The sequence below is a fragment of the Simochromis diagramma genome, unplaced genomic scaffold, assembly GCF_900408965.1.
Source record: "Simochromis diagramma unplaced genomic scaffold, fSimDia1.1 OVJJ01000146.1, whole genome shotgun sequence".
In the NCBI taxonomy this organism is placed as follows: domain Eukaryota; kingdom Metazoa; phylum Chordata; class Actinopteri; order Cichliformes; family Cichlidae; genus Simochromis; species Simochromis diagramma.
Window position 1 is genome coordinate 1 of NW_024386933.1, and position 56,111 is coordinate 56,111.

Consider the following 56,111-nt stretch of genomic DNA (forward strand, 5'->3'; position numbering starts at 1 on the left):
CAAGAGTCAACAAAACATGCTCAAGAGTTCACTGACAAAAGGTGTTCCCCTATCAGAAATAAGTTAGGAGGAAGAACCATGTCGAGAAAAAATGTCAGTAATGAACTTATTTGCAGCAACTTGAGGCAGTTGGCTTCTCTCACAGCACTAACCTTGATCCATTTGAGAAATAGTCCACAAAAGCAAGGATATAAGGCATTCCCTCTTTGTGTGCGGGGGCAGTGGGCCAACATAGTCCACCCTTGCGTACTCCCCTAGTCTTTGTGGCTGGATAGCGACCATAAGGCCTGCTGTTTTTCTTTGAGTTGGCTTAGTGGTTTGACATGAACAACACGAGGACACATACTTTTGCACATCAGAGTTCATGTGTGGCCCAAGAATTTGAGACGCAAGCATGCCAGCGTTTTTGCAATGCCCAGATGTCCGGCTGTAGGATGATCGTGGTAATACTTGAGCAGACAACCAGTTTAAGCTGCTTGAGTGGGCGGAGACCACATTTCGTTTTTGGGTCGAGGAAATAGAGGAGACCATAATGTACAACTTTTCCAGTTCGTTATCCTCCCCAGTTCGATGATCACTTTCCAGCTGATTCAGGGCTCTAGACTAACTTTTTGCCATGGTTGCACTGGTGCGCCTATATTTTATTTTTAGGCGCACCAGCACAAAAGTTAGGCGTACCCAAATTTTTTGACTGCATTGCTTAACACCGCAGTTTTACATGTTCACGTTTTTTTTGATTTGTAAATATTGATTTGTAAATGATTAACTAACAACCTTTCACCACAAAGCTCTTTATTGTCGCAAAGTTCTACAAGAAAGATTACTTAAACATGCTTGTGCTTAAAGTGCTTCACTGAGCTAAAATTTCAACATTAAACAAATTTAAAACATCTCAAGATATATTAAATTAAAACAAAATCTAAATTAAAAAGTTCCTCAAAGTGTCAAAGGCTCTGAACATTTCAATATCTGAACAACTCGATATCTTATGGAGAGTCCTCCATTACAGTCCTCCATTTTTAAAAACCAATTCTGGTTCATCCGTTTCACTCAACAATCTGCTTTCCCCCTTCTCATGCTCCGTTGCCGCCATGCTTTTTTGGCCATGTGCATATGAAAACAAAAGCACTGCGCATGCGCATTTTACCCATATGCTATTGCGATATTTCATTTTCTTATTGTTGCCTAACATTGTACAGGTATTACCGTGAACGGTATAATATGGCCCAGCCCTAATATTCCTACCTGGAATTTGTAGACTGCCATTTCACCCTCTTTATCCTGCTGCCTCCTCTGCAGCCTCATTCAGTCAGGAACTCTGACAGTCGTCCATGAGGCTTGGGTCCTGCGACCATTACCTCTGTGGTCACCAGCAGTTGTTCCAGGCTGCAAACGACCTGTTTGCATATAACAGTGCTGTATTTTTAAAAAAGTTGAAGATGACCACAAAAGTGGCATCTTCCATTGATTTCTTAACCTGTATGTTACAACAATAAAATTAGTCACCTAAAACATTGATGAACTACATTCTTAAAAAATATAAAGTCAATAACAATTGCGTAATTTGCTGAAATAAAAAGAATATTTAGAAATAATTCACTGACTTTCGTAGCTTGGCCTGCAATGTCTGCATTGGCAGAGGAACCTGCCAAATAGTCTATGTGGTGGTACACAGTAGTGAACTGCCCTGGTTTCAGAAAGGTCTCCAGAGCCCTTGAAACATGTGGGAGCCACCTTGTTCCCTTCACCCCACTGGGCACCAGCACATTTACTCCCAAGTCAGCCCCAATGACCCTGAGCTCTCTCATTGATTTTGGGCTGAAATGATACGTCTTCCAAAGTAAATGGAGAAGGTCATACAACTGCCTGATCATTGGAATGTCCCTCTGACAACTATTCCAATCTGAAAAGATAGTAAACTTTTAAATGTAGATATATCTGCTCTATAAAAGAAATTAACCCACAGTGACTTTAGAGTGTCAGTCATTTCTAGTCTTACCTGTGAGGCATACAGTGAAATGGCAAAATGTGGTCACCTGCCTCCTGCTGCAGAAGGGCTATGACACCCCCTGCTGCCAAATTAACAGCAGCATCATCAGCCCCCATAGCAATGATTTTCTCCAACCAGTTACTGCACTGGTCCCCAAGAGCAGCAAATGCTTTCCTCTGTTCGTTTAATGGCAGTTTATTCTCCAGTGTAAGAGGATACTGCCACCCGCTGACTGAGCGAATGAACCCTATTGTAAACTGAATTAGCGTCATTACAAACGTGTGTTAAATTTGATTTAGAGATAGTCGAGTGTGTTTATGCTTGTCTGTGTGGAGAGGATTGATTGGAATAGTGATGATGATGTCCACTTTCACTGTCAATTATCAGTAAATACTTCATCTGGCTGATGAATCTTCACGTGACATATTACAAAGTCTGTATTATTAACTCTTTAATTAGGCGCCATTCTTCTTATTTTACGGCGCTGTTGTTCAATCGGGGAACGCTCTCTGTTGAGGAGAAAAGCATGAATTTGTTTGTATATGGATTATCCATTGTTTAAATGTCCCGGTATCGAAAAGGAGGCAGAGCTGTTGAGAAATGCTAGGAGCTAACTGGGCGCTAACCATGTCATTCAAATATATTGAATGTCGCAATGTTGGCAAAGAGAGGAAGTCACGTAAGATTTGCACATGCGCATGCGGGGTACCGATCGGGTTTCTGGTACGGATTGGGTAGCGACACCGCACAATCACATAGAGAGCAGTGGTGCATACCGATGACAACATTAACCCTCGACTTGGGTTGTCTTAAAGAGACACTATACCACTGTGACTGTTACAACCTGTTCAGCTGTCGAGTGATTAATTGCAAAAGTACATGGCGGCAGGACATCACAGCAGAAGCATACACCATAATGTGTTGTACATTATTATGTGCATATTATATGTATTTTTTTTAATATAATGTTTTGCAAACATCAAAAATTCACAAGTAAAGAAAGAACACACCATGGCAAATTGTTTAAATAAGGAAAGTTTGTTGATCAAAATTATTTATTATAGAAATAAACAACAATTTTTTCACCTCAAAAAAAAAAACATGCTCACAGCAAGACAATGTTGGCCCACAGAATTGTGAACTCCACTCTGTAAAGCAGGTAATCGTAATGAAGCAGTTTGTTTTATTTTGTAGATTCAAGCTGCTCTTCATATTTTTGGCCACCAGATGTCACCAGACAGGACTGTGTTGAAAAGGTTCGAGAAATTAATTGTTTTTTAATACAGTGGCTTGTAAAAGTATTTAAGCCACCTTGAACTTTTCCACATTTTGTCACATTACAGCCACAAACATGAATAAATTTTATTGGAATGCCACGTGAAAGACCAACACAAAGTGGTGTACACGTGAGAAGTGGAACGAAAATCACGACTAAGGGGGCTAAATAATTACGCACACCCCACTTTGCAGTTATTTATTTGTAAAAAATGTTTGAAATCATGTATGGTTTTCGTTTTGAACGAGCTGACGGTTCACTCGTTAAGCTGAAAGAAAGATGCTTTAATCACAGCAGTCACACATGTGTCCACTGTACCATCTGGGAACTCTTCTTGTTTAGCACTCGTAATAACACAAACACTAAATCCTCCTTCTCTTGTGCTGTTTGTAGCAGTGTGTACACCTGAGACTGTCACCCGTCTGTCTGTCCTGCACTCTCTCTCTGTTTCTTTCTCTCTGATTGTGGAATAAAAGTATGAACATGTGTTTATAAGTTACACTTGTGTTTGAATCCTGCAGCTTATCACACATTTGATTTCCATGTGTGACGACTGCAAGTGTCCAGAGTGAGGACAGACTGAGGGACCCACTGCTGCACATCATCTGTGAGGCTTTGCAGCCCTGATGATCCACCAGGACAAACTCACCAGTGTGTGAGGAAGAGGAGGAGGAAGAGCCAACAGCAGCTGACAGATGGAGAGAATAGACAGACTGTTCCCTGTTTGTGAAGGACTGCTAGAAAAGTTTAGAATAACTAATTGTCTGTCCTGAATCAGTCTTATTAGGTGATGTTCAAATAATTTTATCATTCCAGTGTTTTCAGTGTGGGAGAAAGTACTCAGGGCCTTCAAGTTACACACTATGAAAGGCAGCGCGACGGAGGCTAGACCGTCCCATTTCACAAGCCTAAAAGCCTCACACTTCTGGCCTTAGCGGTCTTTGAGTATACGGCAATTGAGGACTGTTGAGCCTGCGTACTTTAAGGCTGCAAACCCTGAACTGGGATACAGCCACAGCCTATAAATACACAGAAGGAAATGAGGGAACTACACACAGGAGGAAGACACATCTGAACCAAATGAGTATGATGAAACACCAAGCTACATACACTGACAAAAGACATGGACTTTCAAAATAAAACAGGAAACATGATGTGTGAGTGGAGAGAAACATGGAAAACAACAGAATAAAAAAACTAAGGGAACCACGGCACAAGAACTCACACCACAATAAAAACTCAGACACATAAGGAGACACAAAGGCCAGAGACACAAGGGGTAATCCAATAAACTAAACATAACCACCTAGGAACCACAGAATAATGTATGAACTAAAAACATAAAACTAAGAAAGTTAGATCAAAATGACCCAGGACCGTGACATGGCATATATAAATGATTGGGGAGATAATCTCTCACTCAGAGAACCAAGGTTACAGAGAAACCATATATTCACTACTGGTGATAACGTGTTCACAGCTGAAAATCTCACAGTGGTTGGAAAGCATGAAGGAAAATGGTGGAGCAACTTTATTTGTAAAGACTTGCTTTTTTTGCCTGATTGTTGAGTATGACACTGTCAACAGGGTGAAAACATTGATTTTCTCCTCAGATGTTGAATTAGAGCACACATGAAGGGATTATGAATGCAGGTTCATGTTGGATAATCATGTCAAGTTTACAGGATTCAGACTGGAAATGTGATTTCTCTTTAAGGCTCTAAAAACTGCGCTTTGCCCCTTTAAATCTCTTCCCCTCCTTTATTTGTACTGACAACGAGCGCTCTGAATCCACACACACTTTCAGTTCTTCTTCTACTGTAAACGAAGGAAAAACGAGCTGATTAAACAAGCTCAGTCATTACAAACTTCCTGCTGATGTTTCCATGTGAAGCAGTCGGAGATATTCCTCTGGCTGGACGACACACACTGCTTTGATACAAAATAAAGCTCAGATGACTTTCTCTACACTAATTTATCTCATGACTTTGAATCCCGCTGAAGATCCTGACAGTGAAGCACGTACATAATACTCCAGCCTTTCAACTCTGAGCTTATTTAGTTCTATTAATACACTGAAATCTCATTTGTGTCATGAAGAAAGTCTTTAATCAAACAGAATTCAAAGATCAGAAACATTTCATATATGGAGTTAAACATGAATCATTGTTTCAACAACATATTTATTGTTGTCATAAACAGACAAGAAGACAACAACAAACTGCTCCTCCCATTCAACACATGTCAGTCCATATCCCAGCAAACTAAATCATCTCAATTGACACCTTCATTGGCAACACCTTCATTTTACCATCAGTTTCAATAAATGGAAACATCCTGTGAGTGAAAGTGTGTGTGAAGGTGTGTATGTGTGTGTTAGTATCAGGATCAGAGAACGACAGCTTTCCTCTGTTCCAGTCCAGATTCACTCTGATCCTCTGGAGCCTCTTCGCAATTGGGAGAGCAGTGTATAGAGCTGATTGTGAGAGTGTGTAGTATTTACTTAGACTAAACAATATTGCCCATAATCCAAATGTTATGATTCCCTTCCTCTGCACAGAATCTGCTAACACACCCAGTCTCCACCATGTACTGTCTCCAACATCAACATCCCAGCTGTGAGTCCCTGAGTTAAAGCCCTCAGAGGCAAGAACAGGGAGGAAAAAATCAAACCTCTCTGGATTATCAGGAAGCTGCCTCTCTCCTCCTCGTCTCACACTGGTCAGATCTTCAGACAGGATGAGTTCTGGATGAGCAGTGTTTGGGTCCAGAATGAGAGGAGTGCAGGAGACCATGTCCTTCATGTTGTTCCAGATGTTGAAGGTCAGGTTGCCCAGGTGTTTGGCCTGGTCTATCAGAGCTCCTGAGGGCAGCTGTGGATCATCCAGCAGGGGGCAGCGCTGGACTCTTTCCACTGCAGCCTTGTAGTTGTGCAGGAATGAGACGTCTTCAGCTCTCAGCTCCTCCTCTGTGGCTCTGACTGTGTCTGAAAGAGCTGCTATCTCTCTGCTCAGAGCCTCCATCTTCTCCTTCATCATCCCACTCTTCTGCTCCTCTTCCTCCCTCAGTGCAGCCAGCCTGGCCTCCTCTTCCTCTGCTAGAAACTGCTGAAGCTTCTTAAACTGCTCCTTAATCTGCCTCTCTGTGTGTCGGGCCTGGACCTTAATGTGTTCTGCTGTTTGATCAAACTTCACTTGAACTTCTTCACAAACCTTTAACTTCTTCTTTAAGGGCTCCAGAGTTTCCTGAAGTTCCTTCTTGTGTTGTTGTGCAGCTTCATCGATGGGTCTGAATCTGTGATTGGTGTGTTTTTCTGAGTCTCTGCAGATGTGACACACTGGCTGCTGATGGTCCAGACAGAAGAGTTTGAGTTTCTCAGAGTGCAGACTGCAGAGAGCCTCTGAAGCTCTCTGATCTCTCTCCTGTAAGAACGACTCACACAGGTTCTTTAAAGCCAGGTTTAAAGGTGGATCATAAACTGATCTTTTCTTACAAACTGGACACTCGTGTGTTATTCTCTCTCTCCACCATCTATTCAGACAGTCTTTACAGAAGCTGTGGCTACATGACAGAAGAACAGGATCTCTGAAGACCTCCTGACAGACCGGACAGCAGAGATCCTCCTCTAATCTGGAAGCCATTGAGTCTGTGAGTGAAGCTGAAAACAGCAGACAGGAAGTACAGTCAGTCCTGGCTCCCCTCCCTCCTCTACCACCTTCACTGAAACTTCCTTTGAGTCGTGTTTTTGCTCAAACTCACATTCAGTGTGTGGAGCGTCAGCAGCTTGAAGCAGCAGTGTTGGAGTTTTCCACTTTTCTCTCCTGTAGCTGGACTCACTCAGAGGAAGCTGCTAGTTTGGTCTGAGCTCAGTCTGATCGTCTCTGCGTCTCTCTTTAATCAGGAAGAGAAACAACCTGTTTCCTCGTTTTTCTCAATTGAGTCATGTGAGGGGCAGAGCTTCATACACCTTCCTTTTACAAAGTCTGTGCATCTCTCTTTAATTAGGAAGAGGAACAGCAGATTTCCTGGTTTGTTGCAGATAAATCATGTCAGGGGTGGAGTTTCATTCACCTTCCTTTTATGTAGGCTGTTTCTTCACTCCTAAACGAGTTTTTCAGACCTCTACTTAGACATTTTACCTGGTTGTAGCTGAGAAAAAGGTTTTGCTTGATTTCACTTGCACAGGCCACGACATAAAAACATTTTTGAATTTTAGAAAATAAAGTGTCTTTCACTGGTGCAGCTGTTTGTGAGTTTTTTTTAAAACTGTTACTTGATCTTCAAGTATGTCTTTCTGTTTATTTGACTGCATTACATTAGAGAGTAACGCAGGAATAGAAACATTTGATTTCATGTGTTTAGTGACAAGAATACAAGTAATCAGCTCATTAATTATAAATCCCATGAACTTGTTTCTCAAGGAATCCTTTTTAAAAATTATATTCTTACAGAACACCAGAACAATAAACATTTACTGAACAGTTGTTAAAAATCCAAAACTTTTTCATATTAAGAAAATGTTTTCAAGACATTCAGACTTCAGTTTAATTTACTAAAAGATTAAGAACTGAGGAAACCTGTCAGGGTAAATAGTATTCATCTTTTGGGGTCTGTCATGGTCCCCGTGTCTGCCCAGCTGGCCCAGGTTGTCTATATGTGTTTTCTTGTTTTCCTTTCTCTCTCAGGCTCACCATGCGTTGCCTGGGTGGATCTCATTGCGGGCTCCTGCCCCTGGCCCTCAAACCTTTAAGTCATTACGTTAAGTCATCATGCACCTGGGGTGCATTACCTTATCAGCATCCACTACATAAGGCTGTGGCTGGGAACCTCTCCACGCTGGACTATTGAATAATCTCGTTAGTAAGCCTTCGTTCGCTTGGTTCTAAGTTTCCTCTTCATGTTTCACTGGTGTGACCTCTTGTTCCTGTGTGCAGGTTTCCCCGTTCCTTGGAGCCCTGTGCGAGCTAAGTCGCTTGTGTGTAGCATTTGGAGCTGTGCAAAGAATCACCCGTGTGTGAAGAGCCCCTATTCCTTGACCTCCCCTGTGCCCCCCTCTGGATTCCCCTCTCTCACCTCTGTATACAAGAACCCGGTGTTGTGTGTAAATAAAAGGAACTGTATTGTGCTTTTCGGTCTGCGCTTGAGTCCTTCCTGCCTTGTGACAGAATAGTCCACAACTATGGACTCTGCAGACTCTGCTTCCCCCGCGCTAGCTGCTGTCACTTTGGAAGGATTACTGCAGCTTGTTTGACTTGTTTGTGAAGGCGGAGAAGTGCGAGTTTCAGGTGGACACTGTGGCGTTCCTGGGATTCCTCATCACACAAGGTAACTTAAAAACTGACCCAGCGGTCTAAGCAGTTCTGGACTGGCCCCAGCCTCCCAACCGTTGACAACGCCAGCGTTTCCTGGGCTTTGCCAATTTTTACAGATGGTTCATTAAAGATTTCAGCCCGATTGTATTACCGCTCATACAGCGGGGAAAATAAGTATTTGACACATCAGCATTTTCATCAGTAAGGGGATTTCTAAGTGGACTATTGACACAACATTTCCACCAGATGTTGCCATCAAGCCAAATATTGAATTCATACAAACAAATCAGAACATTGAAGTGTACAAGTTGGATCATATTAAATAAAGTGCAATGACACAGGGAATAAGTATTGAATACATGAAGATAACAAGGGGCAAAATGACATAGAAAGCCAGGAGATCACCTGAAATCTGTCAGTATTGATAGAGAAATCCTGTCCCCTATCAGTACTAATTGATATCAGCTGCTTCAGTCCTAATTGATGGCCTATAAAGGCTCCCCATTACCCAGAAGGCACACAGGAAAGACTCCATGATGGGTAAAAGCAAAGAACTCTCTCAAGATCTCCGTAATCTTATCGTTGAAAAGCATTGTGATGGGAATGGTTATAGGTGCATTTCCAGAATGCTGAATGTTCCTGTGAGCACTGTGGGGGCCATTATCCGGAAATGGAAGGAGCATCAGTTCACCATAAACCTGCCACGATCAGGTGCTCCACGCAAGATCCCTGTCCGAGGAGTCCAAAGAATAATCAGGAGAGTTCTCCAAGAGCCAAGAACCACTCGGACAGAACTTCAGGAAGACCTTGCATCAGCAGGTACTGTTGTTTCAAAGAAAACTATAAGCAATGCACTGAACCGCCATGGCATCCATGCACGCTCACCACGCAAGACTCCATTGCTGAACAAAAAGCATGTCAAGGCTCGGTTAAAATTTGCGCAACAGCATTTGGAGAAGCCTGTGGATTATTGGGAGACTATAGTATGGTCAGATGAAAGCAAAATTGAACTTTTTGGCAGCCATTCTACACACCATGTTTGGAGAAGGAATGGCACTGCTCACCACCCCAAGAACACCATACCAACAGTTAAGTTTGGGGGTGGTAGCATCATGGTTTGGGGCTGCTTTTCAGCAAGGGGTACTGGCAGACTTCATATTATTGAAGGCAGGATGAATGGAGAGATGTACCGGGACATTCTGGATAAAAATCTGCTGCCATCTACCAGGAAGCTAAAAATGAAAAGAGGGTGGACATTTCAGCAAGACAATGATCCCAAACACAAGGCCAAGGTAACAATGAAGTGGTTTCAAAGAAAGAAAATCAAGTTGCTTGAATGGCCCAGTCAATCACCCGACCTGAATCCCATAGAAAATCTATGGAGAGAACTGAAGATTAAAGTTCATAAAAGAGGCCCAAGGAACCTTCACGATTTAAAGACCGTTTGTGTGGAAGAATGGGCCAGAATCACTCCTGAGCAATGCAGACGACTGGTCTATCCATACAAGAGGCGTCTAGAAGCTGTAATCACCAACAAAGGCTTTTCTACAAAGTATTAAATAAAGTGTGTTCAATACTTATTCCCTGTGTCATTGCACTTTATTTAATATGATCCAACTTGTATACTTCAATGTTCTGATTTGTTTGTATGAATTCAATATTTGGCTTGATGGCAACATCTGGTGGAAATGTTGTGTCAATAGTCCACTTAGAAATCCCCTTACTGATGAAAATGCTGATGTGTCAAATACTTATTTTCCCCGCTGTATATCTCTCCCAAAGTGTGTATTCAGTGGAATAGGGCAGCTCGGGAGGCGTTTACCTGCTTAAAGGAGAGCTAGCTGCTGCTGAGGGTTGTCTTCATCTCCAACCAAAAGTTAATCTACATGGTTAACAAATGTCTGAGCTTTATCCTGTGTATCAGTCTGGCTTGGGCTACCATTATTCTCCTGACAGGAAGTGCTCTCATTCTTCTCATCAGACTTGTCGACAGATGTCACTCATTGCTCAACAGCCCAATGATGACTTTGAATTGATTATAAAAATACAAACGACAACTTCCCTATTACTGATTTGTCTCAAAGGTAATGAATCAGAAGAGTCGACTCCCGTCGAGTGACAAACCTTTTTTTTAAACAAAATTTGCTGTGTTACAACAGCCTTTAACTGTCTTACATCGCATACAGCACCATTTCTACGATGAATATAAACACAGTTATGATCTGTGAAAAAAGTCAAGATTGTGTGTTTTGTGGTTTAATATTTTGTGCCCCGGGTTTCTCATTGGCTCATTTTCTTGCAGAGCCTTAGGCATGAATGATTTGTTGACAAACAAAGCAAACCCTGCAAACCCTTGGCCTTCTTTTAATGACCTTCATGATGTAGTCAGCTGAAATGGTTTTCACTTCACAGGTGTGCCTTGTCAGGGTTCATTAATGGAATTTCTTTACTTCTTAATGGTGTTCAAACCATCAGTTGTCTTGTGCAGAAGTCAGGTTGGTACACACTGAAAGCCCTGTTTGACAACTGCTAGAATTCATAATATGGTAAGAACCAATAAGCTAAGTAAAGAGAAATGACAGTCCATCATCACTTTACAGTTTTTTCTGATTGCTTAAGCACATTTTTTGTAACTATTGGCTAATTTTGCAAAACTCTTCACACAAATAAGAAAACCTGTCACCCAATAATCAAAACATTGTAGTTCTCTTGCAAAAGCAAACACAGCTAGATTAACTCTTCACACCTTCGTAAAAATGGTGTTTCCGTATCAAACAGTACACACAAGCCATCATCTACTAAGCACACAATGCGCCAACTGCACACTGATGGTATGAATACAAAACACATCTGGCTTTTGCTTTCTCTGTGCACAAGGTAGGCTATGTCAGTTTGAGCTCATACTTCTGTCATAGATCCATAAGCATAGAGGGATCCAAACTTCAAGTACTGGTGTTTATTCACACACATCAAAACAAACACAAGTGTTTATTTCCAAGTATAGGATTATTTGCAATCGCCATAATGACTATATGGGTTACTTGGTCTGCAGTGAACATGCTTCCTCTGCCCCCAGCATCTGGTCATCTAGCAATTCTGTAAAGTAACAATTTAAGTATTTCTACATCAATGGTATTGGTGTGTTTCTCATTGGCATATGGCAGTGCTACAAATCTTTGTGCGAAGTGACTGTACTAACCAACTCTCATTTCAAGATGTCCTTATGGTACTTGCTACAGTGTAGCGGCTCGAGTTAGGCTGGACCCGTTGGCCAGCTACCCTCAGGGTCATTCCATGGTTGATTACATGGTCCACTATTGTAGCTCTGATGTCATCAGCAATTCTATTTCTTACTCTTCCTACCCTTCCTCTCCCCCCTCCTCATCTTCCTCTCCCCCCTCCTCGTCTTCCTCTTGCTCCTCCTTGTCCTTGTCGTCCTCTTCATCCTACTTCTTCACCTCCACGTCCTCTTCCTCGGCCTCCTCTACTTCTCACTCTTTCTGCTCCCTCCATTGTACTCCACACACAGAGCTTACCTGTATTATAGTGCTTAGGCTGATTGCAAAGTGAACTAATTATCTAAAAAAGTTTTCACATGTGAAAGTGTGCCAGACAGTTGGCAAATTAGTGTTAATGCCCTGTCTCCGCAGTCTGATGCGTGATGTGTGAAGGGTCCGGGCTGTGAGGATTATGGCAGTGACGACTTTTCCCAGGAGAAGCTGGGACCCTGTTTACTAGAAGGTTTTAAAATTTCTGTACTTTTAGGTGACAGGAGACATGTGGCCTGGTCAAAACACAGAGAGCTGCACTCTAAAAGATCTTTAAACATAGTAAACATACCTTGTGTGCCACAGACTGCTCCCAAACACGAGGGGACAAGTAATACCTCTAAAACACTTAAGTTGGCTTTATTAAACATTAGATCTCTAGCTGGGAAAACATTTTTAATTAATGATTTAATCACTGAGCACAGCCTTGATTTTATGTTTTTAACTGAAACTTGGTTGGACCAAAGTAACAGTGGAGCTGTTCTCATCGAGACGACCCCTCCTAACTACAGTTTTATCAGTGAGGTCAGGGCGAGCAGGAGAGGAGGAGGGGTTGCTGTCTTATTTAATGAATCATTTCAATGTAAGCAGCTATCTCCTGGAAGTTTTCAGTCTTTTGAATATGTGGCTTTACAGCTGAAGGCCCCATCCAAAGTTGTGTTTCTTAATGTTTACAGGCCTCCCAAATACTGCACAGACTTTTTTAATGACCTCAGTGAACTGCTGTCTGTGATCTGTGTTGATTTTGACTGTGTAATTATTGTTGGGGATTTTAACATTCATGTGGACAACCCTCAGGACAAAGGGACTAAAGACCTGAGTAACACTCTGGGCAACTTTGGGCTGACTCAGCATGTAACAGAGGCCACACATAATAGAGGACACACTCTTGACCTACTGATCTCCAAAGGCCTGAGCATTTCAAAGGTTACTGTGTCTGATGTGGGCATGTCTGATCATTACTGTGTTTTCTTTGAAAGTAAAATCTCAGCCCACACAAATATATCAACAACAGTGATCACAAAACGGTGTATAACTGAACACAGTAGTGCAATTTTTAACCAGGTCTTCCCATTAACACCTGACCTGCCCAGAGGGTCAGTCAATGAGCTCGTCAATAGCTTCAATGCTAACATGTTAAATGTAATGGACACTATTGCTCCCATTAAGGTGAAGGTTATCTCTGGAAGGAAAAAGTCTCCATGGAGAAACTCCACACTGGTGAAAAATGAAAAAAGAGAGTGTAGGAAAGCTGAGCGCAGATGGAGAAAAACAAACCTCCAGGTTCATTATGGCATTTATAAAGAGAAACTTCACAATTATAATTTACAACTGAGGAATGCAAGGAGGTCCTACTTCTCTGACATCATCACTAAAAACAGCCATAATGCTCGGGTCTTATTTTCTACAGTTGACAGGCTAACAAACCCTCCTGTGTCAGTGGCAGCTGAACTTCATTCGACCATGGCCTGCAATGACTTTGCCAAATTCTTCACAGAAAAAATCCAAAAAATTAGACAAGCAATTGGTACATCAACAGCAGATCCAGGATATGTACTGTGTCCACCAAAAAACTGTTTAAACACCATGAAACAGTTTCACCCGATTAACAGCAAAGACCTGGAGGACATCTTAGGTCAACTGAACTCCTCCTCCTGCTGTTTAGATGTCCTGCCAACAAGTTTTTTCAAAAAGGTCTCAAAGACTTTAGAGTCAGACCTGTTACAGATCGTCAACTTTTCTTTATTATCAGGTGTGTTTCCAGAATCACTAAAAACTGCTGTAATCAAACCTATACTGAAAAAGGACAATCTTGACAAGACACAAATGAACAACTACAGGCCGATCTCAAATCTCCCGTTTTTAAGTAAGATCATTGAAAAAGCAGTTTCTCAACAGCTCAGTTACTTCTTAAAACAGAATAATTGCTACGATGCCTTCCAGTCAGGTTTTAGACAGAACCACAGCACTGAAACCGCTCTGACAAAAGTGTTTAATGACATATGTCTGAATACAGACAGTGGAAAAATGTCAGTCCTAGTTTTACTGGATCTCAGTGCAGCATTTGATACAGTTGACCACAACATATTACTCAAACGACTGGAGAACTGGACAGGTCTTTCAGGAACTGTACTAAACTGGTTCAAAACATACTTAGAAAACAGGAAATACTTTGTATCAATAGGTAACTTCACATCTGAGCAGACAAGTATCACATGTGGAGTTCCCCAAGGTTCCATCTTGGGACCCCTTCTGTTTAACATCTACATGCTCCCACTGGCACAGATTATAAACAACAACAAAATAAACTATCACAGCTATGCAGATGACACACAAATATATATCACAATGTCACCAGGAGACCGAGGCCCTGTACAGGCTCTTGGTAAATGCATTGAGGAAATCAATGACTGGTTGTGCCACAATTTTCTCCAGCTAAACAAAAACAAAACTGAGGTAATAGTCTTTGGCGCCAAAGAAAAACGATTACAGGTCACCAGAGAACTTCAATCTATACATCTAAAAACCACAAACCAGGCGAGAAATTTGGGTGTAGTGATGGATGCAGACCTAAACTTAGAAAAACACATTAAGACAATAACAAAGTCAGCTTACTATCACCTCAAGAATATATCAAGGATAAAAGATCTGATGTCTCAACAGGACCTGGAAAAACTAGTCCATGCATTCATCTTTAGTAGGCTTGATTACTGTAACAGCATATTTACAGGTCTACCTAAAAAATCAGTCAGACAACTACAGCTCATTCAGAACTCTGCTGCTCGAGTCCTCACTAAGACCAAAAAAGTGGACCACATCAGTCCAGCTCTGAGGTCCTTACACTGGCTGCCTGTCCGTCAGAGGATAGACTTTAAAGTTCTGATGCTGGCCTATAAAGCTCTGAATGGTTTAGGACCAAAATACATCAATGACCTCCTGACCCAGTATGAACCATCCAGATCCCTCAGGTCATCTGGGTCCGGTCTTTTATCAGTCCCCAGAGTCAGAACCAGACACGGAGAAGCTGCATTCAGCTTTTATGCTCCTTATATCTGGAACAAACTCCCAGAAAGCCTCAGATCAGCTGAAACACTCAGTTTATTTAAATCCAGGTTGAAGACTCACCTGTTCTCAGCTGCATTTGAATAAAGCACCAAATCCACACTTTAAGCTTAAATTTCAAAACTTACATTTAACTACTGATTTTATCTACTGTTCTGATTTTATCTGTTTTGATTTTATATACTGTTGTTTGTTTGTTTGTTTGTTTGTTTGTTAATTAGTTAGTTAGTTTATTTGCTTGTTTTAATCAATTTTAAATCATGCTTTTTATTTGTTCTTGTTTCTAATGTCTCTGTAAAGCACTTTGAATCACCTTGTTGTTGAATTGTGCTATACAAATAAACTTGCCTTGCCTTGCCTTGCCTAATGATAGCCATACATGTGTATACTTTTGCTAGGAGTGTGTTGGAAATTTGGTAATTGAGTGTTGTGCAGTGAATTGTGCCTACAGTTTTGCAAAGTGTGTGTTACAAAATTGCAAACTGAGTGCAAAGCAGTTTTTGTGCTTTTAGTTTTGCAAACTCAGTGGTTTTGCTATAAGTCTGAATAGTTTTAGAGATTGTGCTACAGGAATCACAGTTAGGGTTTAAGCATTCAGAAAAAACTGTAAGAACTGAAGGTCAGTTAATCTATGACGAAACTGGCTCACATGAGGACCACTCCAGGAAAGGAAGACCAAGAGTCACCTCTGCTGCTGAGGATAAATTTATCTAAGTCACCAGCCTCAGAAATCACATGTTAACAGTACCTCAGATTAGAGCTCAGATAAATGCCACACAGAGTTCCAGTAGCAGACACAGCTCTACATCAACTGCTCAGAAGAGACTGCATGATTTGGGGCTTTATGGTCAAATCGCTGCTAAGAAACCTCTACTAAGGAAAAGCAACAAGCATAAAAGATTTGTTTGGGCAGTAAAGGTGCAAGAATGGTCTCTACATGCAGGATTCCCACTGTGAAGCATGGGGGAAGAGGTGTGATGAAGTGGGGGGGTGTTGCTGGTGACACTGTTGGGGATTGTGATTGAAATTTCTTCATTTTATGTATTGATCGCATGTTTTAATAATATCACTTTTTTGTCACTTATATAAATATAGGATAGCATCACGAATACAGTGGGGCAAAAAAGTATTTAGTCAGCCACCGATTGTGCAAGTTCCCCCACTTAAAATGATGACAGAGGTCAGTAATTTGCACCAGAGGTACACTTCAACTGTGAGAGACAGAATGTGAAAAAAAAATCCATGAATCCACATGGTAGGATTTGTAAAGAATTTATTCGTAAATCAGGGTGGAAAATAAGTATTTGGTCAATAACAAAAATACAACTCAATACTTTGTAACATAACCTTTGTTGGCAATAACAGAAGTCAAACGTTTACTATAGGTCTTTACCAGGTTTGCACACACAGTAGCTGGTATTTTGGCCCATTCCTCCATGCAGATCTTCTCGAGAGCAGTGATGTTTTGGGGCTGTCACCGAGCAACACGGACTTTCAACTCCCGCCACAGGTTTTCTATGGGGTTGAGGTCTGGAGACTGGCTAGGCCACTCCAGGACTTTCAAATGCTTCTTACGGAGCCACTCCTTTGTTGCCCGGGCGGTGTGTTTTGGATCATTGTCATGTTGGAAGACCCAGCCTCGTTTCATCTTCAAAGTTCTCACTGATGGAAGGAGGTTTTGGCTCAAAATCTCACGATACATGGCCCCATTCATTCGGTCCTTAACACGGATCAGTCGTCCTGTCCCCTTGGCAGAAAAACAGCCCCATAGCATGATGTTTCCACCCCCATGCTTCACAGTAGGTATGGTGTTCTTGGGATGCAACTCAGTATTCTTCTTCCTCCAAACACGACGAGTTGAGTTTATACCAAAAAGTTCTACTTTGGTTTCATCGGACCACATGACATTCTCCCAATCCTCTGCTGTATCATCCATGTGCTCTCTGGCAAACTTCAGACGGGCCTGGACATGCACTGGCTTCAGCAGCGGAACACGTCTGGCACTGCGGGATTTGATTCCCTGCCGTTGTAGTGTGTTAGTGTGTAGTGTGTTTACTTCCGGCGCCCCCCGTGTGCGGCAGCCTGTTACAGCAGCTCTGCTCATTCTGAGTTTCTTTCTTTCTTTATCTTTTTTCTCGTAATTTTTTATAACTAACGTATTAGTAATTAGACTCTGCAACCATGTTCTACCGCTTTGTGTTAGTCCTGGTCGTTTTTCTCAGTTTATTTCTACTTTTTTCACCCGTGTCTGGGGACCCAGAGCAGAGATCCTTTGTTTACAGTAAGGATCAGCTGTTAGCGCTGCGTCCTGCAGCGGTACTGCCGGCGGACAGACCCGATATTCCCAGCGAGCTGAGGAGGAAAAGACGGGGGTGTCGTGCTGGGAAGGAGCGCCGTCGCCCGAGAAGGAGACGTTATCGACCATCTCTTCCTTCTGTAATTATTGGAAACGTAAGATCTTTGCCCAATAAGATGGATGAACTCATGTCGCTAACCTGGTCACAGAGGGAGTACCGGCAATGTAGCATCATGATGCTAACGGAGTCGTGGCTAACATCGCTAACTCCGGACACAAGCGTGACACTACCGGGATTCCAGCTGCTGCGAGCGGACAGGACCAGAGACAGCGGTAAGAGGAAAGGAGGGGGACTGGCAGTTTTTGTGAACGACAGATGGTGTAACCCTGGGCACATCACTGTAAAAGAGCAACTCTGCAGCAGAGACATTGAGCTGTTAGCCGTTAGCATGCGTCCGTACTACCTGCCCCGGGAGTTCTCGCATGTTATCGCGATAACAGCGTATGTCCCCCCCCTCGGCCAACGCGGATGCAGCCTGTGACTCTCTCCACTCTGTGGTCAGCAGACTGCAAACACAATCACCGAGAGCCCTTCTCATAATATCAGGGGACTTCAATCATGCCTCACTGGACTCCACACTGCCCACCTTCACCCAGTATGTGACCTGCCCAACCAGAGTCAATAAAACACTGGACTTACTGTATGCCAATGCAGAAGAGGCATACAGTTCATCACCTCTCCCTCCCCTGGGCAGATCTGATCACAACCTGGTGCACCTTGTCCCTGTGTATGAGCCCTTAGTGCGCAGGGAGCCACCAGCCACCCGCACAGTACAGAGATGGTCAGAGGAGAGCGAGGAGGCTCTTAAGGATTGTTTTGAGTCGACTGTGTGGGAGGTGATTTGTGATGACCATGGAGAGGACATCGACAGCCTTACTACATGCATTACTGACTATATAAACTTCTGTGTGGATAACACTGTACCTACCAGGACTGTACGGTGTTTCTCCAACAACAAACCTTGGATTACCCCAGAAATTAAAACCGTCCTCAAGCAGAAGAGGAGGGCCTTCAAATCCAGAGACAAAGAGGAGTTGAAAAGGGTGCAGAGAGAGCTGAGGGGACTGATAAGGAATGGGAAGGAGAGCTACAGGCAGAAGATGGAGAACCAGCTTCAACAAAACAACGTTGGTGAAGTCTGGAGAGGCCTCAGAACCATCTCGGGCCACAAACAGCAGAACTCTCTGCCTGGGAGGGATGTGAGATGGGCAAATGAACTGAATCATTTCTTCAACAGATTTGATTCAGCCATGAGGCAGTCTGCAACATCGGCTGCAGACTCACCCACCCCCACTGCTGCTGTTCCACCTCAGACACTTCACACCTCCTCTATTCACCCTGCTCACTCCCCCCCCCACCCCCAACTGCAGCATCCAATACACACTCAACACAAGGCTCCAGCCTGTCTCTCTCAACCACCCAGGTTAGGAGGGAACTGAGGAGGATTAATGGCAAGAAGGCAGCGGGTCCAGATGGCATCAGCTCGAGGGTCGTCAGGTCCTGCGCGGACCAACTGTGTGGGGTGATGGAGCACCTCTTCAACCTGAGCCTGAGGTTGGGAAGAGTCCCACAGCTCTGGAAAACCTCCTGTGTTGTACCAGTGCCAAAGACTTCACGCCCCAAGGACCTCAACAGCTACAGGCCGGTGGCTCTGACATCCCACCTGATGAAGACCCTGGAGCGGTTGGTCCTGGCTCAGCTTCGGCGCCTAATAAGCTCATCACTGGACCCACTTCAGTTTGCCTACCAGCCTGGGATTGGAGCGGATGATGCCGTCATTCACCTCCTACATCGTTCCCTCGCTCACCTGGAGACCGCTGGGAGCACTGTGAGAATCATGTTCTTTGATTTCTCCAGTGCCTTCAACACCATTCTTCCCTCGGTTCTAAAGGACAAGCTGGTGAACTCTGGAGTGGACCATCACCTCACTACCTGGATCCTGGACTACCTCACCGACCGACCACAGTATGTGAGGACTCAGGGCTGTGTGTCGGACAGGGTCGTCTGCAGTACGGGGGCCCCACAGGGAACGGTTCTGGCTCCGTTCCTCTTCACCATCTACACTGCAGACTTCTCCCACAATTCCACCCAGTGCTTCCTGCAGAAGTTCTCTGATGACTCTGCAATAGTCGGCCTCATCACTGATGGGGACGACAAGGAGTACAGAGGTCTGACCCAAGACTTTGTGGACTGGTGCCAGCTGAACTACCTCCAGATCAACGCCAGTAAAACCAAGGAACTGGTGGTAGACTTCCGCAGGCACAAGCATTCTCCACTGCAACCACTGAACATCCAAGGTATGGACATTGAGGCTGTGGACAGCTACAGGTACCTTGGTGTTCATCTGAACAATAGACTGGACTGGACTCATAACTCAGACGCCCTCTACAGGAAAGGGCAGAGCAGGCTGTACCTGCTGCGGAGACTCAGGTCGTTTGGAGTGGAGGGCCCACTCCTGAAGACCTTCTATGACTCTGTTGTGGCTTCTGCTATCTTTTATGGCGTGGTCTGCTGGGGCGGCAGCATCTCTGCTGGGGACAGGAAGAGACTGAACAGGGTGATCCGAAGGGCCAGCTCTGTTCTAGGATGCCCTCTGGACCCAGTGGAGGTGGTGAGTGACAGGAGAACGGCGGCTAAGCTGTCATCCCTGTTGGACAACATCTCCCACCCCATGCAGCAGACTGTGACAGCACTGAGCAGCTCCTTCAGTGGGAGACTGCGGCACCCACGGTGTGGGACGGAGAGATTTCGCAGGTCTTTCCTCCCCACTGCTGTCAGACTCCATAATAAAGACTTTAACTGATCAAGCACACACATCCATACAGATGCAATAATACTAAGTGCAATAATCCTTTCTGTCATCGTATTTTTTACTCAGTTGTATATAGTATTTGTATTTGTATTCTATTTTTATCTTATTGTATATTTATTTTATTTTATTCTACTGTATATAGTATTTTATTCTATTCTGTACAGTTGTGTACTGTATTTATTCTTATTGTATTCTAATTTTTGCCTCATAACTTTTGCACTGTCCACTTCCTGCTGTGACAAAACAAATTTCCCACGTGTGGGACTAATAAAGGTTATCTTATCTTATCTTATCTTACTGATGGTGACCTTTGTTACTTTGGTCCCAGCTCTCTGCAGGTCATTCACCAGGTCCCCCCGTGTGGTTCTGGGATCTTTGCTCACCGTTCTCATGATCATTTTGACCCCACGGGATGAGATCTTGCGTGGAGCCCCAGATCGAGGGAGATTATCAGTGGTCTTGTATGTCTTCCATTTTCTGATGATTGCTCCCACAGTTGATTTTTTCACACCAAGCTGCTTGCCTATTGTAGATTCACTCTTCCCAGTCTGGTGCAGGTCTACAATACTTTTCCTGGTGTCCTTCGAAAGCTCTTTGGTCTTGGCCATGGCGGCGTTTGGAGTCTGACTGTTTGAGGCTCTGGACAGGTGTCTTTTATACAGATGATGAGTTCAAACAGGTGCCATTCATACAGGTAACGAGTGGGGGACAGAAAAGCTTCTTACAGAAGACGTTACAGGTCTGTGAGAGCCAGAGATTTTCCTTGTTTGAGGTGACCAAATACTTATTTTCCACCCTGATTTACGAATAAATTCTTTACAAATCCTACCATGTGAATTCATGGATTTTTTTTTCACATTCTGTCTCTCACAGTTGAAGTGTACCTCTGGTGCAAATTACTGACCTCTGTCATCATTTTAAGTGGGGGAACTTGCACAATCGGTGGCTGACTAAATACTTTTTTGCCCCACTGTACATACGCACAGTGGGGCATTCTAAGTTCATGGGAATGTGAGACTCCTTGTCCTCATCTGGGGGAGGTGGGAGGATTCGGGATGTAAATTTTTCAGATGACAGCTAAATGAAAAATAAAGTCATAACTTTCTCTTTGAAAGGAAGGTTTCAAGGATGGGGCTGAAGGCTTAATAATCTCTGAGCCGAACAACACATGAAGCAATCATAACCTTGATGGTTTATCCTTTCTGTCAGGTTGCGCTGGTTTTGGAATTTCTGCCAGAAATTTCATCATCTGCAGGCTTCTTCAAACACAGAGAATACAAACTGTTGGCCCTGGTCTGAGAGAAAACAGGTTGATGAGTATTTATGGGTTTAGTACATGGGATACAGTTTCTGTCATGGCCTTCCAAAGGGGGAACAGTTCTATCTAAATTGTGCAGCAATGCACGGAGACTTTTAAATATAATTTTCTACTTTCACTGAGGTGAAAGGCCACATGAGGTCACTGTCTCAGGCACAGCTGATTTAGATCTCTGTGGTGGCCCAGAATGTTTCAGTTTTGTTTATTGCTCGGGTTTTAGGTTCCCTTGAAAAGTAATATTGTTGATGTTAATTTGGTAATGCATTTTGAATGCATTTAGATTTTCCTTTTATATCAGTTTATGTGTTTTATTCCACAATACTGATAGACCGAATATAATGTGCTCATTTGCTTTAAATTGGAGATTCAGTTTATTTTGTGTTTTTGACATTTTGTTTCCAAATGATTTGTAAATTCTTATTTTTGTGTCACAGCACTGGAAGGAGGTAATTTTGAAGCTGCATATCACCAGTGTGTTTCTGCAGTAACTACAGAGGATGGCTGTTTTAATGTTTTGGATTTATTCAAAACTTTTGTTTCCTTATTCAAAGCTGAAAGCCCAAAGTGGGTGTGACTGACTGTGATCTTGTGTGCCTTAGTTTTCTATGTACGGCTGGTTTGACTGCACCGTAGTGTGTGTAAAGATGAGATGTATATGTGAATTAATAAACTATTTTACACTCTAAACCACATCTTTGTCTGAAGTATAAAAGACCTGAGTACCTCTTTGGTAATAGATATGGGTGAAACTGGAGGAAATTCCCAGGGTGGTGTTGTCAGCTTTTTTTCTTGTAAGAGTAAAGCCTTTGAGCTTGCAGTCACTACACCACCACACTAGCATGTGTGCATTCCCTTTTTACCCCCTCATTATCGCTCCCACGCGTTGCCACACATGCACACCAGCAAATTCAAATTTCAAATTCAAATTCAAATATTATTTGTCACATACACAGTCATACACAATACGATATGCACTGAAATGCTTAGACAACTGCTCGTGACCTAAAGAAAAAAAGAAAAGGCTAAGAATAAGATAGGAAATAAATATAAAAATTAAAAAGGGTAACTTTAACTAGGAAGGAATAAAGTAAAATATAAAAATTAAAGTTAAAAATGAAATAACTGTACAACACAAATTAGAATGAAGGGTAAATTTAACTGGGAAAGAGTAAGATAAAATATATAAATTAAAGTTGAAAATAAAATAACTGTACAACAAAATACACAGTATAGAACTATATAAGAATGTATGAAGAAATATAAATATATATACACAATAACAGCAGCTTTACAAGTATTAACTGGAAGTGAAGAATATAGTGTCCAGTGTTGTGCAATCCACATTATGTCTTGTGCAGTGCAAATATGGTTAAAGTGATTAAGTGATGAAGTGAAAACAATGTCCAGAATGTCCAGTGTGTGTGTAAGAACTATATGTGTGGGTCAGTACTGTGTGGTGGTGTGATTGAGAGACCGTATCGCCTGCGGGAAGAAGCTCCTCATCAAGCATCTTAAAAAGGCATTATATAAGAGAACAGAGCCTTACTTTTTGATCTAGAGGCATTTGAGTGTGAGGAGTCGCAACCCAACTCTTTCAAAAATATCAAATCAAATACAGAAATGTATTTGATTTCCACTGATCATTCGTGGAAGACAGAATCATCCATTTCTGTGCTCTCTGGCTGCTGTAAAGTTTCTCCTCATGTTGGATGTTACAGGTGAACTCTCCTATGTCTCTTTCACTCTCACTCATGTGTTTGCACAGATGTGGACAGCAGCTACCTCCACCTGTTCATCTGTTCTGTGCCACACAGCATTAAAATAAGTGGATGGTGTTACATTAATGTAGTAGAACGCTGCACCCTCTTTAAAGTAATAAAACCAATGATAAATTAAAGCTGCAAGCAGCATCATAAGGGCCCTCGCACCCCGGCGTGTCGCACCACGCCCAACACCTAAAACCAGCACCTCCGATCTGATGTCACATTGATGGAATTCATGCATTTAACCACCAGCTAACATTTCATCTCGTTCAATCACGATTAGTTAGTCGTCCCACTAGGTGGCACTCTAACCATTACTGACAAATGGCATAACAAACATTTCCGAGCTCAAGTCTCATCATGCTTATGACCTTTGGGAGAGATTGAACATTGTGTTTTTGAGTGACAGCAGATTACTGCTTTTTGGCGAGTGATCGAAACTCTACGTGCCGCCATGACCACCCCGTTTCCCTGAATGTAAAAAGCTTCGCAATTTAACATCACAAAGGTCTTTAGATTCCACGCACTGGAGATCGCATCAATCTGATGAAATCCCTTGGAGGAGTTTGTCAAAGAACGGTGCCTGAAAAGAGGGGAAAATGTTGCCAAAATTGCACATTAATTTTAAAATGGCTGACTTCCTGTTGGATTTGGGATATTGCACCAAGAGACTTTTTTGTACATCTTGATATCTGCTATAAGCTTACCAGGTTTCAGACTCATACATAAAACACAGAGCAGGGGCTGATGTTTTGAAATATTGTAGGGGGCGCTGTGGAGCCATTTCGCGCTATTCAATGAAAATGATCACGTGACAACAAAGCCTTCATCCATTTGGAGGTGTGTGCTAAATTTAAAGCCTCTATAAACTTTCCAAGACCCTCAAAAGCCACTTCATCTTTCATGGTGGACCACGTTGCCACCAGGGTGCGCCGTTCAGTTTAAAGTCACAATTTTTGCACTGAAGCATCACGAGGGACTGATGGTGATATTCACCGCTTTTCAGGTGGCCATGATGAACCTGTGAAAATCAGTACAACAAAATTAAAGCCATGACATTTCCTGTTGCCACTAGGTGGCGCTGTGGGTATTCCCGACAATGGGCACATCAATCTGTTCAGGGCGGGTCTGACATCATGCCTGTAAAGTCTGGTACTGATCAGACTGGATTTCATTGAGTTATACTAATTTGTTTCTTCATGGCGTGACATCAAAGTTCGCCATGCTGCTGGGGTCACACCCTTTCGCGAAAACTCACAGTTTTCACTGTAACCCAAGACCAACTCCTTAAGGCTTTCCTGGAGAAATTTGAGGCTGCAGATGTCACCCATCACTATACTGTACCCCAAAGTGTAAAACATGACATTTCCTGTTCCCACTAGGTGGCGCTGTCCCTTATGTCAAATGTGGCAGTTGAAATATGTTCAGGGGTGGAGCCTTATCATATGTGTTCACTTTGGTCAAGGTCAGAAAATGTATGACTGAATGAGAGGCAATAAGATTTTCATGGCGAGTCATCAAAATTCACCATGGCGCCACGGCCTCACCGTATTGTGAAAACTCAAAAGCTCGGAAATTTAAGATGGCCCAGGTGTGTAGTTGACACTGACCAAATATGAGGCTTATACGACCAAATCGCAAGGAGGAGTTCGCAAAAGTTCGAGGCATGGAAATGGCAAAATTAGAGCCAAAATGTCACATTCACTTCAAAATTACGGACTTCCTGTTGGGTTTGCGTCAATGGGCCAATTGACTCTTTTGTTCGACTTGGTGTAATATATATGTGTGCCAAATTTCATGCATGTAGCTCAAACCACGTGTTTGTAGGGCTTCATTTTATAAGGTATAGGTGGCACTCTAGAGCAATTTTCCAATGCTCATATGTAAAATCATTAAAATACGAAATTTTTTCACGAGACCTGGCATGTGTGCAAAATTTCATGGGTTTTTGAGCATGTTTGGGCCCTCAAAAAGGAAATTCATTTCAATGAAAAAAAATAAAAATAATAATATTAATAATAACAATAATAATTAAAGCTGCAAGCAGCATTACGAGGGCCCTCGCACCCCCGGCACGTCGAGCCACGCCCAACACCTAAAACCAGCACCTCCGATCTGATGTCACATTGATGGAATTCATGCATTTAACCACCAGCTAACATTTCATCTCATTCAATCATGATTATAGTTGTCCCACTAGGTGGCGCTCTAACCATTACTGACAAATGGCATAACAAACATTTCCTAGCTCGAGTCTCATCACGCCTGCGACCTTTGGGAGAGATTGAACATTTTGATTTTGAGTGACAGCAGATTACTGCTTTTTGGCGAGTGATTGAAACTCCACGTGCCGCCATGACCACCCCATTTCCCTGAATGTAAAAAGCTTCGCAATTTAACATCACAAAGGTCTTTAGATTCCACACACAGGAGATTGCATCAATCTGATGAAATCCCTTGGAGGAGTACGTCAAAGCACGGTGCCTGAAAAGAGGGGAAAATGTTGCCAAAATTGCACATTAATTTTAAAATGGCTGACTTCCTGTTGGATTTGGGATATTGCTCCAAGAGACTTTTTTGTACATCGTGATATCTGCTATAAGCTTACCAGGTTTCAGACTCATACATAAAACACAGAGCAGGGGCTGTGGTTTTGAAATTTTGTAGGGGGCGCTGTGGAGCCATTTTGGGATATTCAATGAAAATGATCACATGACAACAAAGCCTTCGTCACATTGGAGGTGTGTGCCAAATTTCAAGCCTCTATAAACTTGCCAAGACCCTCAAAAGCCACTTCATCTTTCATGGTGAACCGCGTTGCCACCAGGGTGCGCCGTTCAGTTTAAACTCACAATTTTTGCACTGAAGCATCACGAGGGACTGATGGTGATATTCACCGCTTTTGAGGTGGCCACGATGAACCTGTGAAAATCAGTACAACAAAATTAAAGCCATGACATTTCCTGTTGCCACTAGGTGGCGCTGTGGGTATTCCCGACAATGGGCACATCAATCTGTTCAGGGCGGGTCTGACATCATGCCTGTAAAGTCTGGTACTGATCAGACTGGATTTCATTGAGTTATACTAATTTGTTTCTTCATGGCGTGACATCAAAGTTCGCCATGCTGCTGGGGTCACACCCTTTCGCGAAAACTCACAGTTTTCACTGTAACCCAAGACCAACTCCTTAAGGCTTTCCTGGAGAAATTTGAGGCTGCAGATGTCACCCATCACTATACTGTACCCCAAAGTGTAAAACATGACATTTCCTGTTCCCACTAGGTGGCGCTGTCCTTGATGTCAAATATGGCAGTTGAAATATGTTCAGGGGTGGAGCCTTATCACTTTGTGTTCACACTATGTGTTCACTTTGGTCAAGGTCAGAAAATGTATGACAAAATGAGAGGCAATAAGATTTTCATGGCGAGTCATCGAAATTCGCCATGGCGCCACGGCCTCATAGTATTGTGAAAACTCAAAAGCTCCGCAATTTAACATGGCACAAGGGTGTAGTTGACACTGTCCAAATTTGAAGTTTATAGGACCAAATCCCAAGGAGGAGTTCGAAAAAGTTCGAGGCATGGAAATGGCAAAATTAGAGCCAAAATGTCACCTTCACTTCTAAATTGCGGACTTCCTGTTGGGTTTGCATCAATGGGCCCAAAGACTTTTTTGTTCGACTCGGCATGATACACATGTGTGCCAAATTTCATACATGTAGCTCAAACTATGTGGTCGTAGGGCTGCATTTAACAAGGCATAGGTGGCGCTCTAGAGCCATTTCCCAGTGCTCATATGTAAAACCATTAAAATACAAAATTTTTCACCAAACCTGGCATGTGTGCAAAATTTCATGAGTTTTTGAGCATGTTTAGGCCCTCAAAAAGGCCCTTGTTTGGGGTGAATAATAATAAGAAACGGAACAGATACAATAGGGCCTTCGCACTCTCGGTGCTCGGGCCCTAATTAATGATGAGAACTACACTGTTCAAGGTTTTCTCCAACTCCAACCAAAAGTTAATTTATATGGTTAACAAATATCTGAGCTTTATCATGTGTATCATTCTGGCTTGGACTACCATTATTCTCATGCTCATCCCATCACACCTATTAGCAGATGTTATAAGTGTTATATATGTTTTATATTTCAGATTCCTGGCTCATTGCTTTTCTGACAGCTCTGCAAACTGCCTTCTCTTAATGAGCTTCATGATGTAGTCGCCTGAAGTTTTAACTTCACCTGTGTGCATTTTCTGGGTTCATTGTCTAAAGGCGAAGAAAGATGCCCAACGGATTTACTTTACGAAATGGACCAGTCCAGTGTAACGTCGGGTTGCGTTTAGTGGTTGAGAGGAGGCGGCAAAACACTTAGTAGGGTAGCCAAAAGAATACACACTCACACTGGCGTTGGGAATTCCACAGCGTGTTCTTTAATATACCTTCTCTTCATCAACCATATAAGCCCGGTTGAACGGCTGCAGCTTAACAAACATAGCGCACAGTGTTCGTACAACCCATAACGTTGCAAACAAAGGTGTCTGGAGAGGTATTTATTTATTTATTTAGGACAGTGCATGTTAATGAACATAAATGTAAAAAAAAAAAAAATTACATGAATGTAAACATACCAGATTATAGCCAAGGGCTAATTTCCATCTAAAACATATTGTGTAACTAGTCTGTCAAATGAAATAAATTCTGTTCCTTCTAATATATGTTCTAAATATTTGATTCCTTTACCACTCCAATCTGGAAAGTTGATCGTATTATTGTTTTGTAATATGTCAGGGTTGTTCCAGATAGGTGTACGTTTACGGATTAATGAAGACTCCGTCAATTTTAGAAACTCCCACCATGCCACCAATTTCCTGGCTTCTTAGTGGTGTTGGACCCATCAGTTGTGTTGTGTAGAAGTCATTTGGTACACAGCTGACAGCTTTGACAACTGTTAGGATTTATATTATGGCAAGAACCAATCAGCTAAGTAAAGAGAAACAGTCCATTATCACGTTAAGAACTGAAGATCAGTCAGTCAGTCCATCCATCCATCCATCCATCCATCCATCCATCCATCCATCTTCATCCGCTTTGTCCGGGGCCGGGTCGCGGGGGCAGCAGCCTAAGCAAAGAGGCCCAGACCTCCCTCTCCCCAGCCACCTCCTCCAGCTTGTCCGGGGGAATACCAAGGCGTTCCCAGGCCAGCCGAGAGATATAATCTCTCCAGCGTGTCCTGGGTCTGCCCCGGGGCCTCCTCCCGGTGGGACATGCCTGGAACACCTCACCCAGGAGGCGCCCAGGGGGCATCCTTGTCAGATGCCCGAACCACCTCAGCTGGCTCCTTTCGATGTGGAGCAGCAGCGGCTCTACTCTGAGCCCCTACACGGATGGCCGAACTTCTCACCCTATCTCTAAGGGAGAGGCCAGCCACCCTTCGGAGGAAGCTCATTTCTGCCGCTTGTATCCGCGATCTCGTTCTTTCGGTCACTACCCACAGCTCGTGGCCATAGGTGAGGGTAGGGACGTAGATCGACCGGTAAATTGAGAGCTTCGCTTTTACACTCAGCTCCCTCTTCACCACGACGGACCGGTGCAGCGTCCGCATTACTGCAGCTGCAGCCCCAATCCGTCTGTCAATCTCCGGCTCCCTTCTCCCATCACTCGCGAACAAGACCCCGAGATACTTGAACTCCTCCACTTGTGGCAGGAACTCATCCCCGACCCGGAGTGGGCACTCCACCCTTTTCCGGCTGAGAACCATGGCCTCAGATTTGGAGGTGCTGATCCTCATTCCCGCTGCTTCACACTCGGCTGCGAACCATTCCAGTGCGAGCTGGAGGCCTTCACCCGATGAAGCCAACAGAACCACATCATCTGCAAAAATCAGAGATGAGATTCTGAGGCCACCAAAGCGAAAGCCCTCCGCCACTTGGCTGCGCCTAGAAATCCTGTCCATAAAAATTATGAACAGAACTGGAGACAAAGGGCAGCCCTGGCGAAGCCCATCACCCACCGGGAACGAGTCCGACTTATTGCCGGCAATGCGAACCAAGCTCTTGCAACGGTTGTATAGGGATCGAATGGCCCATAGCAATGGGCCAGACACCCCATATTCCCGCAACACCTCCCACAGGACACCCCGAGGGACACGGTCGAATGCCTTCTCCAAGTCCACAAAACACATGTAGACTGGTTGGGCAAACTCCCATGCACCCTCAAGTATCCTGGAGAGGATAAAGAGCTGGTCCAGTGTTCCGCGACCAGGACGAAAACCGCATTGTTCCTCCTGTATCCGAGGTTCGACTAACGGACGAACTCTCCTTTCCAGCACCCTGGCATAGACTTTCCCAGGGAGGCTGAGGAGTGTGATCCCCCTGTAGTTGGAACACACCCTCCGGTCCCCTTTCTTAAAGATGGGGACCACCACCCCGGTCTGCCAGTCCACAGGTACTGCCCCTGATCTCCACGCAACATTGCAGAGGCGTGTCAATCAGGACAGCCCTACAACGTCCAGAGCCTTCAGGAACTCGGGGCGGACCTCATCAACACCAGGGGCTCTGCCACCAAGGAGTTGTTTAACTGCCTCAGTGACCTCGCCCCCGGAAATTGGCGGGTCATTCCCCTCATCCCCAGACTCTGCTTCCTCCTCGGAAGACATGTCAGTGGGATTAAGGAGGTCCTCGAAGTATTCCTTCCACCGCCTGACAATTTTCTCAGTCGACGTCAGCAGCGCTCCGCCAGCACTATACACAGTGCAGGTAGAGCACCGCTTTCCCCTCCTGAGACGTCTGACGGTTTGCCAGAATCTCTTCGAGGCAGTCCGAAAGTCTTTTTCCATGGCCTCTCCGAACTCCTCCCACACCCGAGTTTTTGCTTCAGCCACTGCCCGAGCCGCATTCCGCTTGGCCTGTCGATACCTGTCGGCTGCCTCCGGAGTCCCACAGGCTAACCAAGCCCGATAGGACTCCTTCTTCAGCCTGGTGGCTCCCTTCACCTCTGGTGTCCACCATTTGGTTCGGGGATTACCACCACGGCAGGCACCCACCACCTTGCGGCCGCAGCTCAATGCAGCAGCTTCGGCAATGGAGACTCTGAACATGGTCCATTCGGACTCAATGTCCCCAGTCTCCCTCGGAATGCTGTCGAAGCTCTGCCGGAGGTGTGTGTTGAAGATCTCGCGGACTGGGGCCTCTGCTAGACGTTCCCAGCACACCCTCACTACGCGTTTAGGTGCACCAGGTCTGTCCAGCGTCCTCCCCCGCCACCTGATCCAACTCACCACCAGGTGGTGATCAGTTGACAGCTCAGCCCCTCTCTTTACCCGAGTGTCCAGAACATATGGTCGCAGGTCTGCTGATACGATTACAAAATCGATCATCGACCTACGGCCTAGAGCGTCCTGGTGCCACGTGCACTTATGGACACTCTTATGTTCGAACAGGGTGTTTGTTATGGCCAAACTGTGGTTAGCACAGAAGTCCAATAACAGAGCACCGCTCGGGTTCAGATCAGGGAGGCCGTTCCTCCCAATCACGCCCCTCCAGGTCTCGCTGTCGTTACCCACGTGAGCATTGAAGTCTCCCAGCAGGACAACAGAGTCTCCAGGTGGAGCACCCTCCAGCACCCCCCCAGGGACTCTAAGAAGGCTGGGTACTCTGAACTGCCACTCGGCGCATAAGCGCAGATGACAGTCAGGACCCGTTCCCCGACCCTAAGGCGCAGGGAACAAACCCTCTCATCCACCGGGAAAAACCCCAACGTACCGGCAGCAAGGCGAGGGGATATTAGGATACCCACCCCAGCCCGCCGCCTCTCACCAGGGGCAACTCCAGACTGAGACAGAGTCCAGCCCCTCTCCAGGAGACTGGTTCCAGAGCCCAAGCCATGCGTAGAGGTGAGCCCGACTATATCTAGCCGGTACCTCTCAACCTCACGCACTAACTCAGGCTCCTTCCCCACCAGAGAGGTGACATTCCATGTCCCTATTGCCAGTCTTGGCAGCCGGGGGTCAGTCCGCCAGGGCCTCCGCTCCTGGCCGCCACCCGGCACACAATGCACCCGACCCCTATGGCGCCTCCTGCGGGTGGTGGGCCTGCGGGAGGATGGGCCCATGTCTCCTCTTCGGGCTGTGCCCGGCCGGACCCCATGGACTAAGGCCCGGCCACCAGACGCTCGCCCTCGGGCACCCTCCCCGGGCCTGGCTCCAGGGCGGGGCCCCGGTAACCCTATCCCGGGCAGGGTAAACTGTTCCCTCGGTGTCCTTTTCATAAGGGTCTTATGAATCGCTCTTTGTCTGGTCCCTCACCCAGGGTCAATTTGCCATGGGAGACCCTACCAGGGGGCAAAAGTCCCCAGACAACATAGCCCCTGGGATCCCTGGGACACACAAACCCCTCCACCACGATAAGGTAGCGATTCAGTCAGTAAAATTGCTAAAATTTTGAATGTGTCCCCGAGTGCAGTCACAAAAGCCATCAACCACTTCAACGAAACAGGCTCTCATTAGGACCACTCCAGGAAAGGAAGACCATAAAGATAAATTCATTGAAGTCACCAGCCTCAGAAATCACAAGTTAACAGCACCTCGTATTAGAGCTCAAGGATGGAGGGTCCGAAACAAAAAACAAGGAGCACAAGAGTCCAAAAATGCAGGAAAACAGATCAAAAACAAAACCAAACTAGAGCTCAACAAGAGTCCATGAAAAGTTCAGGGGGTCGACCCAGAGGTCGACAGCAAAAGAGCCAAAACAGTTCAGGGGGCTGGCCGTGCACACGGCAACGGCGGCGGTGCAGACAAAACAAATCAGGAGGCCGGCCACACGGAAGGCAACAGAGCAGATCCGGAGGTCGGCCGCGATGCCAGCGGCGGCGACAAGCTCTCTCAGGAGGCCGGCCTCGATGCCAGCGGCGGCGACGAGCTCTCTCAGGAGGCCGGCCTCGACGGCCATGACGCCCAACCAGAGGCCAGGAAAGCGGCCAGCAGAGGCGAAGCGGAACAGGGCGAGCTGGAACTGATGATGGTGTGGCAACCGCAGGACCAGACGAGGCAGGACCAGATGCTGAAGCTGGACAAGGCGTGGATGAAGACACGGAGGCTGGACCAGGCGTGGATGAAGACACGGAGGCTGCTGCAGGCGTGGACGACGGTGATGGCTGAACGAGTAGAAACTGACCCAGAACCGTGACAGGTACTGAGAATGCTTAGGTATCAAAAAATGTAAGAATTTTTTTCATCTGTCATAACAATAAATACATGACTAAATACACTTATACCCCTTGCTTTTATGTTAGGGCTGTCAGCGTTGCACGTTGCATGACTTAAATGTGTTAACAGGGCCACCACGATTAACGCAACTACACTTTCTTCTTTACCTTAAAAAGGTTTACTTTTGTGTTTTTATTCCCTCTTCATATTTACTTGCTTAATGTTAAGCATGCAGTGTCTGGGAGGTGTTACCTGTAAAAAGTATTATTTAGACACTAAAAAATATACTTACAAGTCATGTTTTAGGGGGACACCACAATACACTGCAAAATGTCCAAATGTCCCTGTATCCCAGGTACTGTGACAGGTCAACTGTCCTGATTTGTGATTGAGGTGAGAGACAAACGACCACGTGTCCAAGTGCGTCAAAACAATGATTTTATTAAACACACGTGTGGAGGAAATACACCGTCACAATCCTCAGCATAAATCCCCCAAGAAAGCATACTAAAAATGTTTTTATACGTCAGAGTATCACGCCCCTTCAAAGCGTCAAAGCAGATACATAACATGCATAAGTTACAATAACCACAACTCTTCTGTTGACAACTTCTGACACATTCAAAAAGAACATTTTCTCCGTCTCCACGCCAGGTGCTTCCTGTTGATCTTATTGCTCTCGCTTATCTCTGGAACATCAGAAGCACATCCTACAAGAAACTGTCGCTTATGCAGGCACAGATGCAATTACAATCAAAATATGTCTGAACTCTTACCTAGAAATGAGTCTATATACTGTCTGTGTGTGCAAGCAAACTGTCTCGACCTCACTGAACTCTATCTCACCTCTCACCTCGTCAGATAAAGCTTGTAACCTCTTACCAGACAGAAGGCCAACTCTTCTGTAAGTACATTTTGCAATATGTGTAATAACATAATTGAAACTATATGTGTAATATAATGAATAAATGTTTTAATCAAATGCCACTACTCAAAGCTTAATAAAAAAGGATATAAATGAATAAAAAGGACATAAATGAATAAGCATTATATTAAAACTATATAACCCCCCCGCGCGCACACACACAGAATGGTTTACAAAGAGATGATATGTTGCTTTGGTACAACTAAGCTGCTCACATACCTTTGATATTAATAAACACACTGATGATTATGGTGTCAATAATAATGATACTCTTCACACATAATATCTCAGATGAAATGGGATAAATGTCAAAATAATGATGATGATGATGATACTTTCCACAAAAGCAGACTGAAGTAGGTCAAAGGTCAAAATGGATGTAGTTATAAAACAGTCAGCAGTGTGTTAGGTTTGCACAGAAATCAGTGAAGGACTTTACCCTGAAAAATTCAGAGTGTACTGTAGAGTTTAATGGTTTTCACAGAAAAGGAGGAAGAAGAGATGGCTGAGGTTCTGTGGCTAGTATTTCATTGGGGACTGGGGTTTCTATCAAATCACTTTGAGTGTCTCTGTGGTGATAACGTGTTCACAGCTGAAAATGACACAGGGGGTCTAAATCTTTGGACAGTGGTTTGACAGCAAGAAGGAAAATGGTGGAGCAACTTTATTTGTAAAGACTTGCTTTATCGGCGCTGTGAACAGCCACTTTATTTCCTGCTTTGAACTGTTTGTTGTGACTTGAAAAAATCGGAGGTTAAAGCAGGGTCTAAAATCAAAATCGACAAACCTGCGATTTCTCCTCCAGTCTGTATCCCTTCCAGTCAACTAGAACTGACCCTTGCCCTCCTGTTGCACATCTAAGACACGCCGGACTGAGTAGGCCGGCTTTCTGTGGATGAGCTGGGTGGGAGGCAAGGGGTCATAACGTGGGCACAGAGGACATGAAATCAACAGTTTTATTTGGGGCATGTGTAACATGGGATGAACCTGCATAAATGAGTGAAAGCTTGAGCATGACACCTGTAGGACTTAGTATTTTGTCAATCTTGAACGTGCCGATGAAATGAGGTGAAAGTTTGCGAGAAGATGCCCAGAGGGGAATTTATCTTTTGCAGGCAGCCATAACTCTTGTGGGAGTATGTAGGAGCCGGTGTATGCTGTTGGTTGACGTAATGAAGCTGCTGTGTCACCGAACAAAGCAGGGCCTCCCGTGTCCATGACCAAGCCTGGCAGTAGCACTGAAGGTGATGTTGTACGGCACAGCAATTTCAGTCTCCTGCTCTTGGAACAACAGGGGTTTATAACCTAAAGATGCCTCAAATGGAGAGAGACCTGAAAGCTGAAGAAGTGAGTGTGTTGTGAACATATCCGACCCATGGAAAGTAAGTGTACCAGGAGACCGGGTTCTGGGTAGTGACACAGCGGAGAATGGCTTCTACCTCCTGATTGAGGCGCTCAGTCTGAGAATTCGTCTGAAGGAGATATCCCGAACTGAGATATGGCTTGGCAGTTTATTTTGTGTTTCATTCTTTCTGAATGATTTGTAAATTCTTATTTTTGTGTCACACCACTGATAGGAGGCCCTTATTGAAGCTGCAAATCGCTGGTGTGTTTCTGCAGTAACTACAGAGAGTAAAGATGATAAATTTTTTCATGTTTTGAATATTCAAAACTTCTGTTTTCCTTATTCAAAGCTGAAAGCCCAAAGTGGGCGTAACCTTGGTGGTCTGGTTTGCATGCACCTTAGTGTGTGTAGAGATGAGATGTATATGTGAATCAATAAACTATTTTACACTGAACCATGTCTTTGTCTGGAGTATAATGGACCTGGGTGCCTCCTTGGTAATCAGCATAGTTTTGAACTAGATATGGGTGAAACTGGAAGAAATTGTAAGAGCTTTTGAGCTCGCAGTCGCCACAACACCACCTTGGCATGTGTGCATCATGATCGTGTTCCCTTTTTTCCCTCTCATCATCGCTCCCTCACATTTCCACACATGTACACCAGCATGTTAAATGGGAATTATACACTCAACAAAAATATAAATGCAACACCTTTGTTACTGCTCCCATTCCCCATGGGATGGACGTAGAGACCTAAAATTCATTTCAGATACACAATATAACCATCCCTCCCAAACAGTGGTCACAAATCAGTCCAAATGTGTGGTAGTGGGCACATCTGCTATATTGAGATAATCCATCCCACCTCACAGGTGTGCCACATCAGGATGCTGATCTGACATCATGAGTAGTGCACAGGTGTACCTCAGACTGCCCACAACAAAAGGCCACCCTGGAATGTGCAGTTTTTTGCGCTATTGGGGGTCTGGGGACCCAGAACCGGTCAGTATCTGGTGTGACCACCATTTGCCTCATGCAGTGCAACACATCGTCGCATGGAGTCTATCAGATTGTCAATTGTGGCCTGTGGAATGTTGGTCCACTCCACTTCAATGGCTGTGCGAGGTTGTTGGATATTCGTGGGAACTGGTACACGCTGTCGTATACGCCGGTCAAGCACATCCCGAACATGCTCAATGGGTGACATGTCCGGTGAGTATGCTGGCCATGCAAGAACTGGGACATTCTCAGCTGCCATCTGCCCTGAACAATGTGAACCATGATTCATCCGTGAAGCGCACACCTCTCCAACGTGCCAGACGCCATCGAATGTGAGCATTTGCCCACACAAGTCTGTTACGGCGACGAGCTGGAGTCAGGTCAAGACCCCGATGAGGATGACGGGCATGCAGTTGAGCGTCCCTGAGACGGTTTCTGACAGTTTGTGCAGACATTGTTTGGTTGTGCAAACCAATTGTTCCAGCAGCTGTCTGGGTGGCTGGTCTCAGACGATCTTGGAGGTGAACCTGCTGGATGTGGAGGTCCTGGGCTGGTGTGGTTACACGAGGTCTGCGGTTGTGAGGCCGGTTGGATGTGCTGCCATATTCTCTGAAACGCCTGTGGAGACGGCTTATGGTTGAGAAATGAACATTCAATGCACGGGCGACAGATCTGGTTGACATTCCTGCTGTCAGCATGCCAATTGCACGCTCCCTCATTGCTTGTGGCATCTGTGGCATTTTGCTGTGAGACAAAACTGCACATTCCAGGGTGGCCTTTTGTTGTGGGCAGTCTGAGGTACACCTGTGCACTACTCATGATTTCAGATCAGCATCCTGATGTGGCACACCTGTGAGGTGGGATGGATTACCTCAATATAGCAGATGTGCCCACTACCACACATTTGGACTGATTTGTGACCACTGTTTGGGAGGGATGGTTATATTGTGTATCTGGAATGAATTTTAGGTGTCTACGTCCATCCCATGGGGAATGGGAGCAGTAACAAAGGTGTTGCGTTTATATTTTTGTTGAGTGTATAAGAGAAGAGATGCTTACTGTTTGATCTAGAAGCATTTGAGTGAGAGTAGTCCCAACCCAAAGGCTGACTGACTGCCATTATGATTTCGCAGAATACTTTTAGAATAGAATAGAATTAGAATAGAATTCAACTTCAGGTGTGCAATAGATTCTGTTTTTGCATTACAGTTTTTCTCAAATGTTAAAACACAAAAGCCAATCCTGTAACCCAAATGACCAGTAGTCTAAACACATTTACTAAATGTAGCCACCATATTCCAGTACCATAAACACATGTCACATGAAGACAGAATTCACAAAACACAACCCTCTGTACTCATAAATCTAAACACATTTTTCCTTGCCAAAACACATGTTGCAAAACAACTCTGCCCATATTCTCAAATGAAAGCCCATGTGATGCAAAATGCTTGCCACAGTCACCAATCTTTGAACACAGGGAACACACCTGGCGTCAGTCACTACACACAACGACTCAAAATTGAAGACACCTGTTGCTAATGATGTGACCCCACCTATAAAAGCATAGTTTGGTGAAGATGCCAAACAATCACAATGGATGAAGGCATTCGAGCGTGCGGAAGGAGAAGAGCTGCAGGCCAAAGAGGAAGAGGGGTTGAGATCAGAGGAGGAAGAGGTGAAGGCCTAAGAAGAAGAGGAGTTCGGAGTAGAGGAGGAAGAGAAGGAGGCCAACAAGAGAGAGGAGAAGGTCCAGGTGGGAGAAGAAGACAACCTCGCACCATCATAACAGATGATATGCGAGCAACAGTAATTGATCATGTCATTGTCCATGGCATGACAATGGCTGAAGCGGGACAAAGAGTACATCCAAACCTGAGTAGGTTCACCGTGGCCACCATTATCAAGGCATTTAGACAACACAACAGGTATAGTACGCTATTGCTTTCTTTGTCACACTACAGTTTTACAGGCCTGTTACTTTACATGTAGTTTTACATATAAATCAATCAATTGACAACACATGTTTCTTTCTTTAGAGCTGAAGGAATGCCACATAGAGGTGGGAGGGTTGCCATATTCACAGAGGCACAAGAAACCCTCATTGCAGATATGGTCCGTGAGAACAACTGCATTAGACTCCGAGAGATCAGAGACAAATTCATTGCAGATAATGTAAACTTTGAGAACATTGATGCTGTCAGCATGTCCACAATAGATGGACAACAGATGAGGATGAAACAGGTCTACAGGGTTCCCTTTGAGCGCAACTCTGCGCGACACATAGAACAACGTTACGAGTATGTGCAAGTACGTATACATCCATGTCCACAGTACAGTTAGTGGACATACTGTGTTGCTTAGTGGCCTACATTACTTCTGGACAATACTGTGCTACCCGATTGACCGTTCTGAACACCTGTACGCTTTTCCATGTTCACAGAGGATAATGCAGTTGGACGCGATGGCCAGACCCCATGAGTACCTCTTCCTGGATGAGGCTGGCTTCAACCTCCAGAAACGAAGGCGAAGAGGCCGTAACATCATTGGCCAAAGAACCATCACTGAGGTTCCTGGCCAATGGGGGGTAATATTACTCTTTGTGCAGCTATGGGTACGGAGGGGCTTGTCCACCGGCATGCTGTCCTTGGGTCTTACAACACCCAACGTCTCCTCACCTTCCTAGAGGAGCTAAAAGACATCCTACTGGACCGTCAACAACACCATCCTAGGCTAGCACATCACATGTATGTGATCATTTGGGACAACGTCCGCTTCCACAAAACACACCAAATCAGAGAGTGGTTCACCACCAAGAGTGACCACTTTTTAAACGTCTGTCTGCCACCCTACTCCCCTTTCCTGAACCCTAGAGGAGTTCTTCTCATCATGGAGATGGAAGGTGTATGACAGACAGCCATACACCTTCCATTTTTTGATTTGACGTACTGTATGTATATATTCTGTCTGTGACGTATGAAGGGGCGTCATTAATTTAAACCCTGATTAATTTAAATCTGTTTATGCTTTGATTAAGTCGAAGATCAATCCCTGTCTGCGTACAGAGTGGTCTTCCCACGCGTGTATTCATTAAAATCAATTGTTTGACCAAGATCTTCTGGACCTGGTTGTTTGTACTCTCCTTCCTCAATATTTGAACCTTAACATTCAATACAAACTTTCAACTTCGATCTCATCCAGTGATTTCCTCTGGATCTGGTAAAGATGTCCTTTCTCCAGTGATAAAAGCAGTTTGGAAATCTTGGCCAGCTGTGTTGCAGGAACTGGTAATCTGTAGAACTTGATATCATGGATATCATAACCCAGGAAATCTGCAGCCTGATCAAGTTCATTGTTTTTCTAATAAAGGACTTGTGAGAGTGTGGCAACATGTTTACTGAGCTGTGTCGATCTGAGATGTTCAGGGTGCTTTGCTCCACACTGGTTTGCATGAACACGCAAAGAATCCATTACTCTGTAATGACCAGTCTTGGGACTAACGCGTTATTAAGTAACACGTTACAGTAACTACGTTATTATTGTGGTAACGAGCACGGTAACTAGTTATTATGCCAAAATCAGGAACGCGTTAGTCGTTACTGGCATTTAAGAAGTTATGACCTACAGTTTATCTGGGTCAGATATAAACAGTGGTGGTCCTAGCCTGTTTGGTGCCCTGTGTGAACACCCCCACGCAAGATAAGAACAATCATGGACAATACCTCCCACCCACTCCATGACGTACTGGCCAGTCACATGACCACGTTCAGTGTGAGACTGAGATTACCAAAAAGCTGGCTGCCGGCGGAGCTCATGGGCGCGTCACTGCAACTCCCCCTGGTTTCTGCTCCGCGGCTGCTGAGTGAGCCCTCATCTGGGACTCTCCTCAGCTCTTTCCGGGACAGTGGCGCAGCTGCCCCTCTGTTGGTCTTCCTTGGTCTCTTGTGTTCTGGGGGCCTCTGGATGTCTGGAGTTTTGATCTCCTCCACACCTGCTTCACGCCCTGGAGGACGGGGCTGTGGCCCCCCCACACCCTCTAGCAGATTATTACATGAAGGAACCTTTTAAAAAACAAAAAACAAGCGCGTCCATGCTCACAGGTGTACACACGGGTGATCACACCCACAAACTACACCCTTTTTGGCTCCTACCTCAAAGCACACTGTGTTCTGTTGATCTTATGTGCTGCACAATAATGTTTAATATTTAGTATTTACTGTCATATTCCCATATATCATTGTGATGTTGTTTATTCTATTACTCTTGTTCTCTTCTGCTTGCTTTCTTTTTTCTTTCTCAGCAGGTGATCCAGGTGATCGATATATGCATTTTTTTTTCTCTGCCCGTTCTGTTGGTTTTTGTCTTTTGCCCTTCTCCCCCGTCCCTCTTCTCAGCTGTTTCTCTTTCCTTCTTTCTTTCTCCCCTTCTTTCCCCCAGTCAAGTCTGTCCCGTATTCAGTAAGTGAAAATAAAATAAACAGGTGAATCAAATGGACCATTACGGCAAGGCTGGGATGGTTAGTTTGGTAAAGTAAATCCGTTGGGCATCTTTCTTTGCCTTTAGACAACAATTCTGATGGCAAAAGAGCCAAACGGGACAGGCCAAAAAAAAAAAAAAAAAAAAAAAAAAAGAGATTACCAAAAAGCACCACCGAATGACACAGGAAATCATTCCTGCCTGTGTCCATCTCCCAGTGCAAAACCTCCATCTAACACACTGTGAACCCTGCAATAGTTACACCCTTTTTACACACACTCTTTTCTACTCTACTACTCTACTAAATATTCTACTACTAATATTTTTGTCAGTTTTCTTGATATTTACTTATAATCACCTCTGTTAATCCTTGATATTTATAAGTGAGTGATCTGTATATATTAGTGCCATTTCTTAAATGTGTAAAATCTGTAACATAATGTATTGTTTGGAGTTTAGTCTGTTACTGTTACTATTTTTACAATTTCTTCTTGGAGCAACTATAACCCACATAATTTCCTTAGGGATTAATAAGGTATTCTGATTCTGATTCTGATGGTTTCAGGATACATGAACGGCCATTATCCAATGACATACCAGCTTACCTGTATCTTTTGCTAGTTTCTCCTCTTCTTTTCTCTTTTTTCTAAACTGAGCACCTGATGGCTTTGAACTTTTCTTGTCCATCTTCCATTGGTTTTAATTTTGCACTCCAGTATGAACACCCATCCCCCAACCCGAGGATCACCACAACATAACCTAATAGACCAACACCTTAGTTCACAGATATACTTTGTCTAGGGATTATCTCTGGGATTTTGCACAACCCAGGATTCATGAATACATAATGGGCTTAGATTTACAACATTATGAATGAAATGTGCTCTATTTGGAAGCAGCCCCCTCCGTTTGTAGTGGTGTAGTTTGTAGAGATGACAATAAGTTTACTTTCAGTTCAGCGGCGAGCAGGCGCACCAAGGGCTCTCGCGCTCAGTTTATAGAATTTCGAAAAAAAACATTGATAGGTTTGTAGCTTGAACCTATTCGCTGGAACGTTGAAGACAATATAATTACACAGCAAGCAAGACACAAGTAGGCAAAGTTCTTCATGTTTCTCGTGCACGGGAGAGAACCGGACAAACACCTTTCCTTCGCTTGACTCCAATTGCTCTCGTCCGCTCCCCTGTAACCCTGCTCTTTTATTGAGGTTACATGAATATGCATAGGTTCATTAACATATGACGTCTACATACAAACAAAGAGTACCTTGCCTGTGTGTGTGTGTGTGTGTGTGTGTGGGGTGGGGGTGGGGGGGTCCAGAGTATGACCCCATAAAGACTTCCCTAAACCTGCTGGTCTGGAAGTCCACCAGTTCATCTAAACAAAAGGCACTTAGATGGGTACAGATACGTTCACAGGTATAGATACGTTTATCCTACCATAAAACAATAACACAAGGTACGACCTCTCCCATGCTCCCAGAGTGCTCTGGAATGCACACAAAGTTTGCAGACAATCAAGGATCAAACCTCTACCGATCTAAAACTAATTATAAAACTCTAAGCATATATAAGTGGATATTTCTAACCATAAATGACAATCAACAATACAAAACCTAACAAACATCGGTGCAAATTATAAGTTTGTATTATAGTGTCTGGTGTTTTCATGTTTGTTGGTTTGTTTTCATTTTGTTTTATTTTGCAGGCTGGTTATTAGATGCTGCTCAGGCCACCCAGAGAATCCCACCGCGGTAAAGTGAGCCGTCATTTGTGAGCCGCGGTCAAGCCAGCCACCTCTTATCCGCCGCATAAATTTCCTTGCGCTTTTACACCAGTCTTTACGGTAGCGCCTTTTCGCTTTATATGCCGATTGAAAGCCTAGACGCGCGCGCGCACAGTCACGCGCGCACACAAATTACAATGAAACAGCCCAATACAGTCAATACAATTATGGAAAATTCAGAAATTCATTAAAAATCATCCTGAGTAGTTGAGGTCCAACTTTCAACACATTCCTCCTCTGGGACACCTACTGTACCTGTGTGCCAAGTTTCATCCAGATTCACTGTAAAATTACTCTGAAGTTACAAGAAACCTATATTCAACGCAATACAGCCAGTACACTACAATTATGGAAAAATCAGAAATTCATTAAAAATCATCCTGAGTAGTTGAGGTCCAACTTTCAACACATTCCTTCTCTGGGACACCTACTGTACCTGTGTGCCAAGTTTCAGGCAGATTCACTGTAAAATTCCTCAGAAATTAAAGGACATTTATATTCAACGCAATACAGCCAATACACTACAATTATGTCAATTTTCAAAAATTCATTAAAAATCATCCTTAATAGTTTAGGTCCAACTTTCAACACATTCCTTCTCTGGGACACCTACTGTACCTCTGGGCCAGGTTTCATCTCAATCTGCTGCATCAATAATTGTTTAATATTGATGGATCAAAAGTGCTGCTGAGAGAGTCATGACAGGGACTATAAAGAGACAGCATATTTGCTTTTCTTCACTGACTCGCTTTGAAATCCAGATTTTAATTTTGGAATATTAGGTGTACTTGTGGTTCCTATAGAATTTTAATGTTGAACAGGAATCAGAGTCTTCATCTCTCAGGCCTCTCTTCTGTGGATGCAGCTCACATCATTCGGTACAATACGATAATTTTTAATTCTACAACTGTTTATAACCTGCATAGTTCACATTTCTGTATAGCTGTATATCTCATACTTCTGTATAGTTTTTTCATATTTATATCCTGTACATAGCTTGTACTCACTACAGCCTGTACATACTTATAGTTATAGCATATTCATAACTTACTTCATACGTGTACATTATAACATACCATAATAGACCCATTTCTGTAATATACTTGCATACCTATATTATTGCTAATACATATTATAATACATCTATTACAATATATACTTCTTGATGGATGCAAACTGCATATTGTTGCCTTTTACCTGTGACATGTGCAATGACAATAAAGTCGAATTCTATATACAATGCAATACAACACCTGTATGCTTATATTGTTTATTATATCCCAGAAACATTAATGTTAAGACTTGTGCTCCTATGTCTATATATAAGTTTATTTTCATATCTCTATATTAATCTATTTATAGCTCCATTCCCTCACTTCCTTTTATACAATTGCTTTGTTTCTGCATGAGAGCTATTTAAAGTGGTTTCACACACAGTGCCTCCAGATCAATACAGAGTAGTTTTGGACAGCAGAGGCTGGAGAATGGTATTGCTCTCTGTGTGAAAAATAACTACTTATTTGAAATGAAGATGAATGTATGTTGTCAAGGCAAAAAAAAAGTTTTTTCTTTTAAACAGTACATTGCATAATGAGAGTTGGCAGTTCGTCTTGTAATTGGAAGGTTGCCGGTTTGAGCCCCGGCTCCCACAGTCTCGGTCGTTGTGTCCTTGGGCAAGACACTTCATCTAAAACCTACTGGTGTTGGCCACAGGGGGCCGGTGGCGCGATATGGCAGCCTCGCTTCTGTCAGTCTGCCTCAGGGCAGCTGTGGCTACAACTGTAGCTGCCTCCACCCGTGTGTAAATGAATAGTGGAATTGTAAAGCGCTTTGAGGGTCTCGAAAAGCACTATATAAATGGAATCCATTATTATTATTAGTATTATAAGATTAGGGAAACCTGCAGTCAGCTGAGACTGCAGAAGTCACTTGGATGAGTGACAAAACTTTTCTCCCATTGAAAACGCTACCTCCAGATGAACAGAATCAACCTTTAGGGATTTAATTACCTGGATGATTGAGCATGCATCAAAACATTCTCCATGTTGTTTCTGAATTCTTTGTCTCCTTATGAATAATGTATATAATTTTTAATAATTGAATGTAAATGTAAGTCTTATTAATAGAAACTGAGGAAAGAATGTAATTTGTTTTTACACGTCTTGATACTTGGATATGGGGATTAATAGGGAGTTATTTATATATTTTCATTATCTTCTGTACTTCAAACTATAAATTAAGCTTGTTTGGTTATATTTTTTATTGCACTCTTGGAATTTTTCATGCTTATACTTTTAATACATTTTAGACAACATAAAAATAAATCGGAAAGATACCTGCATTTTTCAATGCAAAATTTACAGATATTTTCAAAATTGATTTGGCATGCAGCGTTACATTGGTAAAGTATAATATATTGCATTAGAAACATTCACAGGATCAGTACTGGACTATATCAAGTTCTGTATTGCAAATGTGACTGTGGACAAAAGCATTCAGGTTTTCCCAAACCAAAAACCCTGGATGACCAGCAAGGTCTGCACACTCCTCAAAGCCCACAATGCCGACTTTAGGTCTGTTGACAGAGCTCTGTACAGGTCTGCTCGAGCTGACCTGAAAAGGGGTCCCAGCTGTCCAGCATCAACACACGAGAGGTGTGGCAAGGAATAATAGACATCATAAACCACAGAGGCAGAACTGTGAAAACAGAAAACCTGAGTGTGCAGCTAGCAGAGGAAATAAACAGCTTCTTCGCCCGCTTTGAAACACCACAACAGCAGCATTCATCTGCCTCAGCCCTGCTCCCATCCCCACCTGGTTCCTGCACCGCTCCATTCACTGTAACGGAGCACGATGTCAGATGTGTGTTCCTAGCAGTGAACCCCAGGAAGGCGGCCGGTCCAGACGGAATACGTGGTAAAGTGCTAAGACCATGTGCCCGCCAGCTCACCCTGATCTTCACCAGAATCTTCAACCTCTCACTGGATCAAGCAGCCATCCCATCCTGTCATGTGTCTGGCGGAACTGTCGATCGAGGACGCTGAAGACATCTAAATATTCGGAACCATGATAACAGGGTTCGTGCTGATCGGAGTTGGCTTGGCCCTGGTTTATCGGAGAAATAAGAGAGCGGAACCGGCTGTTCAAACCCCCCCAAGGCTGCCCGCTGGAATTGAAGCGATGGGACGAGGCACGACCTCTCACAACGAACGTAATATGGTCAACACATTGGAGATGCTTACAGCTGCTGTGAAGGCTCAAAGCAACAACATTGAGCGTATGGGGGGATACATCAGAGAGAGGCCTGCTCAAAATGAGACCCTTGAGCGACAGTTGGACGACATCACGGAACGGATCACTGCAGCTGTGAGGTCTCAGAATTGAAAGAATGACAACACCATGGAACAGAAGTTTGATACCATCATGGGGAGGCTCGCAGCTCTCCAACGGGAGATCGAGATCGAGTGTTAGGGCAGCCTGAAAATTCTCCTGGGCTGCTCGCATGGAAATTTACAAAATCAACATTGAGATTGCGGACCCCATAACGGCGCCAGCTGCAGGCCCAAGGCTGGAGCCGAACAATCACTCCCTGATAACGACTGTGTTACGGCTATTCTTCCCGTCCCATGCAAGGACACCTGGATTGGCTGGAGGACTGTTTACTTAGCCTGATAGGCCAAAGGACACTGTCTCAGCTAAACTATGGACACGCACACACACACACACACTTACACTGATAAGCACTCACTCATCCCCCCTCCCTTTCCAACGCCTTCGATGCTTGTGCCCTACCGGGAAGATAGCAGTCAACTGGACCAGCACAGATGCTGCAGGACCGGATGCGCTGTCTACACCGGCTCCCTTTACCCGCCCCTGTTGCTTGTCTTGTGTTTCTATGGTGTATTGATAGTCATGTGCTTTTGTGCTGAGGTGTTTTTTCTGTTATCAAACTGTTCTCCCACTAGGAGCTCAGTCTGAGTGGAGTTTTTTTTCTCCTCCTCTTACCTCATGTAGTGTATTTTCGTTGTTTTTTCCTATCAGCCTACCTTCTGACATGTCTGCCCAATGTGATGTTTGTGTAAAGTTGGTTAGAAGGTTCCTTTGTAAGTGCGCATGCGCCATTAGCGTGATGCCTGCTGTAACCCTAATTTCCCTCGGATGAATAAAGTATTCTGATTCTGATTCTGATTCTGTCTAAAATCAGCCACAATCATCCCAGTGCCAAAAAAGTCTCCCATCACCAGCCTGAACTGTCATTGTCCTGTGGCCCTCACACCGGTAATCATAAAATGCTTTGAGAGACTAGTCCTTCAGCACACCAAGGATTACCTCCCCCCAGAATTCAACCCCCACCAGTTTGCATACCACGGAAACAGATTCACAGAAGATGCCATCACCCTCCACTCGGTGCTGAGTCACCTAGAACAGCGGCAGAGCTATGCCAGAATGCTCTTTGTGGACTACAGCTCAGCCTTTAATGCAATCATCCCAGACATCCTCTGCTGACCTTCCACCACTCGCCCATTGAGAGCCTACTAACTTACTGCATCACAGTATGGTATGGCAGCTGCACTAAGGCGGATAGAGCCCCCCCCCCCCCCCCAGGATGTTTGCAATGAGTAGGAGATGCTCTGTATCTCACTGTACAACTGTATACAGTGGGGCAAAAAAGTATTTAGTCAGCCACCGATTGTGCAAGTTCCCCCACCTAAAATGATGACAGAGGTCAGTAATTTGCACCAGAGGTACACTTCAACTGTGAGAGACAGAATGTGAAAAAAAAATCCATGAATCCACATGGTAGGATTTGTAAAGAATTTATTCGTAAATCAGGGTGGAAAATAAGTATTTGGTCAATAACAAAAATACAACTCAATACTTTGTAACATAACCTTTGTTGGCAATAACAGAGGTCAAACGTTTACTATAGGTCTTTACCAGGTTTGCACACACAGTAGCTGGTATTTTGGCCCATTCCTCCATGCAGATCTTCTCGAGAGCAGTGATGTTTTGGGGCTGTCGCCGAGCAACACGGACTTTCAACTCCCGCCACAGATTTTCTATGGGGTTGAGGTCTGGAGACTGGCTAGGCCACTCCAGGACTTTCAAATGCTTCTTACGGAGCCACTCCTTTGTTGCCCGGGCGGTGTGTTTTGGATCATCGTCATGTTGGAAGACCCAGCCTCGTTTCATCTTCAAAGTTCTCACTGATGGAAGGAGGTTTTGGCTCAAAATCTCACGATACATGGCCCCATTCATTCTGTCCTTAACACGGATCAGTCGTCCTGTCCCCTTGGCAGAAAAACAGCCCCATAGCATGATGTTTCCACCCCCATGCTTCACAGTAGGTATGGTGTTCTTGGGATGCAACTCAGTATTCTTCTTCCTCCAAACACGACGAGTTGAGTTTATACCAAAAAGTTCTACTTTGGTTTCATCTGACCACATGACATTCTCCCAATCCTCTGCTGTATCATCCATGTGCTCTCTGGCAAACTTCAGACGGGCCTGGACATGCACTGGCTTCAGCAGCGGAACACGTCTGGCACTGCGGGATTTGATTCCCTGCCGTTGTAGTGTGTTACTGATGGTGACCTTTGTTACTTTGGTCCCAGCTCTCTGCAGGTCATTCACCAGGTCCCCCCGTGTGGTTCTGGGATCTTTGCTCACCGTTCTCATGATCATTTTGACCCCACGGGATGAGATCTTGCGTGGAGCCCCAGATCGAGGGAGATTATCAGTGGTCTTGTATGTCTTCCATTTTCTGATGATTGCTCCCACAGTTGATTTTTTCACACCAAGCTGCTTGCCTATTGTAGATTCACTCTTCCCAGTCTGGTGCAGGTCTACAATACTTTTCCTGGTGTCCTTCGAAAGCTCTTTGGTCTTGGCCATGGCGGAGTTTGGAGTCTGACTGTTTGAGGCTGTGGACAGGTGTCTTTTATACAGATGATGAGTTCAAACAGGTGCCATTCATACAGGTAACGAGTGGGGGACAGTAAAGCTTCTTACAGACGACGTTACAGGTCTGTGAGAGCCAGAGATTTTCCTTGTTTGAGGTGACCAAATACTTATTTTCCACCCTGATTTGCGAATAAATTCTTTACAAATCCTACCATGTGAATTCATGGATTTTTTTTTCACATTCTGTCTCTCACAGTTGAAGTGTACCTCTGGTGCAAATTAGTGACCTCTGTCATCATTTTAAGTGGGGGAACTTGCACAATCGGTGGCTGACTAAATACTTTTTTGCCCCACTGTAGTGACAAAGGTATTGGGTTCTTTTCTAAAAATTGCTATAAACAGAGGAACCCAAACTGATGAAATGTGGCGAATATTTTTTTTCAAATGACTATTTTTAGTGGATTTTTGATATAGAAGCAGAATGACAGAATGTTAAAAGAAGTTACTTTTAGTCACTCTAAGCTGGGCATTGCGTTCTCTGGCTGTTCAAAGCCATGGAACTTTAGACTTTCCAAGCAAATAATGATGGCCATACTGATGTTCTTTTCAGTACATTTTACTTCATGTTCATTTTCATTTTTATGTTTCTATTTTTACATAATTCCTCCCACATAGCAAAATTGGTATGGCCTGGATCTGTCACACACAATGTGCTTACACATGGCCTGCGTACCGCAAAGAATGACGGCCCTCTGGTGGCCCAGATCTGGTTTACCAGAGGTGGCCCACACAGTTGCAGACACACTGCTGGCCCTGTGCTGGCCCAGAACAGTTTCAGCTCTGGCCCCAGATGTCAGCCTAATGTGTACCGTAGCCATGTAAGCCATGTAATAACAACATGTGCTGGAACATAATAGTGCAAAAGTAACATGACGAAACTCTGTTCAGACAGTGAATGGACTGATTCTTACACAGCGCTTTTTTTACTCACCCATATTACTCAAAGTGCTCTATACAACATGTCACATTCACCCAATCAGGCCAAATGTGGCATGCCATCACATAAACAGTGCCATCTTACCATGCCAGAAGTCAGCCAGCAGTGCCGGCTTGACACCAGATCCAGGCAAGACCCGTCTGCTATGTGGGATGACTTGTTCTTTTGGCATTTTAGTTGTGGATTATGATTGGACTGTGTCTCTTGCCCTTTCAGTATTGTTTTCTTGTGCTTCTAAGTGTCCCTTTGTTTCTTTTTAGGTTATGTAGTATGGGTTAGAGATATTTTGTATGTTGTTTTTGTTTAATAAATCCGCCTTTTGGATTATTCCCTGATGTGCCTGAGTTCTGTTATTTAGTGTCACTTTGAAAGGACACACATCCAGCATTGACATAATTGTTCTTTCAATTTTTGATAAAGATTACAGTGAATTGAGATGTAACTTGGCCCAGAGTTACAGTAGGGCACCCAGAGTAAGAAAGTGATGAAAGTTGGACCTCAACTACTCAGGATGATTTTTAATGAATTTTTGAAAATTCCATAATAGTAGTGTATTGACTGTATTGAATTGCATATAAATGTCCTTTAATTTCTAAGAAATTTTTCAGTGAATCTGGATGAAACTTGGCACACAGGTACAGCAGGTGTCCCAGAGGAGGAATCTGTTGAAAGTTGGACCTCAACTATTAAGGATGATTTTTAATGAATTTTGCAAAATTGACATAATTCTATTGTATTGGCTGTATTGCGTTGAATAAAAATGTCCTTTAATTTTTTAAGAATTTTACAGTGAATCTGGCTGAAACTTGGCACACAGGTACAGTAGGTGTCCCGGAGGAGGAATCTGTTGAAAGTTGGACATCAACTACTCAGGATGATTTTTAATGAATTTTTGAAAATTGACATAATTCTATTGTATTGACTGTATTGAATTGTATATAAATGTCCTTTAATTTCTGAGGAATTTTACAGTGAATCTGGCTGAAACTTGGCACACAGGTACAGTAGGTGTCCCAGAGAAGGAATGTGTTGAAAGTTGGACCTCAACTACTCAGGATGATTTTTAATGAATTTTCGAAATTTACATAATTGTAGTGTATTGGCTGTGTTGAATTGTATATAAATGTCCTTTAATTTCTGAAGAATTTTACAGTGAATCTGGATGAAACTTGGCACACAGGTACAGTAGGTGTCCCAGAGGAGGAATGTGTTGAAAGTTGGACCTCAACTACTCAGGATGATTTTTAATGAATTTTTGAAAATTGACATAATTCTATTGTATTGACTGTATTGAATTGTATATAAATGTCCTTTAATTTCTGAGGAATTTTACAGTGAAATCTGGATGAAACTTGGCACACAGGTACAGTCATCACTTTTATTGTCACATCACATGTGCAGGCACACTGGCACAGCACATGCGAGTGAAATTCTTGTGTGCGAGCCCCACAAGCAACAGAGATGTGCAAACACAACAACACAAACGAGCAAAATACAAGAATGGCCGACCTGAAACTAATAAATATATGTACAATATATAATAGTGTATGCATTTCTGGATGTGTATACTAAATATTTTCCTACGTGTGTGTGTGTGTGTGTGTGTGTGTATACACATTTTTACAAATTAAATAGTAAAAAAATAATAATAATAAAAAAAAAAATAATAATAATAATAATAATAAAATATATAAAATATACAGAGTTGAATATGTGCAAAACAAGTGGCATTTATATACAGTATGGAGTGCATAATGTTGAAGTTCCAGTAGTGAAGCTGAGGTGTCTATGAAGTGTTCAGCAGTCTGATGGCCTGGTGGAAGAAGCTGTCTCTCAGTCTGCTGGTACGGGACCGGATGCTGCAGAACCTCCTTCCTGATGGAAGTAGTCTGAACAGTTTATGGCTGGGGTGACTGGAGTCCTTGATGATCCTCCCCGCTTTCCTCAGGCAGCGCTTCCTGTAGATGTCTTGGAGGGAGGGAAGCTCACCTCCAATTATCCGTTCAGAGCACCGCACTACTCGCTGGAGAGCTTTGCAGTTGTAGGCGGTGCTGTTGCCATACCAGGTGGTGATGCATCCAGTGAGGATGCTCTCAATGGCACAGTGATAGAAGGTCCTGAGGATGCGGGGGCTCATGCCGAATCTTTTCAGTCTCCTGAGAAAGAAGAGGCGCTGCTGCGCCTTCTTCACTGTTTTGTTTGTGTGTACTGACCACGTAAGATCCTCAGCCAGATGTACTCCAAGGAACCGGAAGCTGCTCACTCTCTCCACAGCAGCGCCGTTGATGGTGATGGGGGTGTGTACTCTTCCGGTTGAGTGAACGCTGGCGCGACTGGCTGCCGCTACTCACCGGCCGCCACTCACCACTATCGCTAACGTTAACGCTACTGGACTCTGGACTTTTGGACTTCTGTCCTACTCCTGTTTCTAAGGCCCACCGGTGTCCCTACCCGGCTGTTCCTGTCCATGATGTGGCCTTTCAGGATCTATGTACTCTCAGTGTGGGTCTGGATCCTTATGTCATCGATCTACCGACTCGGCACTGGACTTCATCAATATACAGCTGATGAGCTCCTCCGGCTCCGCTTCTCTTTAGCTGCTCCGCCGTTGGCTGCTCTTCATTTCCACACGGACATTGCCTTCCTCCCTCGCCGAAAGTACGTACATCGAGGCTCCCGTCGGTATTCCCATCAGGATAATTCCAAACCAATTCAGTCCTTCTGGTCCACCTCTCGTCGCTCTCAACGGAACCCCTGCAGGTCTATTGACCACAATGTTCTGACTGGTCTGCCTAGGTCGGCTAACACTCTCATCCAGTCCGACAGTATTCCTGTCAACTTCGGCCTGCTTAATATCCGTTCGCTTACGAACAAAGGACATCTCATCCAGGATCTCCTAACAGACCGTAAGTTTGACTTTTTCTGCTTGACTGAGACATGGCAACAGCCCAATGACTTTTCGCAACTCAACGACTCCACCCCCCCGGGGTTTGTTTACACCTGCCAACCCTTAATTCTTGGTTCTCCTCCAACTTTCTTAAACTCAACAGCAATAAATCAGAACTTCTTCTGGTTGGCACCAAACGACTGCTATCCAGAATTAACAATTTCTCTCTCACCATCAATAACTCGCTGGTCCCTATCTCTCCTTCTGTGAAAAGCTTGGGTGTCATTCTCGATAGCACATTATCCTTTAACTCGCATATCAATAATATTACACGTGCAGCATATTTCCAACTCCGTAACATCAATCGCCTCCGCCCCTTCCTCACACCTCACGCCACTGCCATTCTCATCCATAATCTTGTTATTTCTAGGATTGACTACTGCAACTCATTATTATTTGGCCTCACACAAAAATCTATCAACAAGCTCCAACGTGTCCAGAACTCTGCTGCCCGTATTATTACTAGGACTTCTTCTACCCACCACATCTCCCCAATCCTGAAGCAACTTCACTGGCTCCCGGTCAAATTTCGCATCCATTTTAAAATAATTCTGTATACATTCAAGGCTATTCATTCTCTCTCTCCACCGTACCTCTCTGACTTATTACAGATGAAGCTCCCATCCCGCTGCCTCAGATCTTCATCTTCTCTTTCTCTCTCTGTTCCCTCTGCTCGTCTGATCACAATGGGAGGGAGGGCCTTTAGTTGCACTGCCCCTCGACTTTGGAATTCCCTACCCCCGGACTTCAGAAATATTAGCTCATTCTCTCTTTTTAAGTCCACCCTTAAAACTCATCTGTTTAAAATTGCCTATTCTTAAATTTCTGTATGTTTTAACTTTTATCTCTATTTTTATCATTGTGTATATTTCCAGTTTTTTATCTGTTGTACAGTGTCCTTGGGTGCTTTGAAAGGCGCTATTTAAATAAAATGTATTATTATTATTATTACTTCTCTGCACCTCCGGAAGTCCACTATCAACTCCTTTGTCTTTGCGACGTTGAGGGTGAGATGGTTGTCTTGACACCAGTGGGTCAGGGCGCTGACCTCCTCCCTGTAAGCCGTCTCATCACTGTTGGTGATAAGACCCACCACTGTAGTGTCGTCCGCAAACTTCACAATGATGTTGGAGCTGTTAGTGGCTGTGCAGTCGTAGGTGTAGAGTGAGTACAGGAGAGGGCTCAGTACACACCCCTGTGGAGCACCAGTGTTCAGTGTGACGGGGGATGAGGTGATGCTGCCCAGTCTGACCACCTGGCGTCTGTCAGACAGGAAGCTAAGGATCCAGCTGCAGAGGGAGCTGCTCAGTCCTAGATCCTGCAGTTTCCTGTCCAGCTTCGAGGGAACGATGGTATTGAATGCTGAGCTGTAATCTACAAACAGCATTCTCACATACGTGTCTCTCTTCTCCAGGTGTGACAGGGCAGTGTGTAGTGTCAGGGCTATGGCATCATCAGTGGACCTGTTGTGGCGGTATGCAAACTGTAGAGGGTCCAGTGAGTCGGGTAGTGCAGAGCAGATGAAGTCCCTGACCAGCTTCTCGAAGCATTTGCTTACGATGGGGGTCAGGGCTACAGGTCACCAGTCGTTCAATGAGGAGATGGTGGAGGATTTGGGTACAGGGACGATGGTGGCCATTTTGAAGCAGGCTGGGACTACAGACAGAGAGAGGGAAAGGTTGAAGATGTGCGTGAACACTCCAGCCAGCTGAGCCGCGCATGACTTGAGGACGCGGCCGGGAATCCCGTCCGGACCAGTAGCTTTGCGTGCGTTCACCTTCCTGAAGCACTTCCGCACATCCTCCTCAGACACAGTGTGCGCACTGACGTCATCCGCGGTGCGCACACTGTCCGGTCTCATGGTGTTCGCTGCGTCGAATCTAGCGTAGAATACGTTTAGATCCTCACACAGAGAGGCCGTGGTCTGCGGTGTGCTGGTTTTCCCTCTAAAGTCTGTGATCGTGTTTAGTCCCTGCCACATACTCCGAGGGTTGTCAAACTGTTGCTCCACCCTGTCCCTGTACTCACGTTTGGCTGCTTTGATCGTCTTCCGGAGTTGGTAATGTGCATGTTTGTAGTCCGATGTGTTCGCGGAGGCAAAGGCGGTGTTCCGTGCCGCCAGTGCCGCGCGAACATCTCCGTTAATCCAGGGTTTTTGATTTGGGAAGGATTTAACTGTTCTGGATGGGACGACATCTTCCACGCATTTCCTGATAAATCCACAGACTGAGTCTGTGTATTCATCAATGTCTCTGGCGGCCACGTGAAACATTTCCCAGTCCGCGTGATCAAAACAGTCCCGCAGCGCAGACTCCGATTGGTCCGTCCAACAGTGCACCGCCCTCCGGGTTGGAGCTTCCTGTTTCAGCTTCTGCCTGTAGGCGGGCAGGAGCAGGATGGAGCAGTGATCTGATTGGCCGAATGGGGCGCGGGGGAGGGCTTTGTACGCATCCCGGAAAGAGGTGTAACAGTGGTCGAGTAGCCGGTCTCCACGCGTGTTAAAATGGATGTGTTGGTGGAGTTTTGGTGAGACTTTCTTCAGGTTTCCCTTATTAAAGTCCCCGGTCGTGATAAACGCTGCCTCTGGGTGTGCGGTTTCCTCGCTGCTGATCGCGCTGTACAGTTCCCTGAGTGCTCGGTCAGTGTCGGCTTGTGGGGGAATGTAAACAGCCGTAATAATCACTGCTGTAAATTCCCTCGGTAGCCAGAATGGCCGGCACTTAATCATCAGGTACTCCAGGTCCGGTGAGCAGAAGGATTTGACCGGGTGCACGTTCGCATAATCACACCAGCTGTTGTTGATCATGAAACATACACCACCGCCTCTGCTTTTCCCAGTAAGATCCTGTGACCTGTCCGCGCGGTGCACAGAGAACCCCGGCAGTTGTATTGCGGAGTCCGGTACCTTGTCCGATAGCCAGGTTTCTGTGAGGCAGATCACGCAGCAGTCCCGCATCTCTCGCTGGAATGAGATCCGTGCCCGAAGCTCGCACAGCTTGTTCTCCAGAGACTGCACATTAGCCAGTAATAAACTGGGTAACGGTGGTCTGTAAGTGCGCCGTCTCAGTCGAACCAGAACGCCAGATCTTCTCCCTCTGCGTCGGCGTTTGCGGCCTCCAGGGCCAGAGAACAAAGGCGTCTCAGGTGAGATGATTGAAAGCCTAGACTCGCGCACACGTGCGCGCGCGCGAACAGGCACGCGCACACGCGCATACAAATTACAATGGAACAGCCCAATACAGCCATCGTGACAGTCTGGTTGCATATTCAAAAATTCATTAAAAATCATTCTTAAAAGTTGATGCCAAGCTTTCAACACAATCCTCTTTGTCAAGGCTCTGTAAGCGGGCAGGCAGAGATGAGGATCCAAATGCAGGATTTGGGAAACGGAATGCAACTCAAAAAACCTCAGCTGGCCAGAAAACAAAACATAAACCAAACGTGAAAACACTAACTGGGACACACAGTCACGGTCTGAGGGTGAACAGACGTTAACGACGCGACACTGACATAAAGACACACTGGGCTTAAATACACTGAGGGAGTCATCAAGGAATTAGAGACAGAAGGGGGACACAGCTGGGAGGAATAAGACCTAACGAGACAGGGAGAGCTTAGCCGGAACACTGACCTCAGACAGGAACAAGAACCTTCAAAGTAAAACAGGAAACAAAACACACTTTACTAAGACACAGACTAGACAGGGACAGACTTGACACTGACCAAAGTCTACTAAATAATAATCATAATCACAACAGTATCAGATCATAAATCATAATATAGAAAAACACCAAGATAACTGAAACACCAAGTACCAGAGAAACATAAAGGGAAATCCATGATGCAAAAGTACCAAAACATAATGAACTCAAAATACTGGGTCCAACGGACCCAGAACCGTGACACTCTTCTCGGACACCTACTTTACCTCTGGGCCAGGTTTTACTGTAATATTACTCAGAAATCACAGTAAACTCATATTCAGTGCAATACAGTCAATACACTACAATTATGTCTATTTCGAAAATTCATTAAAAATCATCCTGAGTAGTTGAGGTCCAACTTTCAACACATACCTCCTCTGGGGACACT

At 44.3% G+C, this 56,111-nt stretch overlaps 1 protein-coding gene across 1 annotated transcript; it reads right to left on the reverse strand.

The window, feature by feature from the left end:
- Positions 1 to 5,413: 5,413 nt before the first annotated feature.
- Positions 5,414 to 7,172, reverse strand: LOC120736819 (nuclear factor 7, ovary-like). The gene is made up of 2 exons (XM_040037141.1): positions 7,026 to 7,172; positions 5,414 to 6,924 (listed from the first exon to the last, which is right to left on the reverse strand). The coding sequence occupies exon 2, from the start codon at positions 6,905 to 6,907 to the stop codon at positions 5,531 to 5,533; it is 1,377 nt and encodes a 458-aa protein (XP_039893075.1). The 5' UTR covers positions 6,908 to 6,924; positions 7,026 to 7,172; the 3' UTR covers positions 5,414 to 5,530.
- Between the last annotated feature and the right edge of the window lie 48,939 nt (positions 7,173 to 56,111).

What these genes read in the sequence shown, in the direction of transcription:
- LOC120736819 (XM_040037141.1), bottom strand. Translation starts at nt 6,907, where the DNA reads ATGGCTTCCAGATTAGAGGAGGATCTCTGCTGTCCGGTCTGTCAGGAG.